Consider the following 60,251-nt stretch of genomic DNA (forward strand, 5'->3'; position numbering starts at 1 on the left):
TATTAATACCCATTTTACACATGAAAAATGAGGCACACAGAAGTCTAATTTCACAGACCACAATTTATGTCTAATTTTATGACCACTACATTACCTGGCCTATAGACGGTAATAAGAAAATGGAAGAAAGTATATGGTTTCAAGAGCTACTTCCGAAGAAAAATCAACAAGACCTGTTGATGTGTTGGATATAGGACACCAGAGAGTATCAAGAATGATACCCAGGCTGCCAGCTTAAGCCACTGGATAGGGACACTGGAGGAACACCAGGTTTGGAGAAGGTCATTAGCTTGACCTTGCAGATTCTGAGTTTAACCAGTGTTTAACTGACTGAGAAGGCAGCTGGCTCAAGAGATAGAAATATGGGGCCAGACACAGTGGCTCCCACCTGTAATCCCAGCACTTTGGGAGGCCGAGGCAGGTAGATCACCTGAGGTCAGGATTTCAAGACAAGCCTGGTCAACATGGTGAAACCCCGTCTCTACTAAAAATACAAAAATTAGCCAGGTGTGGTGACACATGCCTATAATCCCAGCTACTGGGGAGGCTGAGGCAGGAGAATCGGTTGAACCCAGGAGGTGGAGATTGCAGTGAGCCGAGATTGCTCCACTGCACTCCAGCCTGGGTGACAGAGCGATATCCATCTCAAAAAAAAAAAAAAGAGAGAGAGAGAGAGAGACAGAAATATGTGTCCCACTGGTGAAGAGATGGTAGTTGAAGTCACAGATAAAATTGCCTGAGGAGACAGCACAGAGTAAGAAAAAAAGGGCTAGAATTTAGCCCTGAGTAACTCTGACATTTATTTGCAAGATACACCTATAAGTGAGATGAAAGTATGACCAGACAGATAGGAATAAAATCAGTAAAATCAGGACAATTTAGTGTCATAAAAGCCAAGGAAAAGAATGTTTCAAGCAAGGGATGAGCAACCACAACAAACACTGCCGGAGGTCAAAGATGAGGGCTGGAGAATGTCCTTCAGATTTTATGTCAGCAAAGTCACGGAGATAACTACTTAGGGGAGCCAGGTACAGTGGCGCTCACCTGCAATCTCAGTGCTTTGGGAGGCCGAGATGGGAGGATCGCTTGAGGCCAGGAGTTCGAGACCAGCCTGGGCAACATGGCGAGACTCTATCTGTACAATAAGGTTAACAAATTAGCTGGGCATGGTGGTACACCTGTAGTTCCAGCTACTTGAGAGGCTGAGGTGGGAGAATCGCTTGAGCCTGGGAGATTGAGGCTGCGGTGAGCCATGATCACACCACCACACTCCAGCCTGGGCAACAGACCTTGTCTCTAAAAAACAACAACAACAACAACTTAGGGGGATCTGGTGTCAAGTGGAGAGAGAACAGTGGCTGGCAGCTTAGAGGATGAAAAGAAGCAGGCCTCCCCCGCCCCCATTCTTTCCAGATGGAATATGTTTATTGAATGTATTTAAATGTTTGAGGAAATGACCCAGTTGACAGGATGTGACTGAATATATTAGAATAAATCATGGATAGTGTCAGTTTGCTGAAAAGGTAGGAGGAGATTGGATCTGAAGGACAGAAAGGATTTGTTTCAGGCAGGCAGGAAGGTCTGTCCTCTAAGGCAGCAGGAGGAAAGCAGAGGCCGGGAATAGATACGGACAGGGGTAAGTGGAAAGCGGAGGCCGGGAATAGATATGGACAGGGGTAAGTGGAAAGCGGAGGCCGGGAATAGATATGGACAGGGGTAAGTGGATTCCAGTCGATTTGCTCTGTAAAACAAGATGCCCAGTCCCTGCCAGAGTGCGGTGCCGTCAAGGACAGAAGATTCGTATTTTGTATGCTCACATATTTCTATTCTCGCCAAATCACTTCTTTGTTTAGCCAAAATTGTTCCCAAACCTGTTTATTCCGGTGGTCTCTGATAGTATATTTACATACTTTAATTAAATATAACAATGAAATAATGTGAAAAGAGGGTTGCTGTTACTATAACATAGTTAACTGCTTCGGGAAAACCCGATAAAAATAAGATGCTAAAAATCCTGTCCATCTAGTTACAAGTGAGACAACTGTAAACTACACATATCCTTCACAGTTATCAATTATAAAATATACAGACTGTATACACTACAAAATGTAGTAAAATTATACTATATTAATAGTCATATAAAATGGAAATAAAATAGTACCATGGATAAATATAGTTAAATATTTGCAAGCTTCTGTTCTTGTTCACATTTTAAGAGAACAAGACTATAAATCACAGAATTATGTCTGACTTGCAAAGAAAATGAGATGCAACTCTAATGAATCTATATTCAGTGAAAGAAGACTTGGCCTTACCTAGAAATAGTGTAGCACGATTCAGTTGGATTTTTCGACGAAATGAGTAACTCCCAGACCAAGTTGTCATTAAGAAGGTTTCTAGGCCACGTACGGTGGCTCATGTCTGTAATCGCACCACTTTACGAGGCCGAGGCAGGCAGATCGCTTGATGTGAAAAGTTCAAGATCAGCCTGACCAACATGGTGAAACCCCATCTCTACTAAAAATACAAATATTAGCTGGGTGTGGTGGTACACGTCTGTAGTCCCAGCTATTTGGGAGGCTGAGGCAGGAGAATCGCTTGAACCCAGGAGGCGGAGGTTGCAGTCAGCTGAGATTACGCCACCACATTTCAGCCTGGGTGACAGAGCGAGACTGTCTCAAAAAAAAAAAAAAAAGAAGAACAAGAAGAAAGAAGAAAGAAGAGGAGGAGGAGGAGAAGGAGAAGAAGAAGGAGAAGAAGAAGGAGAAGGAGAAGGAGAAGGAGGTTTCTACACTTACAAAGATGAATAAGGAGGGGGGGGTACAGTGAAGTTACTGATTGCTTACTATATATTAATATGCTTGATGGGTATTTTAAAAATTAATCCTATGAGATAGATATTATCATTCCCATTTAGCAGACCAGGAAACAGGGAGGTTAAATAAATTTCCAACTTTAAGTTACAGCATTTGGATGGGATCTCAGTTCTTCTGACTGAGATCCTAAGATCCGGATTGGCCATTTCCACAGGACTTACGCGCACCTGGGCTTATGCCCAAACTGTCCCCTAAAATACATTCCACCCCAGTGTCCAGCAGTGATTCACCATTGACTCATCCTTGTCTCTCACTTCCTGTATCTAACCAATCATCAAAACCTGTCAAATTGACTCCCATCACTATCTCTTCAATTTGTCCCCACTACCACCAGCCTTGCAGATTCGTGTCATCTTTTGCATAAACTACTACAATGGACTCCTGTTGGCACAATTTCTTCAAAAGTCAGATCCAAGCAACATCATTCTATGATGTATGTCAGTTGAACACTTGCTCTTCACGTTTTTTCTTTATTTTGCTTCTAGCACCTTACTAACCTTCATGCATATTCCACTTCTCTTACTGGTCCTTCTCAGATTCCTTACTGAACTTCTTCTTTCACCAGTCTCTTTAAGAAATTTCTACCAACCTCTTTGAGAAATACCAATGTTCTTTAGAGGCCTGAATTTTTTTTGCATTGCTGTTTTGCATTGCTATAAAGGAATACCTGAGACTGGGTAATTTCTTTCTTTCCTTTTTTTTTTTTTTTTTTTTTTTGAGACGGAGTCTCGCTTTGTTGCCAGACTGGAGAGCAGTGGCACAGTTTCAGCTCACTGCAACCTCCGCCTCCCGGGTTCAAGCGATTCTCCTGCCTCAGCCCCCCGAGTAGCTGGGACTACAGGTGTGCACCACCACGCCCAGCTGATTTTTGTATTTTTAGTGGAGATGGGATTTCACCATGTTGGCCAGGATGGTCTCCATCTCTTGACCTCGTGATCTGTCTGCCTTGGCCTCCCAAAGTGCTGGGATTACAGGCATGAGCCACTGTCCCTGGCCTCGTTTTTTTTTAAAAAAAAAAAAAGAAAGAAAAGGTTTATTTGGCTTGTGACTCGACTGGCTGGAAGACTGGACATCTGGTGAGGCATTCAGGCTGCTTCCATTCATGGCAGAAGGTGAAGCGGAGTCTGCATGCGCAGGATTGCATGGCAAAGAGGAAGCAGGGGTTGGGGAGGAGTTGCCAGGCTTTATTTAACAACCAGCTCTCTTGGGAACTTACAGAGCAAGAACTCACTCACTACTGAGAGAATGTCACCAAGCCTTTCATGAGGGATCTTCCCCCTGTGATCCAAACACTTCCTGCTAGGCCCCACCACCAAGACTGGGAATCAAATTTCAACATCAGGTTTAGCGGGGACAAATATCTGCACTGTAACAGCCTTAGTTCTTTTTGTGCTGCTATAACAGAATACCTGAGACTGGGTAATTTATAAAGGACAGAAATTTATTTCTCACAGTTCTGGAGGCTGAGAAGTCCAAGATCAAGGTGCTGGCAGGTTTGTCTCTGGTTCCAAGATGGCATCTCCTTGCTATATCCCCCGGAAAGGAGGAACATTGTGTCCTCATATGGAAGAAAAGAGAGCCCACACCTGTGGATCACCTGAGGTCAAGAGTTCGAGACCAGCCTGGCCAACATGGTGAAACCCTGTCTCTACTAAAAATACAAAAATTAGCTGGGCATGGTGGAGGGCACCTGTAATCCCAGTTGCTCGGGAGGCTGAGGCAGGAGAAATCACTTGAACCTGGGAGGCAGAGGTTGCAGTGAGCCAAGATCGTGCCACTGCACTCCAGCCTGGGAGACAGAGTGAGACTCCACCTCAAAAAATAAAAAAAATTAAAAAATAAAAAACGGAGCCCATCCCTTTTTATGGTGACATTAACCCATTCACGAGGTCAGAGCCCTCATGACCTGAAAACCTCCCATTAGGCCCCACCTCCCAACCCTATTGCATTGTTTCCAACACATGAATTTTTGGAGGGAACAAAAACATTCACACCATAGCAGTGTCACCTTGGGTCTCTTCTTGTTCCACTCCCTGCCCTGGGGAATCCTATTTTTGCGTACAGCTTCAAATGCATACACATAGCGATAACACTGAGTCTGTGTTTTCAATCCATGTCCCTCATACTATTTGTACAACTGGTTATTTCTGTCTACTTAATATCCTATAAGCACCTCAAATTCAAATATGGTATGCCCAAAACTGGACTCCTATCTTCCATCTCCCTATACCCAATCCCAAACCTACTTCTCTTCCTGTATGTATCCCTTCATGTTATCAACTGCTAAATGTTGAAATCATCCTTCATTTCTGCTTCTCCTTCACAATCTAATCTCAAGTCCTATTGATTTTTCGTATCCTCAGATTTCCCATGGTCATTGCTCCTTTCGTCTGCCATTAGTTTTGTTTTCTTGCTTGGACCAGTTAAGACATCCTGTTTCCATTGTGCCTCTAACCAGTCCTCCTCCTCGCAGTGAGCACAAGCAACTAGTGCAGGTGCCTGAAGATTAGTTGACTACTCAACGTATGTTAATTAAGCAAAATCAGTGCTGTTTAAAACATTTTAGTACTCTCTGTACCATATGACATGAACTTCAAAGCCTTTGCCACTGCACACGAAGTCTTTTTGTAACCTAGACTGTATATCTCTATTGTCTAAACAGTGGACCCCCATCCCCACCCCCTGACACTTGCATTCTCTATTTCAGGAATGACCAACTCTCTATAGTTCTCCAAGCAAGGCACCTTCCCGTGACACTGCCTGTGCACGTTATTTTATCTAGAATCCTCATCCTCTCCTTGGAAAACTCCAACTCCTTTAAGATTCTTAGTGAAGCTTTTGCTGTTCTTCCCTCCTTCCTCCTCTAACCCCCACAAAGTTCTCTGTAAACAGCATCATTCTTACAATTCAGCTGAAGTACTTACACAAGATAAACTAATGCGCTTGTAGAGATGCCCAGGGAGTGGGGGCCAGGATGAGCAAAGAGCATTCTCAAAGCTCCCCCAGAACATTCCTCTTCCATTTTCAGGAAGCTCCTTCCTCCTTTTAAGAGCCACCAGACATAACAGACCTTAAGATCAGTCTTCCAAGTCCCTAACATGGCCCCCAAGTCATAGTTTAACTGTAGCCATCATGTGGAAAATATTAGTGGCCATTCTCAGGTTCACATCATACTCTAAAATGAGTCACTCTTCTCAGATTCCCCTTTTCTATGGCTGTATTTGGTGTCATTGCTCAGAACTACCTCAGCTAATCTCCATCCCAAACTTCCTATCATACACGTCACATTCATTTTATCTTCAATCCCTATCCCTTTCCTTTCACCCAGTTTACCAGTGCCTTACTCATCCGACTTCTCTCATGACGCAGCCCAAATTCCAGGGCCAATCTCCAGCAATCTCTAATGACCTTGCCCTTCAGACACACCTGCCTTGCAAAATCCAACCCTAGCACAATCCACTTCTTCCCATCCTACATTCTTGGCAGCTGAGCACTCCTGGAGAAGTCACAACTTGCCCCAGCCAATGAAATTCATGGCTTTCTATCTCAACTGCATTCTCAAAGAAACTCCTCCATCTTTTTACTTGGCTTTGATGAGCTTCCTCAATCTTCCCGGTGGTTAATACTAACAAAAATGTGAAACATGATCTATGGCAAACAGGTTAACAAAACAACCTTGAGGGTGTTGAATACAGCATGGGAAGAAAACAAAAAGTTAAATAAGGTAAATGTAATAATGTAGCTCTAACACTATATATATATGTGTGTGTGTGTGTGTGTCCTTTAATGCTATATATATGTCCTAAGTCATTTACTTTCATGGCACTAAGAATTATTGCTATCCTCTTATTCTTCTAGATTTGTAGTTTGAAAAATGGGGTGAAGTGTTGACCATTAGTAAGAATGGCTGCTTTCAAATCCTTTTATGTCCACGGCACCCTTCATACTTAGCATCCTTTATCAATCAGAGACACACAATTTTTGTTGTATTCATTTTAATTTATTCTATGCAGTTTAAAGTGAAAGTTAAAACATCATACAAACCACAGAAGCTTTATAGTACTGACCAGTTTTAAAACAAAAACAGTGAATGATCATTTACATACATTCCTCATCTTTAATTTTACATCTTGTTATATACACAAAGGTACTATTAAAACACATAATTCTAATTCTTTATAAACCTATTGTCAAGCAGCAAGATGGCAATGCATCATAGCAGAGCACAGAATATTTCCTTCAAGGAACCGCAGCAGCAGTATTTGGTGAATGGTTATGCATAGAACCAACTTGGAGGATCATGTTAAACATTCCCCGTAAAACAGGTAGCACATGTACACCAACAAATGAAAAATGTAACTTTAATTGCCATAACTTTAAGTTTAAAACTATAGGACACTTTAGAAGCAGACAATACAAGGTGCTTTAGTTCTAGACTTCACAACAGAACACTATTCCATTAGTCGCTTGAGAGTCCATAACCTCTGAGGACTGCTCAGTGGCTTTTTAAAGTCAACCTCAAATGTAAAAGCACTTAAAGTTTACCAGTCAAAATCTAGTTATATCAGTTACATTACAACATACTACTTGAGAAAACTGACTTTTAAAAAAGACTGCATCGTTGATTAATTTCAAAAATTGTTGCTCTTAAAAGTAAAAATGTACCACTTTCAAATCTTTCAACATGTTTTAAGATATATTTTGTGAATCCATTACTTTATATATTCCAAACCTTCAGCAAAATAAAATTAAAATGGGTGTTAACCCTAATATTGAAAGAAATGGGTCTGCATGTCTGTGAGATGGCTGTCCACCACAGAGCAATCTACTTGTTTCAACTATGAAAATATCACTACAAAATCCATCAAGTGATGGAAATATCAAAAACCTCACTTAACAGCACTACACAAATATTTAGTATTTTTGGCATTTAAATCAGAGCAACACAACCAATGCAATTGGTACAGGCAATTTTCACAAAAAGTTTCAAAGGCAAAACATTTGGAAATGAATGGCTGATTGGGAAGGAAATAAAACACCCTACCAGAGTCCTCAATTTTAGAATTAATCTTCAAAAGATGGCATGCTGACCACCATCATCCTTTGTGAGGGAGTAGATGAAATTCTAATACATGTATTTTTAATGCTCATACACTTCTAAGCTCTAAAATTAAACACAGGCTGGTCCGCCTCCCACTGAGGCTGAAAATGTACTTGTGATGCAGTTCTGACAAGTTTAGCTACAAAAGCACTAAAACAGGAAAAGAAACACTATAGCACATAAATAATTATGTGTTAACTATCTTGCCTTTCTCAGTGGCATTAAGAAATATGTACCATGGTAAGTGTGTTGTGAGGTGCACGAAGAGAACAGAGTTCTAAACAAAGGATTTTATAGATCTTCATATTGGCATCAGTGAGGTTTCTTTACCCTCCCTAAGTGACAGGCTAAGAGCTAACTAGTATGCTTTTAGGTGTATTTCACAAGTTAAATAGAGTATTTCTTAAAATTACATAGAATAAGACATGCTTAAAGCATAAATGTCAATAAATAATGCCAACATATATACCTCTACAAAGGTTAACCTGTATTAATTTGGGCATGACCCTTGTAGATTTCGGGGGGAGAGTTACATCAGCCATCAATTCTTTAATAGTGACTTAACAGGAAGCTCACCAGCTACTTTAAGCTTTCCAGCAACTATTATCTAAACCTTAGGTATCCACCATAAAACAGAATCCATAGTTCAAAACATTAGACTATGAAAAATCTATATTTAAATATCCTCCCAGTACCAAAATGTTTTGGGGGCATATTTTTTTCTAATAATCATTTTAAGACGATATTTAGCTAGTAGGAAGCATTAAAATTAATGCTTGAAACCGTCACTGTTTTGTTATGCCCTAGAGTCACATAAAAATAGAAAATTGTATCTAATAAAGAAATGAAGACAGAAAGACTGTGCCTCGCTCTCAGCAGCTAGGAAATCTTCCCCTAGCAAACACATAAAACTAAAGTAATGTTCTGTGAATTCCCTTTTAGTATCTCCAAGAGCTACAATATAGCAAAGAAGTGTTCATCACAAATATTGGGACAGAGCCAGTGAACTGTTAAAACTCTAAGCAAGAAGTATGAGGTATCAAACATAATAACACACCATAAAATAGAGGTTAAATATTTTGTGATGACTAGTCCTTAATAAAGGTTAAAAAAAAAACATAAAAAGAACTTGGATTAATCAAATAAGTTGGCTTTGCATTTCATTCTTGTACAAAGCAGGTAACACTAAACAGGAAGGTTGCTTAATTCACATCTCTCCTCCCTGGTAAACACTCAGTCCAGAGTTCAGTTAAGACAAACATGGAAACCTGGCAAGAGAGTCATTTTACAGCTAAGCGGGTATTTTCACCCACTACTCTTTTCCTCAATACGCATTACCTTTGAGGTCTTGTCAATGAATTGCTGTTTGTGAAGAAGTGTTTTTCTCCACAACACATTCCTTTAGCATAAAGTCCTCCTATACAAAGGGAGTAACTAATCCCACTCTTCCTAAAGTAGAAGATAGTTCTTAGATTCCTAAGTTACTACTCTAAAATATCGAATAGGTAAAGTTACCTGCCCCCGCCCCCCGCCCCAGAAATGTGTTTCACACAGGATAACAAGTTTAACATATGAGTCAGAATCAAATTCCTCAATAAATAACTGTTATCTTAAAAAGAAAAATAAATTTACAAGCTACCATTTTTAATTTAACCTAAGATACTACCAATTGTTAAGATGCACCATATGTATCACTAAGAAAAAACACTGCCCATTAAACTATGACACAATGCTTTCATATCACAGAAAACATTTATTTTATATTTATTGAAACAGCACTTTGAGTTAAACAGATTTTTATCACATCAATCTTGTGCATATGTAAAGAAAATGTGTGAAATAAATTGGTTAAGTTATAATTATAACTTCATATTCTGAATCCAACTCCTCTGAATCACTTTTCAAACCACAGTCATTGATGTCTGCGTTTTTCCACATAACATCTCTCCCGGTGTTGTCAAGAGTACTGGTTATGCAGCACTTCTTGAAAGAGTGCTCCAACACTGTCTTCTGTTTAATGGCAGTGGGGAGCTTGGGACAAAATGATGTTTGATGCCTTAACGACAGTCCTGCTCGGCGCATGAATCGGTCACACCAGCCTCTTGTGGCTTTGAATTTTGTTTCATCAATTCCCAGGGTTTTGGCAATTTCGCCTGCCTTCAATTGCATTGCTTGGCGTGTGATAGGCAATCCTTTTGCACGTGTCTCACTGACGAAATGTAGTACAGCTTCGTCTACTTGTGGGTATCTACCTTTCTTAGGTCCCGTAAAACATTTTGTTGTTGCTTTGCAGGAAAATATGGAATTGCGATCATTTCTCCAGCGACGAATATTTGCTTCACTAATATCAAATGTACGCCCCGCTGCTCTGTTTCCATGCTTTTCTGCATACACAATAACTTTTCGTTTCAATGCTGAATCATAGTGTAATCTTTTTGAAGACATTTTAAAATGTCAGTTAAACCTGACACATTTGATACCAACAAAACACATGTTGGTTAAAGGGATGACACGATGACAAGCTGTAAATTCGCACATGCACACAGTAGGAGAATTACATGACTATCACCTGGTTGACAGTAATGAGATGCATCCCAATTTCAGACAAGTTAAAGTGGGAAGAAAAATGTACATTTTAGGGCTAACAAAATATGGTTTTTCAAGCCTTTAATGTTTACCAGATCTGCAGCAGTGCAAGAAAATAAGCCCAAAAGCCAAGGAATAAGAGTATAAGTAGAAAGCTAGTGAAATAAAAGATTATCTTTAAGATGAAATAGTCCAATTTGGTTTTAATTCCCTTTATTTTTATATGGCTTACATGTAAATCTTTTTTAAAATTGGACATAAAATCCAATACAAATGTTCTTCAGTCATTAGTAACTTTCAAAGCCAAGTCACTAAAAGACAGAAGTTGGCAACTGCCTTTTCATCCTTCACGAGTACACGACTATGTCTGGGGTCTGTGGCCTTCATCAGCAGGTGCCCTCCTTTGGCGAGCAGATCTGATTCTGTGTGGAGAGGAGGAAGTGTCTTCTTCAGTTTCAGACCCTGAAGGCTCATGATCTCCCTCTTGGGATCCTGTGTCTCCCACCAGTTCCCGGAGAAACTTGAATTTTGATAAAAAAAGATGCCATACAAAATACCAACCTATAGAGAAAGACAAAAACATTAAGAAAAGTTATTACACACAATGTTATCAATTCAGAATGTTACAGTTAATGGGGAGGTATATTACAAAATAATATATAAGGCCGGGCGCGGTGGCTCAAGCCTGTAATCCCAGCACTTTGGGAGGCCGAGACGGGCGGATCACGAGGTCAGGAGATCGAGACCATCCTGGCTAACACCGTGAAACCCCGTCTCTACTAAAAAATACAAAAAACTAGCCAGGCGAGGTGGCGGGCGCCTGTAGTCCCAGCTACTCGGGAGGCTGAGGCAGGAGAATGGCCTAAACCTGGGAGGCGGAGCTTGCAGTGAGCTGAGATCCAGCCACTGCACTCCAGCCCGGGCTACAGAGCGAGACTCCGTCTCAAAAAATAAAAATAATAATAATAATAATAATAATAATAATAATATATAAAAATATACATAATTACAAATATATAATGATATAACAAACATTTTTTTGTATGAGGAATAAGGATAAACTCTGGGATTACAGTAATGGCAAAAACAGTCTCTACCCTCATAGAATCTAGAATTCGGGCTGAGTCCATCTACAGTAAAATCAAAATGAGTTTATGATATCTAAGTAAAAGTGTTACTTATATTAAAATCAAATTTTTGAGAGCATTTTTCTGGGAAAGAAAATTCACTTTGCCATTTACTTGGACTTTCATATCTCGGTGCTATTTATTTACTAAAAGCAAGTTTGTTTCAATCAGAATCTATATGGCCTTAAATAGCAGGACTTAACAGCACTATGATGAAAACTACTCAGGATCAAGCTATCCATAAGTTTCTGGAAATAATTTTCAAAGAAAATATGTTTTCTTAAATTATATGATGAAAGACTAAAGCCACAGCACCAATATCTTAGATTCAAGGTGTTTAAAACACAGATTTTAAAAATACAATATTTTCATGTCAATGTCATTAGAAAGTATGACTAATTCTCTCTCTTTTTTTTTTTTTTTTTTTTTTTTTTTGAGACGGAGTCTCGCTCTGCCGCGCAGGCTGGAGTGCAGTGGCTGGATCTCAGCTCACTGCAAGCTCCGCCTCCCGGGTTCATGCCATTCTCCTGCCTCAGCCTCCCGAGTACCTGGGACTACAGGCGCCCGCCACTGCGCCCGGCTAGTTTTTTGTATTTTTTAGTAGAGACGGGGTTTCACCGTGTTAGCCAGGATGGTCTCGATCTCCTGACCTCGTGATCCGCCCGTCTCGGCCTCCCAAAGTGCTGGGATTACAGGCTTGAGCCACCGCGCCCGGCCAACTAAAACAAGTCTTGTTTTTGCAAGGAGTAGTAAGGTTTTTAAATGTTCACTAATAAGGAACAAACAAACAATAAAGGAACACACAGGTGAAAACCTCTGAACCTATGCTTGGTTGCTCTAAAACGTTAAGAGCATAAAATAAACTAAATTAACCATCCTAACAAGGTTTTTCATGTTCATGTGTTTTCTTGATGCTGTCTACTTTAAAGACTCCGGCTGCATAGAATAGAAATGAAACATAGCATAGAGCATATTTTGTGAAAACAAAATAAAACCAGCTTTTCTTGCCCAGGGTTAATCCAGGCCAAGATAAATGGATACGTAAGGGGAGTTTCTAATTTTACTTGTTTTCTTACAATCTCTGGAAAAAAATTACTATCAACCCCTTGACACTAAAGACAAACTTCAGAGATTTAATCAATTTCTCAAGTTTTTGCTTTAAGCTTGGGTGCTGAGTGTTACCTGAACCAAACCATAAATATTTTCTGGTCAACTGTGTGTTTGAGTAAAGCACCCAAATTTGTAAAATATTATTTTAATGATATTCCAAATTAGCATCTTCTCTCTTTACCCAAAATTCTGTGTAAAACAGGCAGAGCAAATTAGTGGAAAGAACACTGAGGAAGGAGTCAGGAGTTCCAGTTCTGACAGAAGATTCACAAAGCTACAGTTAGGAATTGAATGAGAAGGTCTCAAAAGGGCTGAGGTACCTGGCATTAGGCATTTTCTAAAATGCTCAATTTGGTTGTCCTTAGGCAGTGGAATCTGAGGTAACTTTTGTTGGGTTTTTAAATTGAGATGCAATTCACATACCATAAAATTCATCCTTTTAAAGTATACAATTCAGTGTTTTTTAGTATATCCACAAGATTGTACAACCATCACCACTACTGAAGTCCAAAATGTTTTCATCAACCCCAACAGAAACCTCATACCCATTAACAGTCACTCCCCATCCCTGCTCCTACTAGCCCCTGGCAACCACTAATCTACTTTCTGTCTCTATGGATTTGCCTATTCTGAACATGTCATGTTAATGGAATCATACAATACGTGGCCTCTGTGTCTGGTTTTTCAAACTCAGCCCATGTTCCCAACGTGTGTCCACTGTGTTGTAAGCATCAGCACTTCATTTCTTTTTATGGTTGAATAATATTCCATTTTATGTACATATTACATTCTGTTTAAGGATTTATCAATTGATAGACATTTAGAAGTTTCTACTTTTGGCTATTATAGGAAACAAAGTTGCCACTTTTTGACTGCAATGAATATTTGTGTACAAGTTTCTCCATGGACCTATGTTCTCATTTATCTTGGGTGTATCTATCTAGAAGGAAATTGCTGGGTCATATGGTAACTCTGTGTTTAAACACTTGGAAACTGCAAAGCAGCTACAACACTTTACATTCCCACCTGCAATGTATGAGGTTCCAATTTCTCTACATCCTCACCAACACTTTTTATTGTCCATCTTTTTTATTACAGGACTCCTAGCAGGCATGACGGTATATCATGAAGCTTTGATTTGCATTTCCCTCATGACTAATGATGTTCGGTATCTTTTCATGTTCTTATTAGCCATCTATTATCTACTTTGGAGAAATATCTATTCATTTCTTTTGCCCAGTTTTTACATTTAGTTGCTTTTTATTATTGAGTTGTAAGAGTTCTTAGTATATTCTAGATATTAGATGCTTATCAGGTATATGATTTGCAAATATTTTCTCCCATTCTGTGGGCCGGCTTTTCACTATCTTGAAAAAGTCCTTTGAAGCACAAAAGTTTTTAAGGAAGCCTAATGCATCATTTTTTCCTTTGTTTGCTTGTACTTTGAATGGCGTATCTAGGAAACCACTGACCAATCCTACATCATGAAGATTTACATCTATGTAGTTCTTCTAAGAGTTTATAGTTTTGCTCTTAGATGTAAGTATTTAATCCACTTTTGTTAATTTTGGTGTAAGAAAGGGGTCCAAATTCATCCTTTTGCATGCGGAAATCAAGCTGTTCCAGGATCATTTGTTGAGAAGATTATTTTCCTCCACCATTACATTATATTGGCACCTTTGTCAAAAAACAATTGGTCATAAATGTTACAGTTTATTTCTGGATTCTCAATTCCATCCCATTAACCTGTATATGCCTATCATTATTCTAGTCCCATACCATGTTGGTTACAGTAGCTTTATATTAAGTTTAAAAATCAGGAAATTTGAGTCCATCAACGTTCCTTTTCAAGACTGTTTTGACTATTCTGAGTCATTTCCATGGGAATTTTAGAATCATTTTGTCGATATAAGTTTTTTTTTTTAAAAAAAAGGCACCAAGAATTTTGATAGGGACTGCATTTAATCTGTAGATCAATTTGGACACCTACCTTGTTTTTTTAAAAAAATATATTTCTCTGTACTTACCAAATTTTTCCACAATGAACACACATGGCTTTGGTAATTGGGATAAATAAGAAAGAAACCGGTAAGTACATCATGAATACTCTGTAGACTTATATTTTGTAAATACCTCAATGCCATTAATTAGCCTAAATTAACAAGGTCAGTTGACTTCAACAGATACTAAGGAAAACTTCTCTTAACTCTTAGGTTAGACTCGAAAATATAACCTAAAAGCTAAAAGAACTCACTTGATCAGGGTTTTGTGCTAAACAGATAATACAGTGGTAAATTTACTATCAGAAAATTATAATCTTGCTAAAAACTGATGCTCTTGATTTTATTAAAGCCAAAGATTCCAACAGTGGCTACAATGTATAAAATGACCATAAAGAAGAGAGAGGAAATCCTTTGCCTGGAAAGACTATGATAAAAGGCCTCACCATTGGGGTTCCCACCATAAAGTACTATAGTGCTCTTGGGATGGTTAAGAAAGAGTAAGTCTCTCAGCATGGAAATCTACAAGATAAGGAACTAAGGACCACTGTAGCTTTCAGAGGCTTGGGATAGAAGAGCATTCAGCTAGATCACAGACTCTTCCCAATTTTAGTAAGAGGAATCAAAAAATTTTTTTTGGTAATCACTGTCAGCAACCAATGTAAGGGATTCAATCTCAAGTCAAAATTCAGAACCAGAATGTGGTGTCAATGAGAAAAATTCCAGAGTTTGGAGAAGCAAGTTATGGCTACTATGTCCACTCACCACTCCCCTCCCCACCCTGGCCAGCTGAACCACTCCAACTCCATACTGCTGTAATTTTTATCCTCAAATCTGGAGAGAGGTAAGCTTGAACAGTATGCATTTTTCTCCCAATTCTGTCTGGGTATAGGCTGTGTGAGGGCTGGGGGGAAACATGCAGTAGTGACACTGTTTCTCACAAAACACTGTGAGGTATGGAATTCCCCTAATATAACTATGGAGTTCATCTATTGGGCAGCCAAAAAGAACAAACGCCCAGTTGTTTTGTTTTTCTTACAATGACTACTGTAATGATAGGTTGGGAGTACAAAGGAAAGAGATAAATTGTAGTTTAGATAAGAACTGCAGTAAATTCACTAAACTGAGGAAAGTTCAACAAGTTGTCCTCCAAGCAAAATGACTAAGTTCTTACAGAGGTGTAATTCTGGGGAGAGACAGGAGGAGGACAGGAAGGGGGGTGTTTCCATATCATAATACTTAGGACTAGTAAGATCTGATGCTTCTACCATAGGCTGTTTATCAAAGAGTGTTCATAGTCTGAACAAAGGATGAGACTAAAAATGCTGGGTAGTTTGAATGGGAAAACAACACATGACACATCTGTTTTGAGGAAAAAAACCATTATTAATGAATAATAATGAATATATAACAGGAAAAGTATGACTGAGCAAAGAATAAACTAAAAGAGGTATTACTGTGCCAGATACAACTGCCAATAAGCTATTCAACTGCTATGTTAGACATGACAATACTAATAACTAGGAGGAATCACACTACCTGACTTAAAAATATACCACAAACTATAGTAACCAACACATCATGGTACTAACATAAAAACAGACACATAGACAAATGGAACAGAATAGAGAATCCAGAAATAAATCCATGTATTAACAGCCAACTGATTTGACACACCCACCAAGAACATTCAAGTTCCTCAAAAAACTAAAAATAGATTTACCATATGATCCAACAATGCTCCTGTTGGTTTATATATCCAAAAGAAAGGAAATCGGTATATTCAAGAGATATTTGCATACATGCTCATGTTTATTGCAGAACTATTCACAACAGCAAAATACGAAATCAACCTAAGTGCCAGCAATGGATAAATGGATAAAGAAAATGTGGCACAGATACACAACAGAATACTATTCCGCCATAAAGAATGTGTCCTGTCATTTGCAGCAACATGGTTGGAGCTGGAGGTTATTATGTTAAGTGAAATAAGTCAGACACAGAAAGACAAATATCACATCATCTCACTCATACGTGGCAGCTAAAAACGATCTTACAGAGCTAGAGTGATGGTTATTGGAGTCCGGGAAGTGTTGAGGTGGGGAAGGGATGAAGAGAGGTTGATTAGTGGGTACAAAAATACAATTAGAGAGGAGGAAGGAAGAGCAAGATGGCCAAACAGAAGCCTCTAGTGACCAACGTCCCTGTAGCAATGCCAAACTGAACAACTATCCACACAAACAAGCACCTTCATAAAAATCAAAAATCAGGTGAATGATCACAGTACCTGGTTTTAACATCATATTAATAAAAGAGGTACTGAAGAGGAAAGATAGTCTCGAAATGCCTACGCTACCCTCCCTCCTCTGTCAGCAGCAGTCACATGGCATGGAAAGAGAATCTGTATGCCTGGGGGAGGGAGAGCACGGTGATTATGGGACTCTGTCCTGTCACAGGAGAAAGCAAGACAGGACAGAACTCAGTCTGCACCCACATAGGGAGCAGTTAGACCAGTCCTAACCATAGGGGAATTGCCCACCCCAGCAACTGGAACCTGAGTTCCAGCAAGCCCTACCACCCTGGGCTAAAGTGCTCTGGGGACCTCAATAAACTTGAAAAGGAGTCTAAGTCACAAGGACTAAAATTCCTGGACAAGTCCTGGTGCTGTGCTGGGAGCCAGTGGACTTAGGGAGCACACGACCTAGTGAGACACCACCTGGGGCAACCAAAGGAGTGCTTGCATTACCACCCCTCAACCACAAGCAGTACAGCTCGCAGGTCTGGGGGAGACTTCTTCCCTCTGTCTGAGGAGAGAGGAGAGGAGAGAGTAAAGAGGACTTGGTCTTACAACTTGGTTATCAGCTTAGCCATACTAGAACAGGGTACCAAGCAGAGTCGTGAGATTGCCATTCCGGGCCCTGGCTCCCAGCTGACATGTCCAGATACACCCTGGGCCAGATGGGAATCTGCTGCCTTGAATGGAAGGACCTGCTCCTAGCAGGATTCACTGCCTGCTTAGTACACAGCCCCTGGAACCTAAATAGTCAACAGTGGTAGCCAAACAGTACTTACTGAGGGCCTTGAGTGAGACTCAGAGCCATGTTGGCCTCAGATGTGACCCAGCACATTCTGAGCTGTGGTGGCTATGGGGAGAAACTCTTACTCAAGGAAAGGAGAGAAAAGAGTGAAGAGAACTTTGTCTTGCAGCTTGGGTACCAGCTCGGCTACAGTGGGACAGAACACTAAGCAGCCTCCTGGTGTCCTCAGTTCCAGGTCTTGGCTCCTAGATGGCATTTCTGGACCTGCCCTGGGCCAGAGGGAAGTCCACTGTCCTGAAGGAGAGACTAAGTCATGATAGCATTCACCACAAGCTAACTAAGTGATATGGTTTGGCTGTGTCTCCACCCAAATCTCACCACAAGCTAACTGAGTGACATAGTTTGGCTGTGTCCCCACACAAATCTCTTTTGGAATTGTACTCCCATAATTGCCACATGTTGTGGGAGGGACCCAGTGGGAGATAATTGAATCATAGGGGGCAGTTTCCTCCATACTGTTCTCCTGGTAGTGAATAAGTCTCACGAGATCTGACGGTTTTATCAGGGGTTTCCACTTTTGCGTCTTCCTCATTCTCTCCTTGGCTGCTGCCATCCATGTAAGATGGGATTTGCTCCTTCTTGCCTTCCGCCATAATTGTGAGGCTTCCCTAGCCACATGGAACTGTAAATCCAATTAAACCTCTTTATTTTGTAAATTGCCCAATCTCAGGTATGTCTTTATCAGCAGCATGAAAGGGGACTAATACACTGAGCCTCAAGTGAACACTGGTGGTTGGAAGACAGTAGTCCCTGTGGGCCTAGGGCAGTTGTGGCCACAAGGAAACAGTTCTCTGAGGAAAGGGAAGACTGGGAGGGGTTTTGTCTTGCAGCTTCAGTGCCAGCTTAGCTGCAGTAGAACAGAGAGCACCAGGTAAATCTGTAAGTTTCCCAACTCCTGGCCCTGGCTCCCAGACAGCTAGCGGGGAACTTACCCCACCCTAATGGGAAGGACACAAGCCTGACTGGATTCATCACCTGCTGACTGTAGAGCCCTTGGGTTTTGAGGAAACGTAAGTGGTAGCCAGGCAGTGGTCACCATGAACCTCAATCAAGACCCACTGTTATGCTGGCTTCGAGTCTGACTCAGCACAGTCCCAGCTGTGGTGGCCACAGGGGTGACTGTGTTACCCCTTCCCCAGCTCCAGGCAGCTCAGCACAGACAGAGATTCCATTTATTTTGGGAAAAGTAAGGGAAAAGAACAAGAGTTTCTGCTTGCTAACCCAGAGAATTCTTCTGGATCTTACCCAAGACAACCAAGGTGGTGCCTCTACAAGTCTGTAAGAGCCACAGCATAACTGGGCTTGGGATGCCTCCTAATGCAGACATGGCTACAGTGAACAAAGACTTAGATCACAATGCCCAAGTCCCTTCAAATACTTGGAAAGCATTCCCAAGAAGGATAGGTACAAAGAGGCCCAGATTGTGAAGACTACAATAAACACCTAACTCTGCAATGCCCAGACACCAATAAACATTCAGAAGCATCAAGACCATCCAGGAAAACACGACCTCACCAAATGAACTCATTAAGGAACCAGAGACCACTCCCAGAGATATGTGACCTTTCAGAGAGAGGATTCAAAATAGCTGTTTTGAGGAGGCTCAACAAAATTAAAGATAACAGAATGAATTTGAATCCTATCAGATAAATTTAACAAAAAGATTGAAATAATTTTTTAAAATCAAGAAGAAATTCTGGAGCTAAAAACTTCAACTGAAATACTGAAGAATGCATCAGAGCCTCTCAACAGCAGAACTGATCAAGCAGAAGAAAATCAGTGACCTTGAAGACAGGCTATTTTAAAATACGCAGCCAGGGCTGGGCGCCATGGCTCGCGCCTATAATCTCAGCACTTTGGGAGGCCGAGGCAGGCGGATCACGAGGCCAGAAGTTCGAGACCAGCCTGGCCAACATATGAAACCCCATCTCTACTAAAAATACAAAAATTAGCTGGGCATGGTGGCGTGCACCTGTAGTCTCAGCTACTCGGGAGGCTGAGGCAGGAGAATCGCTTGAACGCGGGAGGCGGAGGTTGTGGTGAGCCAAGATTGCGCCACTACGCCAGCCAGGGCAACAGGGCGAGACTCCATCTCAAAATAAATAAAATAAATGAAAATATGCAGTCAGAGGAGACAAAAGAAAAAAGAAGTACATCTACAAGATCTAGAGAACAGCCTCAGAAGGGCTAATCTAAGAATTATAGGCCTTAAAGAGGAGGTAGAGAGAGAGATTAGGGTACAAAGTTATTTAAAGAGATAACAGAGAACTTCTCAAACCTAGAGAAAGGTATCAATACTCAAGTACAAGAAAGTTACAGAACACCAAGCAGATTTAACCCAAAGAAGACTACCTCAAGGCATTTTTTTTTTTTTTTTTTTTGGAGACGGAGTCTCGCTCTGTCGCCCAGGCTGGAGTGCAGTGGCCGGATCTCAGCTCACTGCAAGCTCCGCCTCCCGGGTTCACGCCATTCTCCTGCCTCAGCCTCCCGAGTAGCTGGGACTACAGGCGCCCGCCACCTCGCCCGGCTAGTTTTTTTTTTGTATTTTTTAGTAGAGACGGGGTTTCACCATGTTAGCCAGGATGGTCTCGATCTCCTGACCTCGTGATCCGCCCGTCTCGGCCTCCCAAAGTGCTGGGATTACAGGCTTGAGTCACCGCGCCCGGCCACCTCAAGGCATTTAATAATCAAACTCCCAAAGGTAAAGGACAAAGAAATGATACTGAAGGCAGCAAGAGAAAAGAAACAAATAAGATACTCAGAAGCTTGAACATGTCTGGCAGTCAACCTCTCAGTGGAAACCCCAGGAGAAAGTGGCAAGGCATTTTTTTTTTTTTTTTTTTTTTAAACAGGGTCTCACTCTGTCACCCAGGCTGGAGTCTGGATTGCAATGGCATGATCTCAGCTCACTGCAACCTCTACTTCCCAGGTTCAAGCAATTCTCCTGCTTCAGCCTCCCAGGTGGCTGAGATTACAGGTGTGCACTATCACGCCCAGCTAATTTTTGTATTTTTAGTAGACACGGGGTTTCACCATGTTGGCCAGGCTGGTCTCAAACTCCTTACTTCAAGGGATCCACCCGCCTTGGCCTCCCAAAGTGCTGGAATTACAAGCATGAGCCACCACACCAGGCTTTTTTTTTTTTTTTTTTTTTTTTTTAAGATAGAGTCTCACTCTGTTGCCCAGACTGGAGTGCAGTAGCACTATCTCGGCTCACTGCAACCTCTGTCTCCCGGGTTCAGGTGATTCCCCTGCCTCAGCCTCCCAAGTAGCTGGCATTACAGGTGCACGCCACCATGCCCAGTTGATTTTTGTATTTTTAGTAGAGATGGGGTTTTGCCACATTGGCCAGGCCGGTTTCAAACTCCTGACCTCAGGTGATCCACCAGCCTCGGCCTCCCAAAATGCTGGGATTACAGGCATGAGCTACTATGCCTGGCCATGGCATGACATATTTAAAGTGCTGAAGGGAAAAAAAAATATCCTAGAACAGTATATTAAGCAAAAATATCCTTCAAACATGAAGGAGAAATTAAGACTTTCCCGCTAGGGGATTTCGTCAACACCAAACCTGTCCTACAAGAAGTGCTAAAGGGAGTTCTTCAACCTGAAAGAAAAGGACATTACTGATAAGAAATCACCTGAAGGTATAAAACTGGTTGGCCTCTTGAATGGTGCTGGGGAAACTGGATATCCATATGCAAAAGAATGAAACTAGACTCCTATCTCTCACCATATACAAAAATCAAATCAAAACGGCTTAAGACTTACATTTAAGACCTCAAATTATGAAGCTACTATAAGAAAACACTGAGGAAACTCTCTGGGACACTGGTCTAAGCAAAGATTTCTTCAGTGATACCTCAAAAGCACAACCAACCAAAGCAAAAATGGGCAAATGGGATCCCATCAAGTTTAAAAGCTTCTGTGCAGCAAAGGAAACAACCAATAAAATGAAGAGACAACCGACAGAATAGGAGAAAATATATGCAAACTATCCATCTGACAAGGGATTAATAACTACAACATATAAAGAGCTCAAACAACTCTATAGGAAAAAAATGTAATAATTCAATTAAAAATGGGCAAAAGATCTGAATAGACATTTCTCAGAAGAAGACATGCAAATGGCAAACAGGTATATAAAAAGGTGCTCAACATCCCTGATCATCAGAGAAATGCAAAACGAAACTACAATGAGATATCATCTCACCTAGTTAAAATGGCTTTTATCCAAAAGATAGACAATAATGAATGCTGGGTGAGAATGTGGAGGAAAAAGGAACCCTTGTACAATGCTGGTGGAAACACTGTGTACATAAGTTAGTAATACCACTATGGAGAACAATTTGGAGGTTCCTTTAAAAATCTAAAAATAAAACTACCATATGATCCAGCAATCCCACTGCTAGGTATTTCCCCACCTACCCCCCTAAAAAAAGGAAATCAATATACTGAAGAGATACCTACATTCCCATGTTTACTGCAGTGCTATTCACAATAGTCAAGATTTGGAAGCAACCTAGGTGTCCATCAACAGACAAATGGATTTTTAAAATGTGGTACATATACACAATGGAATACTATCCAGGCGTAGAAAAGAATGAGATCCTGTCACTTGCAATAACATGGATGAAACTGGAGGATGTTAAATGACAAAAGCCAAGCACGGAAAGACAAACTTTGTATGTTCTCACTTATTTGTAGAAGTTAAGAATTAAAACAACTGAACTTACAGAAAGTATAATGATAGTTCCCAGAGGCTGGGAAGGGTATTGAAGGGGCAGGGAGTGGGAACGGTTAATGGGTACAAAAACATATTGGGATAGAATGAGTAAGATCTAGTATTTGACAGCACATCGGGGTGATCACAGTCAACAATAACTTACTGTATATTTATAAAAATAACTAAAAGAAAAGAATTGTAGCACAAAGGATAAATGTATGAAGTAGTGAACACCCCATTTATCCTTATGTGATTATTATGCATTGCATGCTCATATCAAAATATCTCATGTACTCCCTATATATACCTACTATGTACCCACAAAAATAAAAAATACATACAATAATTTATTGTATATTTCAAAATAGCAAGATTTGAAATGTTCCCAACATAAAGAAATGGTAAATGTTTGAGTTGATGGATATGCTAAATACCTTGCTTTGATCATGGTACATTATATTTATGTATTGAAATATATTTACTCCATAAATATGTATGATTATTATGTAACAATAAAAATAATAATAGCTAACTTTTAAAACTCTGAGACAAGAACTGTAAGAAAATGCTTTGCACATATCATCTAATGGCCAAATTGTTATTCAGTTGAACTAAACCGTTGTGTCACACACTTCTGGTATGCCACACTCCTTGCTGCTAATAGGGCTCAAATCTATTCAGCTATGGTATTTGTAATCATCTTATGACAAATGTAACATGAAATAGAAAGTCACATACATAGTTCATCTCTTGTTATTTTAATAAAGCAGCTTTTAGTTCAAGTTAGAGAATCCCAAAGACAGCTTAAACAAAAAGGGAATTTACTAAAAGCTACAGAGGTGGGTGTCTCAGAGAGCATGGGAGGAAGCGCCCTTACGAGGGACGAGAACTAGGAGAAGGTTCTCACGAACTGAGGTCATTTGCTCAGCATGATCTGTTTCTCTCTGCATACTGGCTCCATTTTCCTCTATGCTTCTCTCTGTAGATTGCTCCTCCTCCCCCCAGCTTTCTAAAACACAAACTTAGAAAAAACACAACGTAGAATCTCTGAGTTCAAGCGTTAGCCCCAGGAGCAGGTACAGTGAACATGAATATAGGGCCCATCCCTGAGAGGACATGGGTGTTTTTAATTTTTATTTATTGTAGAGATAGGGTCTTGCTTTGTTGCCCAGGCTGGTCTCAAACTCCCGGTTCAAGTGATCCTCCCGCCTTGGCCTCTCAACGTGCTGGGATTACAGGTGTGAGCTGCCACGCCCAGCTGACATGGTGATTTTTGAGATTAAAGGGGAGTGGAGGGAATAGTCTGGGAAAAGATGCCCAGTAATATCTTGATATCTCCTCCACCTTTACTAGACAATAGGCTCTTGGAGGATGGCCTCTATCATGGGAGCCACCCCGTCTCAAAAAAAAAAAAAAAAAAACCAGGCAGGCAATAATATTTTGTTAGATAATGTCTAACCAAAACCTTCAATCTTCTTGGAATCTGCCCCAATTCCTTTAAAACACAGGCCTGACCTTTGATAAAGGTCCACATTGCAAAAAGTCCTCCACCTCTAGAGCAGAGGAACTACTTAGTCAGGGGAAGGTGGGCACGCAAGAGGATAGGCCTAAACTTTGGTCCACACTGCAAAAAGCCCTCCACCTCTAGGGCAGAGGAACTACTCAAGAGTCGGGGCAAGGTAGGGTCACAAGAGGACAGGAGTCATATTTTCCCTTTTAGGGAAAAGAACACCTATAAAAGTAAGGCAAATTCAAAATTATTATCCAGTGCAATGATTCGAGTTAAAGGTATGTGATTACCACACTGCACCCTTCACAAGAGGGATCATACAGACTTCGAAATCCGCTGAGGAGTTTTTAGAAAATGCAGATTGCCAAGAGCTCATCCCAGATATCCCAAAATCAGTCTCCAGGGATTGTGCTGATTCATGTTTTTAAGCTCCCTAGATGATTCTGACACACATGCAGCCTTGGAAAAGACAAAAAGAAGTGAAAAAGAAGCATGAGTGCTGCTGCCAATCAATTGTGGAGACTGGCCAAGGAAAAGAAGAAAAAGATTAGCAGTGGGGTGTACATGGGGGATAGACAGAACAACAGTTGACCAGAGAACCTGAGAAGACTATACTTGAGAAAACACAGCTTAATGCAAAATCAGTATTTACTAGTGAGACAGTGTAGGTATGTATGTAAGGGGAGCAACAAAGAAACTGGCCAGACATTGCTGATAAGTGGAGCAATGCTGCAGGAGGACCATGGATATGATGACCGACATAATGGATAGTCAGTAGTGGACATAAAGAATGACTGTATCTTGCTCCAAGTGGAACTGTATTATGTCTAGTTAATAGAATGGTTTAATACAGCACTTATGCATTCAGAACTCATTCTCTTGTAAACAATGAGTGGAAGAGAGGACAAGTGGAAAGTTATGTAATAGAAAATAAAGCATCACTCTTTACATGATATTGGTAAGAGAGCACCAAATACCAGGAGAGGGGTGTGTATGCAGGTGTGTGTGTTGGGAGGGGGAGAGGCACCTGTATAACCATAAATATAGACCAACCTAATCTGGACTCGGGGCCCTAGTGACTAACTTCTCCCAGGTGTGCATATGTATTTTGGGGGAGAGGGGAATGAAGGAAGCAAAACCACTAAAACCCAGGCAGCCTTTTTCTGAAAAAGACTTACCAATTGCACCCTGCATGCCTACAGCGGACTTCTTACAGAAGTATAGCTTATACAATTCCTCCCACCCAGACCCAAAAGGCACATATCAGAAACTTCTTAACACTTATTCTATGGGCATGGGTCTAGAACCATGTCCTGGGATTTAGTAAGACAGAAACAGTAGAGTGAGAAGAAAGGAGAGGTGAGGGGCAAAGGACAGTCCATAATACACTGACTGTTAAAATGAGCTTTGCAGTTTTTCAGCTTAAAAGGAAGTTTATGTCTTGCTTCAGTCTGGCATTGTATGCCAGAATAACTAGTAAGCAAAAGAGGGTGTGTATTCTGAGATAAGCAAAAGAGTACTCACTTCTGTGTGCCAATAACTAAGCATTTGTTCAAATGATGAATTTCATTAAACACACTGTAAATTGTTTTCTATGTAAGATAAACATGCTGGCAGCAGAAGGGTTGTGATAGATGAACTTGAGTGATGAACCATCACCATCAACACACCACAAACCTAGGGGAGAAGTGTAATTTCACCTTCAATTATACAGTTATCAGTTCACAAAGTGCTTTTACATTCAATCATTGTGCTTGTACACAATCCATCTGAATGAGACCAGCAATCATTATTCCCATTTTCTAAATAAGAAAATAAAGGCACACAGTGACTCATGACATTTGAAGACAGCCAGCTACATAAGACACAGCAATGAATCTTAACAGTGTATCAAACTTCTCAGATTTTCATGGTGACAGTATGACTAAAACACAAAGCACTATCTAGAGAATGAGAATACCATTTTGCTACTTGCTATAGTCTGAATGTTTGTGTGCCCCCAAAATTCATATATTGAAATTTAATCCCCAATGTGATAGCACTGGCAGGTGAAGCCTCTGGGAGGTGATTAGGCCATAGGGTGGAGACTCATGAGTGGGATTAATGCATTTATTAAAATAACACCCCAGAGAGCTCCCTCCCTCCTTCCCCTTCTGCCATGTTTGGACACAGTGAGAAGACACATCTATGAACCAGGAAGCAGGCCCTCACCAGACACTAAATCTGCCAGTACCTTGACCTTGGATTTTCCAGCCCTCTAGAACCATGAGAAATAAACTTTCGTTGTTTATAAGCTACCCAGTCTATGGTATTTTTGTTACAGCAGCCCAAACAGACTAAGACACACTACCCAAGGTATTTTCAGTCCAAAAGCCCAGGTGCGGTATAACCACAAATTCTTGTATTTGTAAATTGTGGAATCATTCCAATGGAGTTATATAATCTCACCTTCATGATACTATCTAAGTAGCTAGTTGACTGGCTCAATACAGATTTCACATTTATAAAAAGCTCTTTTCCACGTTCCATCTTATTACTTTATTTCCATTTTACTCTGAAGGCAGCAAAGGCTCATCTGTGAGATAGTATGTCCAAGTCCTAAATGCAGACTAAACCAAGTAAGCTAAGCTCTTCTAATTCTTAAAATTCTCCCTCTACTGCACACCCCTTTCTCAATGACACACTAGGCAATGCTAGAAGTTAAGCCCCTGGAGTTGCCACTACCAAATCAACACAAATTTGAGCCATAGTACCTAACAAATCCAAAGCCTTTCTATCCAATAATCATAAAACATTTCAAGTTGCCTTTTAAAATCTCTTCTCTCTTTCTGTTATCTTCTTCTGGTGATCACAACACTGCCATGGATCCAAATATCATCGTTATTACAGATGATGAGGACCAAATTTTCATCCACACTTTCCACTTTCCTGAACCTCAAGAGGGAATTTCTACCTGGCTAGTTTGAAGACATCTCAAAAACAGCGAGCGAGAGATTGAGAGAGGCTGAGAGAGAGAGAGCACACGCACATGTGTCTGCTGTCTGTCTCCATCCAACAGCTCTTTGGGGGAACTATATTCTCTCCCCATCTCTATGGCAGAAAAGAGTTCCTCTTCAGCATTTTGTTCCCACTTTATCTTATCCCAGTGCTGCAGATTTTATTTTAATGAACCCTCTCACATCTGTCTCCTTCTCTACATTCCTAGCGCCATTCTCTATCCTAGATCACATCCTTGTATCTATCAACTGGATTGTCACCATAATTTCTTATATCTCAGAGGCATGTTAGACCACAATGTTCTTCCATGAATCCTAAAACTCCATGACTTATTTCTGACTTTGGCAAGTTAACCTCTACGTGCCTCAGTTTCCTGTTCTATAAAATGTGAATAACAGCACCCATTCTCAAAGAGTATGCGGTAATTAAAAGTTAATACATGTAACAAGCTAAAATGAATGCCTAAAACATAATACTCATCAAATATTAGCACTGTTACCATCTCATAGGCTCCAACCTCCTCCCCTCTAAGGCAAACAATACAGACATGAGACTACTACCGCTGTAACTGAGAATTTTAAGCATTACTAATATATAATTTTTAGACCATTCTACAATACTATTACTTCAATATAACCTGTTTTGGGTAATTGCTTTAGCACCTCATGCTCACTTCCATCATCCATACTACTGATCACCTTCCCTATGAGACACAAGTTTCTTAAGGAAAGGAAATGTATGCTTTAATCAGTTTTCCAGTGTGCTCACTATGCCTTAAAACAGCACCTGGCACAAAGTAGATACTCAAAACAAATCAACTTTTATTCTCCCTGTCCCAATCCCACCCCCAAAACTACCAAGATTTAATTAATTTGACCAATTGATCCATTACAGAGTTCAATGTTTGCTCTGAAGAGTCCTACTATATAATATAGTAGCTACTGTATGGCAAAAGCTGCTGGTGCCCTTTCACAAAAGTACCAAGCAACCCTCAACCAAACTGATCTGAGATATATAGAACATTTCAATCAATAGCAGAAAAAACATTCTTTTCAATTATATATGCAATGTTCACAAAGACAAACCATATACTGGCCAGGGGTGGTGGTTCATGCCTGTAATCCCACCACTTTAGAGGGCTGAGGTGGGCAGATGACTTGAGTTCAGGAGTTCGAGACCAGCCTGGCTAACATGGTGAAACTCCATCTCTATTAAAAACACAAAAATTTGCCGGGCGTGCAATCCCAGCCACTTGCGAGGCTGAGGCACAAGAATTGCTTGAACCCGGGAGGCGGAGATTGCAGTGAGCAGAGATCTTGCGACTGCACTCCAGTTGGGTGACAGAGAGAGACCGTCTTAAAAAGAAAAAAAGAAAAAAAGAAAAAAAAAAAGATAAACCATATTCTATCATAAAATAAGTCCCATTAAATGTAAAAGTAAACCCTCCTAAATTTTATCATACAAAATACATTTGTGACCATAAAAAAGTCAAATTAGAAACTGAAAACAAAATATCTGGAAAAGAAAAAATAGTCAAAATTTAACAACATACTTCTAAATAAGCCATGGTGCCAGGGAGAAATCACAAGTGAAATTAGAAAATATCTTGAATTGAATAAAAATTTAAAAGTCAAAATCAATACTTAGAAACAATTATTAAATGTCAGCCTGGCATGGTGGCTCACGCCTGTAATCCCAACACCTTGGGAGGCCAAGGCAGGCGGATCATGAGGTCAAGAGATCGATACCATCCTGGCCACATGGTAAAACCCCATCTCTACTAAAAATACAAAAATTAGCTGGACGTGGTAGCAGGCACCTGCAGTCCCAGCTACTCAGGAGACTGAGGCAGGAAAATCGCTTGAACCCGGGAGGCGGAGGTTGCAGTGAGCCAAGATCGCGCTACTGCACTCCAGCCTCGCGACAGAGCAAGACTACATCTCAAAAAAAAAAAAAAAAAGAAAAGAAAAAGAAACAATTATCATTAAATATCTATTTTCTTAAAAATAAGAAAAGTCTAAAATCAATAACCCAAGCTTTCCCCATAAAAAACTTGAAAAAGAAGTACAAATTAAACTCAAAATAAGCAGAAGGAAAGATATCTAGATATATGCATAAACCAATGAAACAGAATATGGACAAGCAATAGGGAGAAAAATATCAAACCAAAGGTGGTTCTTGGAAAAAGATCAATAAAATTTATAAACCTCTAGTCAGGCCAATTACAAACAAGAAAGGACACAAATAACCAATATCAGATCCTACAGGTGTTAAAAGGCTAATTAAGAAACATTATAAACTTTATCCCTGTAAATTACACAATTCAGAGTAAACAGACACAGTGCCTGAAAAACACTATGAAAGTTCATTCAGGCTGGGCGCGGTGGCTCAAGCCTGTAATCCCAGCACTTTGGGAGGCCGAGACGGGTGGATCACGAGGTCAGGAGATCGAGACCATCCTGGCTAACACGGTGAAACCCCGTCTCTACTAAAAAATACAAAAAACTAGCTGGGCACGGTGGCGGGCACCTGTAGTCCCAGCTACTCGGGAGGCTGAGGCAGGAGAATGGCGTGAACCCGAGAGGCGGAGCTTGCAGTGAGCTGAGAGATACGGCCACTGCACTCCAGCCCGGGCGACAGAGCAAGACTCCATCTCAAAAAAAAAAAAAAAAAAAAAAAAGTTCATTCAAGAAGAAACAGGTAAGTGGAATAGCCAAATATCTAATAAAGAAACTCAATTCGTAGTTGAAAATCTTTCCAAAAAGAAAAGTCCCAGCCCAGATGAATTCTACCAAACATTTACAAAAGAAATTATGTCAAATGTGACAGACACACTCTAGTAATCCCAATGAGTCAATCCTTTGTGTAATCTTTATATGATTCCTCCTCTTGAGTGTGGGTAGAAACTGATCTGCTTCTAACCAACAGAACATGGCAAAGCTGGCCAGGAGCAGTGGCTCATGCCTATAAACCCAGCACTTTGAGAAGCTGACGCAGGCGGATCACGTGAGGCCCAGAGTTTGAGACCAGCCTGGCCAACATGACGAAACCCCATCTCTAGAAAAAAAAAAAAAAAAAAAAAATTAGCTGGGCGTGGTAGTGCATGCCTGTAGCAGCTACTTGGGAGGCTGAGGCACGAGAATCGCTTGAACCTGGGAGGCGGAGGTTGCAGTGGGCAGAGATCACACCACTATACCCCAGCCCCGGTGAAAGAGTGATACCCTGTCCAAAAAAGAAAAAAGGGAAGGAAGGAAGGGAGGGAGGGAGGGAGGGAGGGAAGGAGGGAGGAAGGCTGGCCATGGTGGCTCACGCCTGTAATCCCAGCACTTTAGGAGGCTGAGGCGGGCAGATCACCTGAGGTTGGGAGTTTGAGACCAGCCTGACCAACATGGAGAAACCCCATCTCTACTAAAAATACAAGAAAATGAGCCAGGTGTGGCAGTCTATGCTTGTAATCCCAGCTACTCGGGAGCCTGAGGCAGGAGAATCGCTTGAACCCAGGAGGCGGAGGTTGCGGTGAGCCAAGATCGAGCCATTGCACTCCAGCCTGGGCAACAAAAGTGAAATTCTGTCAAAAAAAAGAAAAGACAAGACAAGACAGAATATGGCAAAGGTAATGGGACAGTTACTCCCTTTATTAGGTTATATTATTTGGTAAAGACGAAGGGATTTTGAAACTACAATTAAGGTCTCAATCAGTTATTTTTTAGTTATTCAAAAGTGAAATTACCTCGGGTGGGCCTGACTCAATTAGGTAAAAACCTTAAAAGAGGGATTGGGACCCTCCCTGGTGTCAGAGATTCAACTGGCATGAAGAGGTGAGCCAACTTGAGTCCTCAGTCACAGGACTCAACAGAACCGAATCCTGCCAACAACCACATAAGCTTGAAGGAGGAACCCAAGCTCCAGAAACAAACGAAGTCAGGCCCCGACTGCAGCCTTAGGAGCAAAGGACCCAGCTAAGCCAAGTGGAGACTCCTGATCCATAGAAACTGATATCTAATAACTGTGTGTTGTCTTAAGCTGCTAAATCTGTGGCAATTTGTTATGTAGCAACAGAAAACCAATATGCCAATTGTATGTAAATGCTCCCAAAAATCCAAAAGAAAGGAACAGTGCCCAACTCATGTAATAAGGTCTGCATTAACACTATGACAAAACCAGACAAGGGTGCTTAAGAAAACCACAAGTATTTCTCATGAATATAAACAGAAACATCTTAAATGCTTACTAAATTAATTCCTACAGTATAGAAAACGGATAACATGTCATGACCAAAGCAGGTTTATCTGAGGAATGGGTTCTTTCACATTCGAAATGCAACATAATCCATCATGTTAACAGACTTAAAAGAGAAAAAATACAGCCGGGTGTGGTAGCTCATGCCTGTAATGCCAACACTTTGGGAGGCCGAGGTGGGTGGATCGCTTGAGGTCAGGAGTTCAAGACCAGCCTGACCAACACGGTGAAACCCTGTCTCCACTAAAAATACAAAAATTAGCTGGGTGTGATGGCACACGCCTATAATCCCAGCTACTTAGGAGGCTGAGGCACGAGAATCACTTGAGCCTGGGAGGAGGAGGTTGCAGTGAGCTGAGATCATACCACTGCATTCCAGCCTGGGCGACAGAGCAAGACTCCGTCACAAAAAAAAAGGAAAAGAGAAAAAGTACATGACCATCTCAATACAGAAAAATTAAAAAAAAAAAAAAAAAAAATCCAATATCCACTCCTGATTTTTTTAAAAAAGAAAAATCCCCACAAAGCAGAAACAAAGGGGAAGTTTTCTTCCTAAACTTGACAAAGAATATCTATTAAAATCCTACAGCTAATAACTCATTTAATGGTAAAAAGCTAAATGTTTTACTCCAAAAGATAGGGGGGAAGGTTTGCTCTCACTCCTTTCTTGCAACATTGTAAGGCCCTAGCCAGTGCAATGAGGCAAAAGCGAAAAGACAAATGTACACACTGGGAAGAAAAGGTAAAACTACCTTCAACTGCCTGTAATCCCAACACTTTGGGAGGCTAAGGTAGGTAGATCACTTGAGATAAGGAGTTGGAGATGAGCCTGGCCAACATGGTGAAATCCCATCTCTACTAAAAATACAAAAATTAGCCAGGCGTGGTGGCACGCACCTGTAATCCCAGCTACTTGGGAGGCTGAGGCAGGAGAATCACTTGAATCCAGGAGGCAGAGGATGCAGTGAGCCAAGAATGCGCCATTGCACTCCAGCCTGGGCGACACAGTGAGACTCTGTCTCAAAAAAAAAAAAAAAAAAAAAGAATAACTTTATATGTCATACCTTTAAAACTTGATAAGCAGCACTTACCAAACAATAACAACACAAAACAAATGACATTTAAAAATAAAAAAGTGCAGTGGCTCACACCTGTAATCCCAGCACTTTGGGAGGCCAAGGTGGGTGGACCACCTGAGATCAGAAGTTCAAGACCAGCCTGACCACCATGGTGAAACCCTGCCTCTACTAAAAATACAAAAATTAGCCAGGTACGGTGGCACATGCCTGTAATTCCCAGCTACTGGGGAGACTGAAACAGGGCAATCGTTTGAACCTGGGAGGCGGGGGCTGCAGTGAGCCAAGATTGTGCCACTGCACTCCAGCCTGGGCAACAAAGCAAGACTCCGTCTCGAAAAAATAAAAATAAAAAGATAAGCTACAGAATAGAAGAAAATACTTGCAAAACAGATAGAATAAAAACAAAAAAAACAAAACAAACTTGTATCCAGAATAAAGAATTGTTTACAACTTGATAAAAGATAAGTAACACAATTTTTTAAATGAGTAGAAAAAACTTGTACAGATGATTTACACAGAAGGTAGAAAGAATGGCAAATAACATATAAAAGATGCTCAAAATAATTAGTCATTAAGGAAACAAAAATCAAAAGTATAATACCCATCCTCTAGAATGGCTAAATTAAAAACAGACAATAGCATCAAAAGTTGGTGATGGATGCGCAGTAACGAATTCTCACACGACTGTTGGCAATGCAAATGTTTGGCAGTTTCTTATGAAGCTACTCAAGAGAAATGAAAACTATGTCTACACCAAGATTTGCAATTGAATGTTAATAATACTACTAACCACTACTAATATTACTACAGGCTCACGCCTGTAATCCCAGCACTTTGGGAGGCCTAGGCGGGTGGACTACTTGAGGTCAGGAGTTTGAGACCAGCCTGGCCAACATGGTGAAACCGCGTCTCTACTGAAAAAAAAACAAAAAACAAAAAACCAGGCATGGTGGCAGGCGCCTATAATATCGCTACTTGGGAGGCTGAGGCAGGAGAATGGCTTGAATCCGGGAGGCAAAGGTTGCAGTGAGCCAATATTATACCACTGCACTCCAGCTTGGGCGACAGAGCAAGACCCTGTCTCAAAAAAAAAAATAAAATAAAATAACAATAATAATAATAATAATAACAGCCAAAAGCTGGAAACCACTTTAATATCCATCAATGAGTAAACAGATAAACAAATTGTGGTATATCTACACAATAGAATACTCTTTCAACAATAAAAAAGAATGTATTACTGATATACACAACACAAATAGATTTCAAAAGCATTATGCTGGAAGAAAGAAGTCAAACACAAAAAGCATGTTGTATGTTTATGGAAAGCAGTTTGGGCCAGGTGCAGTGGCTCATGCCTATAATCCCAGCATTTTGGGAGGCCAAGGACAGCAGATTACTTGAGGTCAGGAGTTCAAGATCAGCCTGGCCACCATGGTGAAATCTTGTCTCTACTAAAAATACAATAATTAGCTGGGCATGGTGGTGCACACCTGTTATTCCAACTATTCAGGAGTCTGAGGCACAAGAATCACTTGAACCCGGGAGGTGGAGGTTGCAGTGAGTCAAGATTGCACCACTGCACTCCAGCCTGGGAGACAGAGCAAGAATGTTTCAAAAAAAAAAAAAAAAAAAAAAAGAAAGCAGTTCAATCAGGAGGCCATTAGGTTAAGCTGGTTCTGTTAGAGTAGGTAGTCAAGCAGACATGAGCAGGGCAGGAGAGGGCCCCCACCTCAGGAATGTCAGGTGATCATCAGGTGATGATCAGGCGGTTGTTACACTGTTTCTCTAAAATAATAATAATGGGTCGAGGCCAGTACAAGGGAAAGACAGTCTCCCAAAAGACAGGAAACACCGGAAGCTGGTGATCAGCAACTTCCTGATAAGATCTCCAAAGCTAGGCAAGTGGGCTCAAGCATGCGCACTAAGAAGCAAAAGGACAGAGTTTAACCAGTATATGACCTTCCTCTAGGAACACTTGACTGATATGGGAAAAATGTCTCAAGAAATCATGCGCACAACTTCAGTAAACACATGCACATGTGGCTCCTCCCAAGTGCTGACAGGCCACTGCACATGCAGACAGCCCATCCCAAGACAAAAATCCACGGAGCAGAAACGGAAACCCCGGAACCATGCCGATGTATAAAACCCCAAGTCAAGGGCTGAACAGGACAGTTGGATCTCTCAAGTGGTGCAGTGACTCGGATACCTTCCCTAATGGTAAGACATCTCTACGCCTTGCCTTCTTTGGCTAGAGGCGTTCAACCCTTATGTGTGGTTTCCTTCTTCTCTTGCACTCTCCTGCTTACTAACCAACCCCTAGAACGATTCCTCTCAGCCACAGTGGCTCTGCTCCCTCTGGCTGCTCTCTCTGCTCACCCTGAGGATGGCTTGCAGGGGTGGGAAGGACCTTGGAGTCTGCACTGAGTAGACCTGAGACACTAATGACCCCCCTGGACAGGAGGCTGATGAGCGTGGTAGGGCTAAAACCTACCACCATGTAGTATCTGGGGTTTCCTCTGCTTTTTCAACTAAAATCAGCTCTTTCCCAAAAACCCACCACCACCTATTCTCCTTTCTCTGTATGTATTCCAAAATGACCTTGCACACCCATTGGACCAACTGCCTTGGGGGTAAGTCTGCCTTTTCTCTGTTCTTACTTTGCATGCCCTGCAACTTTCTTCTCTGCCTTAAACCTACACTCCCTATTTCTTACTCATGCACCCACAGCTCTTGCTGTGTTAGCCTGGCAACCAAGAGATGGGCTCCCTTATGGATGTCCCTTGATATTTATACTTGTTACCCTACCAGTTCGGACGACCTCCAACCCTTTCCCTGTCTGTTGGCTCACTGCCGGGACAGACACTAATCAGAACCTCAGCTCTGCCAGCTCCTTATGACTTACCATGTGCTTTTCATCCCTGTGATGCTCCAGGGCCATGTTTTTCACTGGCTTTTGAAGTGGTTTGCTTGCTTGCATAGGACCTCACTCTGTGGCACTTAAGGACCCCACCCACTTGATTTTTTGTTGAGTTAGCACCCCTTTGGGAGGACGGAATATTCTTTCTCTGCCATTTGCAGGCCCTTATCCCAAACACCAAGTCCTCCAGAGGTTGCTCTGGAGGGCAAATAAACATTGCGCTCTCAAATCCAAGGGCTGCTGTTTCCGCGAGCATATGAAGGCTTTCCATGAGTATTCCTCTTGCTTCCTCCTGCTTCCTCCTGTAGCAGAAGGATTGTTCTATCTATTTAAGCATTTGTTCTGCATGTTACCCTGGGAGGATGAAGAATCCCAAATACAAATTTTCCTCCATTCCTCTAATCACCTCCATGCCCTTCTCAGTATGTATCAGGACCTTCAAAGTTATATTTGAAGGGAGGGAAGGCCAGCCCCCTTGCAGCAACTGGCAGAAAAACAGGCTTCTTGTCTAATTAAAGAACATGGGAAATGTGAATCTGAGAAAAGAGATAATCATTTTGTTGCTAGAATGCTCTGAACAAGAGTCACTATAAGGTCATGGAGATAAGGATACAGGACGCCCAAGGAGGCAGATGCAAGAGACCAAAGTACCCATAGAACAGAGATGAAGACTAGTTCCAGGCTACAAACACAAAACAGGCTACCACTGCAACACAGATGCAGGCTGGTCCAGAAAGGGGATGGGACCAGGGTAGGGGTACCCAGTTAACACTGGCTCATTCCAGAACCCCTTGGATGAACTGCGGGGGGCACCCTGCTCATTGTGGTCTGCCATAGGCAGAGGACTAAGAGAACAAGGGGAGACACCCTCTTCTCGCCTCTTTTCTTTGCAAACGGGTAATTGTGCCTCCATAAAACAAGATGGGACCAAGGTTGGGGTACCTGGTAAGCACCGGTTCATTCTGGAACCCTTAGGATGAATGGGGGACACTGCCAGACGCAAAGGAAAAATGGATGAATGGGTAACGCCCTACCCACTCTGGTATGCTGTAAGTTCAGGAAGAAGACAGTAGGGAAATTGGAGGGGTTGCCTTCTTTTTCCCTTCTCTCCTCTGTTCTCTCTTTGTGGATGGGTAATCAAGTCTCCATACCACAGGACACACTACTCAGATACATCTTCAAGAACTGGGAAAAGTTTGACTCCCAAACCCTAAAAAGGAAAAGGCTTTTTTCTGTAACACAGCCTGGCTTGAATAAAAGCTCTAGGACCAGGAATCTTGGCCAGAAAACGGAAGCACGAAATTAAATATGATCCATCAACTAGATTTGTTTTGCTACCACCAGGGAAAATGGACAGAAATCCCCTATGTACTGGTCTTCATGGCCCTAAGAAACAACCCTGAAAAGGTCAGGCTTGTAAAACAGATCCACAGCCATAGTCATGCAAACCCTTCCCATTGGTTCAGGAGTCCCCTCATCAGGTTTATCCAGAGCTCAAGCCCCACTGCCCCTTCTACCCAATTATATCAAAGTCTCCCAGAAGCCTTCTCCTCCCTACCCAGGGCCATCCTCTGGACACCATCCCCTTAAGTTATGTCCCATTCAGGAGGTTTAGTGGTCCCAGTGGACCCACTAGAGTCCAGACTCCACTCACTGTGCAACACCTGAGCCAAATTAAAATGGAACTAGGGGAGTTTATGGAGGACCCTGACAAATATATCAAAGTGTTTTCTAAACTGGGCTTAACATATGAACTTACCAGGAGGGACGTCTCAATCATACTAGGCCAAACTCTGCCTAAGGGAGAATGTGACTCCATTATAGTGGCGGTTTAACAATTTGCAAACACAATGCACATGACTGACCCTGGTGGCTACCCTGTGGGGGCCACCACAGTTCCCCAGGTCAACCCCAACTGGGATTACAATATCCAGGGGAGTATATGAGCAAGGAACCACAAGTCCCTCCGTCTGATAGAAGGAATGAAAGCTAGCAGAGCAAAGCCTGTGAACTGTAACAAATTGGCCTTAACAGATGAAGGGCCTTATGAAAACCTCACCATTTTCTTAGAGAGCCTAGAAAAGGCCCTAGTGAAACATACTAACCTAGACCCAGATCCACTAGAAGGACAATCGTTCATAAAGGATCATTTCCCTAACTCAAACAACCCCAGATAGTAGGAGGAAACACCAGAAACTAGCACTGGACCCCAGTACCCCTATGCGTGAGATCTGCAAAGTAGGTTCCTTGGTCTTTTACAACCAGAACCAGGAGGAGGAAGAAAGTGCTCAAGAAAAGGACAGGCAAAAGGAAAAGCGACAGTTCCAACTACTGACTGCCCTGCAAACCCACCAGCCACCTCTGGCCAGCCCCAGGCAGACCCCTTTGCCCAAATGCTACTTCTGTGGGGAGCCAGGCCACACAAGAAGGCAGTGCCCAAACCAGTGGGGACCCCCACCCCCAGCTCTCCATGCTCCAATTGCCACAAGCTTGGCCACTGGGAAACAGGACTACCCTGAAAGATGAAAGGCCTTCAGGACATCCCAACTACGCTCCAGCTGGCTCCTGGATCAAATATCACTACTGAAGGGACAGAGCCAAGGGCTGCCTTGGATGTGCCTAGCAGGACTGTAAGTTTTCTTTTGGACATGAGGGCTGCCTGCTCAGTGCTTACCTCTTTTCCCAGGCAATTACCCTCCTGGGAGAATATGAAGTGCTCATAACCTGGAGGTTTACTCCTCCTCTGTGCTGCCCATGGGGGAAAACCATCTTTTCTCATTCATTTCTGGTGATGCCAGAATACCCTACACACCTTTTGGGTAGGGATATTTTGTTCAGACTAGGGGCTCAGTTAACCTTTCCTCCAGGGCCAACACCCCCTTTTTCAAATGCAATCTTACGCCTCAAGGAAACCATACACAAGGATGAACTGCTCACAGACCTTTCCATTGATCCAGAGGTCTGGGCCTCAGGAATAACAGGAAAGGCCATAACGGCAATGCCTATAGTAATTCAGCTCAAGAATCCTTCTAGCTATCCTTGTAGAAAGCAGTTTCCTCTTCAGCTGGAGGCCAAAGAGGGATTTCAGCTTCTCACTGAAAAATTTCAAAAACATGGATTATTAATACCTTGTAACACCCCATCTTACCTGTTAAAAAGAGCAATGAAGAACATAGGCTGGTCCAGGACCTGCGAATCATAAATAGTCCCACTACACCCAATGCTCCCTAACTCTTACGTACTTCTTCCCCAACCTCCAGATGCTCAGCGGTTTCCAGTCTTAGACCTTAAAGACTCGTTCTTTTGTATCTCCCCCTCGACCCATCCTCCTAATTTCTATTTGCATTTGAGTGGGAGAATGAAAAGGAAGGAGTCAACAGCTCACCTGGACAGTGCTTCCCCAAGGTTTCAGAGACAGTCCCCACTGGTCTGGGCAAGCCCTACCTAGAGATTTGCAGGACCTAAGTCTTGAGAGGAGAGAGTGTGTCCTACAATAGATGAACGACCTGTTAATCTGCTCCCCAACAAGAGAACTGGGAATCCAACATCTAGTCCAAAACACTAAATTTCCTTGCAGACAGAGGATACACGGTGTCCGAAAACAGACTCCTAAAGTACCAAGTCTTGTTGTTAGAAAACCCATAGGTAAGAGTTGAGCAGTGTTCCACCCTTAACCCAGTTTCCTTACTGCCACTACCAGGAGACCATAATACCACATTTGTGTTGTGAGATACTTAACCAAATTTATGCCAGCCAGGAAGACTAAAAAGATCAGCTCCTAGATAATCCAGATGACATATGGTTTTCAAGTGGGAATAGCTTTGTCAGGGATAGAACTAGCTATGCAGAGTATGCTATAATGTCCCTTCACCAAGTTATAGAGGCTAAAGCTCTGTCCCCGGGGATCTCTGTGCATCTAGCCAAACTCACTGCGCTGACCAAAGCCTTAAACTAGGGGAAAGAAAAAGAGTACATACAGATTCCAAATACACATTTCTGGTGCTTCACACCCACACGGCTATCTGGAAGGAGAGGGTGTACCTAACAGCTCCAGATACTCAAATTAAGTATGGGCCTCAAATCTTAGAGCTATTGGAGGCTGTTCATTTGCCCCAGGAATTGGCAATAGTGCACAGTAAAGGACACCAAAGGGGCTCCGATGAAATTACATGGGGAAACAGGTTAGATGACTAAACAGCTAAAGAGACAGGCATCTCAAAAGATACCTTCATGGGGGCCTTGCTCCTCTCTCTCTCCAATGCAACTGCTCTCTCTCCAATACACTAAGGAAGAAACAGATTGGGCCACCCAACATGGGTATTGAAAAGAAACCAATGGATGCTATAGGTTGGGAGAACTTCTCCGTCTACCTAAAACCTTCCAATGGAAATCATCAAGAGTTTACAGGACTCCCGCCACTTTAGAAAAGACAGTCTAGGGCAAATTTGTAAATGGGTGTTCAGGAGTAAATAAAACTATTCAACAGGTTTGTCAAGCCTGCACTTTGTGCACTATAAATAATCCCCATACGGGGAAGCCTCTCCATCAGTAAAAGGAGAGGTACATACCCTGCAGAGGACCGGCAGATGGACTGAATTCACTCAGCTGCCTGCACACCGCAGGTGTAAGTACCTCTTGGTCTGTGTAGACACCTTCACAGGATGGGTAGAAGCCTGCCTCACAAGGACTGAAAAGGCACAGGAGGTAGCTAAATTCCTCCTAAAGGAACTCATTCCTCAGTTCAGGCAACCCAGGTCATTGCAGAGTGACAAAGGTCCATCCTTCATTTCCCAATTAACTCAACAGGTTAGTAGTGCCCTGGACATAAAGCTTCACTCTGCCAGGAGACTGTAATCTTCAGGAAAAGTGGAAAGAAATAACCAAACCCTCAAACATATCCCCAACAAACTCGGCGAGGAAACAGCACAGCCATGGGTGGACCTCTTAGCTTTAGCCCTCTTTCTGATTTGTTGCCCCTAAGGCTCCCTTGCAATTAAGCCCCTTCAAGGCTTTATATGGTAGGCCATTCCTATATTCTGACATTACTAGCTGAAGAAACTGCCAAAGTCACCCACTACGTTTCTTCTTTAGCAGGCTTCTCGCAGGCTTTCTGGGAATATGGTTTACAAACAAACCAAAATCTGAAGGGGAAAAATCCCCACCTCTATATCCTGTACGCTCACAGCTTCTCATTAATGTCTGGAAGGATGGAACCCCAAATTCCCAACAAACTCCTATCTGAAAGGGCCCCTTCACCATTCTATTATCTACCCCTACAGCCATTACAGTACTGGAGATTGCCAGCTAGATCCATCACACTCAAGTGAAGCCGTGGAAAAGCCCTTAAACACCAGAGCCAGAACCAGCAACCTCAGCTCCAGAATACACTTGCGAGGCACTGGAAGATCTAAAATTCCTCTTTAAACAAAAAGATAAGTAATGCCCCACCAACATCCCTTCGCCTCAAAGTAAGGTGATCCCAATACTAGAAATTGTATCGGCAACTGCTCTGATTGTTATCACTATTTTAACCCTAACTTGTACACCAGCAGGAGTTCCATTGGCAGCTCGTTTTGTGACCAGTTTCTCTTAGGTCACCATGGGCCTGCTCCTGCTGGTTCTCATTCTCACTCCTTTACTAGCAGCCTACCGCCATCCTGATTTCCCATTATTGGAAAAAGCTCAGCAACTGCTCCAAAGTACAGGATCCCCTTACTCCACCAATTGCTGGTTATGTACTAGCTCTTCCACTGAAACGCCAGGGACAGCTTATCCAGCCTCGCCCAGAGAATGGACAAGCATAGAGGCGGAATTACATATTTCCTATCAATGGGACCCTAATCTGAAAGGATTGATGACGCCTGCAAACAGCCTTCTTTCAACAGTAAAGCAAGATTTCCCTGATATCCGCCAGAAACCTCCCATTTTCGGACCCATCTTTACGAATATCAACTTAATGGGAAAAGCCCCTATTTGTGTTACAGCCAAAAGGAAAAATGGAACAAATGTAGGCACTCTTCCAAGTACAGTCTGTAATGTTACTTTCACTGTAGATCCTAACCAACAGACTTATCAAACATACACCCACAACCAATTCCGCCATCAACCAAGATTCCCCAAACCTCCAAATATTACTTTTCCTCAGGGAACTTTGCTAGATAAATCCACCCAGTTTTGCCAGGGACGCCCAAGCTCATGTAGAACTCGAAATTTCTGGTTTCGGCCTGCTGATTACAATCAATGTCTGCAAATTCCCAACCTCAGCTCTCCAGCAGAATGGGTTCTATTGGACCAAACTCGAAATTCTCTTTTTTGGGAAAATAAAACCAAGGGAGCTAACCAGAGCCAAACACCCTGCATCCAAGTCTTAGCAGGCATGACTATAGCCACCAGCTACCTGGGCATATCAGCAGTCTCAGAATTTTTTGGAACCTCCCTCACCCCCTTATTTCATTTCCATATCTCTACATGCCTTAAAACTCAAGGAGCCTTTTATATTTGTGGCCAGTCGATTCATCAATGCCTCCCCACTAACTGGACTGGAACTTGTACCATAGGCTATGTAACCCCTGACATCTTCATAGCCCCTGGCAATCTCTCTCTTCCAATACCAATCTATGGGAATTCCCAGCTGCCCAGGGTGAGGAGGGCAATCCATTTCATTCCCCTTCTCGCGGGACTCGGCATTCTAGCCGGTACGGGAACCGGAATTGCTGGAATCACAAAAGCTTCCTTCACCTACAGCCAGCTCTCAAAGGAAATAGCCAAGAACATTGACACCATGGCTAAAACCTTAACGACCGTGCAAGAACAAATCGACTCTTTAGCAGCCGTAGTCCTCCAAAATCGTCGAGGACTAGACATGTTAACGGCAGCACAGGGAGGAATTTGTTTGGCCTTAGATGAAAAATGTTGCTTTTGGGTGAATCAATCAGGAAAAGTACAAGACAACATCAGACAACTCCTAAATCAAGCCTCCAGTTTACGGGAACGAGCCACTCAGGGTTGGTTAAATTGGGAAGGAACTTGGAAATGGTTCTCTTGGGTTCTTCCCTTTATAGGCCCACTTGTTAGTCTCCTACTTTTGCTCCTTTTTGGCCCATGTCTCCTAAATCTAATAACTCAATTTGTCTCCTCTCGCCTTCAGGCCATAAAGCTTCAGACAAACGGTGCGGGATGCCGTCCTCGCAATATTCAAGAGTCACCCTTCTAAAGAGGGCCCCTAGACTGCTCACTAGTGGGACACAACAGAGGCGAAATCCTGCCCCGTCTCCTGTGGATCTGGCTGGATACGGCTTTTGTCAATCCACAGAGCCATCCTGCCCTGACAGCTAGCAAGAGGCCAAGACCCACAGAACAACCACTACAGCCCCTCTGTCAGCAGGAAGCAGTTAAAGAAGACTGACCTTCGTCCATTTTCCCAAATAATTGGGTCTTGGACTCTTGATGGGGAGGAAATGTTGGAGCAGGTCGCTAGTCAGACATGAGCAGGGCAGGGCCCCCCCACCAGGAATGTCAAGCAACCATCAGGTGATGGTCAAGCAGTTGTTAAGCTGTGTCACTAACATAATAATGGATGGCAGCTGGCGCCAGGGAAAGATGGGCTCCCAATAGATAGGAAACACCTGAAGCTGGTCATCAGCAGCTTCCTGATAAAATCTCAGGAGTTGGGCGCGCAGGCTCAAGCATGCCCCCTAAGAGGCAAAATAGTGGCATTTAAGTCGCATATGACCTTCCTTTAGGAAGGCTTGACTGGCAAGGGAAAAACTCCTCCAGTGAACACGTGCACAACTTCAGTAAAAACACTGCACATGTGTCCCCTCCCAAGTGCTGGCAGGCCACTGTGCATGCAGACAGCCTGCCCCCAAAAAAAATCAGAGGAGGAGAAATGGAAATTCTGGAACCACGCTAATGCATAAAACCCCAAATCAAGGGCCTAGCAGGGCAATTGGATCTCTCAAGTCGCCCGCTTGGCTCTCTTAAAGCGCACTTTGCTTCCTTTTGTTCTTACTCTACAACTTTCACTCCTGCTCTAAAACTTGAGCCTGGGACTGTCAGGCTACCTTATGCCTCCCTGCCAAATTCCCTCCTCTCCTCCAGCGGGGCAAGGATGGAGTTTGCTGCAGACCCATCGGATTTGCTGCTGGTAACAGTTCCACCATTTAGGTTCCAGCACCAAGCAAACTAACACTCAACTCAGTGTAAACAGCCAAACAAAACTTAAGCTTAACCAATTAGAAACCACCAACTAACCTCTAACTAGGTCCTTTCTACTTTAACCAAGTATTTTCTTTGTCTTGCTTCTGTGAGCACCTTATAAAAGTTTCCCCCTTATACCTCTGCAGTAAAGACCCAGTTGCTCGCAGTTTGGCACTGACTGTTCATGAATCACCCTTACTCAAATAAACTCTCTAAACTGCTAATGTGCCTAAGTTGATTTCTTAACACATCTTTGCAAATTGTATGAAAACCAATGAACTAGACAACCTACAAAATTTGTTCACACTTTTCTGTAATCAGCACGTTTTACCTCAGTCTACTATCTTTGAAATATGTACATCACCCTAAGTAAAACTGTATTAATCTAAGGATAGTTTAAATTTCTAAAACCAAATTTAATCTTTAAAAATTGATTTTTTCAAAAGTCAATTAATTCATATATATTCACCTGTACCAAAGTCATCCTCACAGGGTTAACGAGAATTCTGGACAGCAATATAGTTTAATCAAGCTGCACTTTGACCCATTTTCGTGTAACCAAAAGTCACAATACGCTAGATACTGTCCATTTGCATCTCCATGGTTCTTAAAAATAAGATTTTTGAGTTAGAATCATGAGGCTTTTAAGAATTGCTTAAGATGAGGACAGGTGTGGTGGCTCACGCCTGTAATCCCAGTACTTTGGGAGGCTGAGGTGGGTGGATCACGAGATCAGGAGTTCAAGACCAGCCTGGTCAACATAGTGAAACCCGGTCTCTACTAAAAATACAAAAAATTAGCCAGGTGTGGTAGTGCATGCCTGTAATCCAGCTACTTGGGAGGTTGAGGCATGAGAATCACTTGAACCCAGGAGGCGGAGGTTGCAGTGAGCGGCGATTGTGCCACTCCACTCCAGCCTGGGCCACAGAAGAGACTCTGTCTCAAAATAAAAAAGAATTGCTTAAGACATTTTTCAGGTTCTGGAATTACAGTAAAACAGCTGTCACCAGTTTATGACCAGTTTAAAGACACCCTACAGAGGAATCAAATCAGCACGAGAATAGTGTCTTCATCTCCTGTCCCATAGCTTCACCCCTGGCTTCTTTGACCAATCAATCCGCCCACTCCAAAACCCTTAAACCCTAGCCCCAAACCACTCCAAGATGGATTTGGAGTTTCCTTCCATCTCCTTCTTCAGAAGCCCTACCATAAAACCTCTTCACTGCAACCTGGTATTGCGAGAAACAGCTCTATTACAGTTACAGTACCTCAATGTAAGATAAATAAGCAGAAACACGGTTGAACCTCAGGATTCCTGAATTATTTGTGAATTTACCTACCAGCTGAAATAAGAGAGGTTAAGTGGATTGCTCAAGCCACACAGCTAGTAAGCGGCAACGCCAGCTGTGTGACTTGATCACACAGTCACAGATCAGCCCAGGTCCAACGCTGATCATATAACAACAAAGTTCGGAAATTAAAAACTGGACAGCTACAACTAAAAATTCATTTTAAGAGACAGCAGATAAAGCCCCAAAGATCCTCCAGAAGAAAGGGGGAGGAGGGAATTAGGAGATAAAAAGATCAATCCAAGAGGTCCAGCATACAACTACCAGAAGTTTCAGAGAGAAAAGAAAAAAAAAAAGAAAATGGAGAGGAGAAAATGATCACAAATCTAGTAGAAAATTTCTCCAGAAATGAGGAAAAAATCTGAACTGAAGGGACCTAGAAAAATGAAAGAGACACATACAAAGGCACATCATTATGACTTTCCAGTATACAATGACAAAAAGGCTATCCAAAAAGCATCTTGAAAGAGAAACCAAGTCATGTATAACGACAAGGAAACAGAAGGCATTAAATTTTTCAATACCAGACCTGGAAGCAAGAAATCAATGGGGTAACCATTCTCAAATTTTGGGTGAAAATCATTTGCAACCCCAAAACCTATTCAAATTATCAATCAAGTATAAAGGTAGAATATAAACAAATAGAGACATTTTCAGGTATGCATTAGCTCAAAAAATTATTTTTCATGCATTCTTTCCTAAAAAGCTACTAGAAAATGTGCTCCAACAAAAAAAGAATGGAAACTGAAAAAGATAATGACATGAGACCCAGAAAACAGGGTACAGAACAGGACAGAGAAAGTACAACTTCCTGCAGAATGACAGCTGTTGAGAAAGAAGGAAGGTTCTGGAGCTGGGTAGGGGAAGGAGGGGAAAAGCATTCCATTTGAACATATGGGAAATACTACTGATGAGTGTAAGAGATTGTGGAACATCTGGTAGGGGGCACATAACAATGTACCAAAGTAGGCCAGGCATGGTGGCTCACGCCTGTAATCCCAGTACTTTGGAAGGCTGAGGCAGGTGGATCACGAGGTCAGGAGATCAAGACCATCCTGGCTAACATGGTGAAACCTCGTCTCCATTAAAAATACAAAAAATTAGCTGGGCATGGTGGCAGGCACCTGTAGTCCCAGCTACTCAGGAGGCTGAGGCAGGAGAATCGCTCGAACCCAGGAGGTGAAGGTTGCAGTGAGCTGAGATCGCGCCACTGGACTCCAGCCTGGGCAACAGAGTGAGACTCCCTCTCAGAAAACAAAACAAAACAAAACAACAATGTACCAAAGCAACAGTAGGTAAGCTAAAAAGGCAATTATGTATTAACTTCAAAAAAAATGAAGAACCATGTAAGAATGAAAGTGTGGTCATATTACACTATTTAACCAGCAGAAAATAATGTTTATAGAGTCAAAATATAAATCCACACTATTAAGTCAGCTAAATGTATTATCAATGGCAACGAGAGAAAGAAATGGATGGAGCATCTACCATGGTTAATAATGTCTAAAAATGCAAAATCAAGAGATAGTAATGAATGTTATTTAGAAATATGAAAGAAAATAACCAGGAAAATAGTGAAACAGAGTTGAAAGGAACCAGCTCTTCATAAGTACTACTGACTTTTGAAACTAGACTGGTGATAAAATATTCTTCATAAAACAGTGTGGCTAGTATGTGAAAAGTAACTTAAGATGGGTTGGAAAAAAGACTAGTTAGGAGACTAATGCAGGCTGAAGATGAAGGTGGTGGTGGGCACAGAGAAGACAATGTATTTCTGATTTTTTTTTTTTGATTTTTTTTTTTCAAGACGGAGTTTTACTCTTGTCACCCAGGCTGGAGTGCTATGGTGCGATGTCGGCTCACTGCATCCTCCGCCTACTGGGTTCAAGCAGTTCTCTTGCCTCAGCCTCCTGAGCAGCTGGGATTACAGACACGTGCCATCATGCCCGGCAAATTTTTGGCATTTTTTTTTTTTTTTTAGTAGAGACGAGGATTTGCCAGGTTGGCCAGACTGGTCTCGAACTCCTGATCTCAGGTGATCTGCCTGCCTCGGCCTTCCAAAGGGCTGGGATTACAAGCGTGAGCCGCCATGCCCGGCCTGGAGATAAGGTTTTTAAAGAGGTAATTAAGGTTAAATAAAGTCATAGGGTGAGGACGCATAATCCAGTGATTTATAAAGAGATTAGAACACAACAAAGAAGAGACTATGTGAAGACACAAGGAGAAGACCACTATCTACAAGCTAAGGGGAGTAGCCTCAGGAGAAAATCAATCCTGCTGATCTTTGACTTCTAGCTTCCAGAGATGTAAGAAAACAAATGTGTTCAGGCAGGGCGCGGTGGCTCATGCCTGTAATCCCAGCACTTTGGGAGGCCGAGGTGGGTGGATCGCCTGAGGTCAGGAGTTCAAGACCACCCTGACTAACACGGTGAAAGCCCATCTCTACTAAAAATACAAGAATTAGCCAAGTGTAGTGGTGGGGGCCTATAATCCCAGATACTTGGGAGGCTGAGGCAGGAGAATCGCTTGAACCCGGGAGACGGAGGTTGCAGTGAGCCGAGACTGTGCCATTGCACTCCAGCCTGGGCAACAGAGCGAGACTCCAGATCAAAAAAAAAAAAAAGAAAATAAATGTGTTCGGCCAGGCGTGGGTGGATTACGCCTGTCATCCCAGCACTTTGGGAGGTCGAGGTGGGCAGATCACCTGAGCTCAAGACCCGCCTGACTGACCAACATGGAGAAACCCCATCTCTACTAAAAATACAAAATTAGCCGGGCATTGGGCCAGGCGCAGTGGCTCACGCCTGTAATCCCAGCACTTTGGGAGGCCGAGGCAGGTGGATCACCTGAGGTTGGGAGATCAAGACCAGCCCGGCCAACACGGAGAAACCCCATCTCTATTAAAAATAGAAAATTAGCCGGGCATGGTGGCGCATGCCTGTGATCCCAGCTACTCAGGAGGCTGAGGCAGGAGAATCGCTTGAACCCAGGTGGCAGAGGTTGCAGTGGGCCGAGATCGCGTCATTGCACTCCAGCCTGGGCAACGAGAGCAAAACGCCGTCTCAAAAAAAAAAAAAAAAGATAAGAAAGAAAAGAAATGTGTTGTTTAAGCCACCCACCAGTCTCCAGTATTTTGTCATGGCAGCCCTGGCAAACTAATATCGCACTCTAGTTTCTCTCTCAAGTCTGGTCTGATCCTTGCCTCCTCTCCCCAAGTTCCCGCCCCATCCTAGTCAAAAGATGAGGCTACTCCATCATCAGTTCTCCCAACAACAACAACAAAAAGTGTTGATAACTTCATCATGGAGCTTTTAGTTCTTGATCATTCCAAACAACTAAGGTGTCCTAGCACAGGGGTCCCCATCCCTAGCACACAGGTCCCTGGCCCATGCAGGCGGCGAGTGGTACCATCTGAGCTCCGCCTCCTGTTTGATCAGCAGCACATTAGATTCTCATAGGAGCACCTATTGTGAACCTACGGTGAACTGCGCATAGGAGGGATCTAGGTTGCTCGCTGCTTATGAGAATCTAACTAATGCCTGATGATCTGAGGTGGAATGATTTTATCCCAAAACCATCCCTGCTCCGTCTGTGGAAAAATTATTCTCCATGAAACGAGTCCCTGGTGCCAAAAAGGTTGGGGACTGTTGTCCTAACACACCTCATCTCTCTTATTCTTTAATGTTTCTGAAACTAAAAGCACTTTTAGAAAAATTTGTATAATTAAACCATCAAATAGCTGTTTAGAGACGAGAGAGCAATTTGGAATTTGAAGTCACAAAGGTAAATTTGGCAAATATCCTAGCCAAGGTATGGTAGGGTCTACATGTCACATTCCCATGTCCAGGTAGCTTGCATTTTCAAACTAGAAAGGGTAATAAATGCTTTCCCTCCTTCCCCACATCCAAACATATCACAAGGAGTTTGTTGTCCTTACTTCAAGAACCTTAAACATCTACAATTAGTTCAATATTCTAATATTCTTCTGCTTGTTGACATCACAAGCAGAAAATTAAGAAGTTATTCAATTGCTTTATCTCATCAGAAAAGAAAGGCTGTAAATTAGAAGCTTTAATCTGGTGTTATAGGAAAGCACAATAAATTTTAAACATACATACAAGGCCAGGCGCGGTGGCTCATGCCTGTAATCCCAGCACTTTGGGAGGCCAAGGCGGGTGGATCTCATGAGGTCAGGAGTTCAAGACCAGCGTGGCCAACACAGTTAAACCCCATCTCTACTAAAAATACAAAAATTAGCTGGTCATGGTGGTGGGTGCCTGTAATCCCAGCTACAGCTACTCCAGAGGCTGAGGCAGGAAAATCACTTAAACCCAGGAGGCGGAGGTTACAGTGGGCCAAGATCAGGCCATTGCACTCCTGCCTGGGCGACAAGAATGAGACTCCATCTCAAAAAACAAAATAAAATAAACCTACAAGTTTATAAATACATATACACGCATATGCACAAGTGCACACGTCTTCCACAGCATCACTAAGTAACAATTTGTACATTTATCATGTAATGAACAAGCCGTATAGTATCTGTATGAATTCTGACCCATTATTACATCAACCTGAACCCATACTTCAGTCTCATAAATATGTGTAAACTCACTGACATGTGTTCTATATACTTTTTAGATTTTCACAATTGCTCAGCCACTTTGCTAAGAGACCTGTGGTTATCAGCTACTATATATGTACAAAGAAATAAAAAAGATCTAAAATTGGGCTAACATTATCCTAAGAAGAAAGTTGAACGTCCTCTCATTCCAAGAAGGAAAATACGCACAGCATTCAAAATAGCACCATTATTATAGAACTGAGAGTTAGGTTACCTGACCCTGGAAGTTTAATATAGCCGGCGTTTTTAAGCTCTGCCTGGTCTCGACATCTCTGCTTGGAATTGAGTTTAAGGCTGAACTCTGAGTAAACAATTGAACGGGTGCTGAAAACCCAACTCTAGCCCACCCGCTGATGAAACGAAGGTGACACCTCTCATCGTTAAGGTAAGAATCTGTGCAAATGAAAAAGGACTAACCAATCACTTCACCTTCGAATGCAGGCCAAGGTTACAATCTGGGCAGCCTGTGGTGAGAATGAAATCAAGAGCAGACGCTGCCGGTGAAGCAAGACAGAGTTTCACTCAGAGTCAGGAAGCCCTGCAGCCTATCCTTTCCCTCCCCCAGGATGCCCGAGGGCCGGCCATGGGTAAAGGGCCCACCTCTGCGCTCAGCCCTAGAGGCTAAGGGACAACAGTTGATTTTAAGACACTTGTCCGTCCACGCCCCTTTTTAAACAAACAAACAAAAAAACCAAAAAACCAAAACCAAAAAAAAAAAACAGCACATCAGCGACCCGGCGTGTGGAATTGCCCCGCGGCTGCCGCCCCCACTCACCGCACACCATCAGCAGCAGGACGATCAGCAGAGTAGCCACGAACACAAGCAGGGTCAGCCCGACGCTGTGCCACATCTTGGGGGCAGAAGGGCGGCCGGCTCGGGGCGGCGGGCGCGGACGGCAGTGAGCGAGGGCGGCCGCGCGTCCTGCGCTTCAGCTGCGGGCGCCAGGCGCGGCTGGGCGCCGGGGCTGCATGGGCGGCTGGCGCCCCCTCAGCAGCGCCCTCAGGGGGTGGGGCGGCGCAAAGGCGGGCACTGTGGGACCTCCCGCCCGCCCGATCCCTTTCCCGCCCGGGTGGCCAGAGCGCTGGAGTCAGGCGGGCCGCAGGGCGCCTCTAGTCCGTCATCGCCCCGGGAAGCCGAGGCCGCGGCACCCAGAGACCCCGGCGATCGGATGTGCTTCCATGGCGGACACCGCGCGCCTGTGGGGAGGACAGAGGGTTAGCGCGGGGACACACGGCGGCCACAAGGCCTTCGTCGCTGTCCACCCAAGTGTCTCTGAGACCCCCAGGGATGCCAGATGTCAGCGCCTCCCGGCCGCTGCTGCAGCGGCTTCTCCGCCCCAGGCCCCCTACCGCTGCGGCAGCTCATCACCGAGCTCGCCTCCTCCGCGGCGCGGGGGCGGCTGGGAGATGGAGTGCAGAGCCTGGTGGAGACGGGAGGGCGTTGTCTCGCACGGACTACAACTCCCAGAAAGCACCGCCCACTCGGGCTTCGCTGCTTCCATCGTGAGGGTCGCTCTGCCTTTGGTCTTGCTCAAGTCGCCTCAGTCGGAAGAAGGTGGGCTGGCCTTCTCCGCAGCCGCGGATTTGGCTGCCCGCAGTGCTGAGGCGCCAGTGAGATTTCAACCATTATTCCGAATACGAAGTCGTTTTGTTTCCAGCCGTGATGAAGTACGCCGAGGGAGGGAAGAGGAGGCGGCTGCCTGAAAAACTGGTTGCTCGTGCACCTAGCCCTGTTGCCCGGGGCGAAGGTTGGATATTTGGGACTTGGAGGAAGTACTCAGGTCCCTCATTTTTCCCTTGCAACAGATGTTATGTTCTGTCTTTTCGTAGGTAAAGCATTTCAGAAATGGCCCGCGGGTGACTTAAGGACAGCAGCACTGCCCTCAGATCGCCGGCCTGAGTTGTAAATTAGACTCAGCTGCTTCCTTGAGACCAAGCGACAGCTGACCCACAGCTTGGAGATGTTGCCGCACTGGCTTACTCCTCTACGAAACAAGACACTTGCATAATCTCAACTATTCTGTCTCCACCTAAAATTAAAACTCCCCACTTCCGCCAGATTACATTCACTTGTTAAAGAGGTGCCCCGAGAAGAATAGAGGGTAAATGTGTCCCTCTTTCAGAAGGAATCAGAGCCTTCGCGTTTTCCTGTGACTCCTTTGCTTCCTGAGATACTTTCTACTCTTCTAGAAATTACAGTTCCCTGTCTTCTGTCTCCAAAAACAAACACAAAAGTTCGAAGCAGCAATCCCTTGATTTAATAAATGTATCCTGCCATACCCAGCTGCCATGCTATGTGTACTGTATTCCCTAAGAAGCAACATTAGGAACCGATATCATATGTAAAAATACATTAAAGGATAATTACTTGTTTTGCAACAGATTTAATATAGATTCCTGTGAAGAGAATGAACCCAGTGAAATTAAGATATATTTACAAAAAAATCAGTTTGTGCTTATTTCATGGATGGTTCAATTACTTTGCATAAGTAAAGCACATTTTATTAAAAACCAGTTGAAAATAGCCGTCAGGGCTAGGCGAGGTGGCTCACGCCTGTAATCCCAGCACTTTGGGAGGCCGAGGTGGGCAGATCACCTGAGATCAGGAGATCGAGACCAGCCTGGCCAACCTGGTGAAACCCTGTCTCTACTAAAAATACAAAAATTAGCCGGGGGTAGTGGTGGGCGCCTGTAATTTCATGTACTCGGGGGGCTGACGCAGGAGAATCACTTGAACCCTGGAGGCCGAGGTTGCAGTGTGCCGAGATCGCGCCACTGCACTCCAGCTTGGGCGACAGAGAGACTCCGTATCAAAAAAAAAAAAAAAAAAAAAAACGCCATCAGAAGAACTAAAACAATTTATTTTTATCATTGATTCACATATATTGGAATACCTATAGAGGCCAGGCACTGTTCTAAGTGCTGGGGATACAGCAGTGAATAAGACAAAGTGCCTTTACTCAAGATGCTTATATGCTGGTTGGAGAAAAACAGACAATAAGCATAAATAGAGAAATCTCAGGGACTGCTATTAATTCAGTCATGAAAATAAGCAAGACAGTGTGATAAATGTAGGTGTGTTATTTTAGCTTGTTGTGGGGGATCAGGGAAGGTCTTCCTGAGGAAGTAACATTTAATCTGAGTCCTGAATGACAAGAAGGGTTCATGGAAAGACCTAGAGAAGAACACACCAGGTAAAGGGAACAGCTAGTGCAAAAGCCACAGGAAGCAAATCAACTTGGCCATTGCTCTAAGCCTTGTCAATGTTTCTCAACTCTGGATGCACATTTCAAATCACCTAGGGAGATTTATAAATTACAAATAGCTAGACCTCATCCCCATACCAAATGAACAGAATCTCTGGGAGTAGGGCCTAATCATGATTGTTTTTTATTTTTGTTTTTGAGACAGCTGGTTGGGTGCGGTGGCACCGCAACCAGCTTTGGGGGGCCGAGGTGGGCAGATCACTTGAGGTCAGGAGTTCGAGACCAGCCTGACCAACATGGCGAAACCCCATCTCTACTAAAAATACAAAAAATAGCTGGGTGTGGTGGCAGATGCCTGTAATCCCAGCTACTCAGGAGGCTGAGGCAGGAGAATCGCTTGAGCCCAGAGGCAGAGGTTGCAGTGAGCCAAGATCACACCACTGCACCCCAGCCTGGGTGACAGAGCGAGACTCAGTTTTAATAAAAATGAAATTAAAAAAATAAGCCCAGCTATTTCCAGTCCTTTTACTATTCTCATCCCTATAAAAAACGCTCTGCTCCCTCCTTTCTGACAGCCTCACTCCTACTTCTGCAATGTCTGTCCACATTCCTCCTCAATAAGATCTTCCTGACTCCTGTTCACTTGTCTAACTCCTCTAAGCCAATGGCTTACTGCAGCCTTGACCTCCTGGGCTCAAGTGATCCTCCCACCTCAGCCTCCTGAGTAGCTGGGACCACAGGCATGCGTCACTATGCCCTGCTAATTTTATTTTTTGCAGAGATAGGTTTTTGCCATATTACCTAGGCTGGTCTCGAACTCCTATGCTCAAGTAATCTGCCCACGTTGGCCTCCCAAAGTGATGGAATTACAGGCATGAGCCACCACACCTGGTTATCAGTCTTGTTTATACGTCGGAATTACCCAGGGAGCTTTAAAAACATTCCTAGGTTTTGGGCTGGGCGCGGTGGCTCACACCTGTAATCCCAGCACTTTGGGAGGCCGAGGCAGGAGGATCACTTGAGGTCAGGAGTTTGAGACCAGCCTGGACCACAAGGTGAAAGCTCATCTCTACTGAAAATGCAAAAAAATTCAGCCAGGCATGGTGGCACATGCCTGTAATCCCAGCTACTTGGGAGGCTGAGGAGTGAGAATTTGTGGAACCTAAGAGACGGACGTTGCAGTGAGCCAAGATCATGCCACGGCACTCCAGCCTGGGAGACAGAGCAAGACCCTGTCTCAAAAAAAAAAAAAAAAAAAAATTCCTAAGTTTCTTTTTTTTTTTGAGACAGAGTCTCGCTCTGTCACCCAGGCTGGAGTGCAGTGGCCGGATCTCAGCTCACTGCAAACTCTGCCTCCCGGGTTTACGCCATTCTCCTGCCTCTGCCTCCCTAGTAGCTGGGACTACAGGCGCCCGCCACCTCACCCAGATAGTTTTTTGTATTTTTTAGTAGAGATGGGGTTTCACCGTGTTAGCCAGGATGGTCTCGATCTCCTGACCTCGTGATCCGCCCGTCTCGGCCTCCCAAAGTGCTGGGATTACAGGCTTGAGCCACCGTGCCCAGCCAAAAAAATTTCCTAGGTTTCATACCAGGAATACTGAAGGCAGGGAAGGAGGTATAGAGGAGCTGTAAGTTTTTTAATATTCTCCATGTTTTGATGAACAGACTTGAGAAACACCAGTGTAAATTACATTTAGCAATTGTGTGCCCACCTTGTGATAGCCCTTGGATTGTTTCATATTTAGCAATTCAAATATATATATATGTTCATATATGTCTTACTTCAGGCTGCTATAACAAAATACCTTAGATTGGGTAGTTTATATACAACAGAAATTTATTGTGTACAGTTTTGGAGGCTAAGAAGTCCAAGATCAAAGTGCCAGCAGATTCAATGTCTGGTGAGAGCTCGCTGCTTCATAGATGGCACCTCTTGCTGTGTCCCTACAAGGTGGAAGAGGCAAGGGAGTTCACTCAAGCTTTTCAGGTTTGCTTTTTTGTTTTTTCGTTTTTTTCTGAGACAAGGTATCACTCTGCCGCCCAGGCTAGAGTGCAGTGGCACGATCATGACTCACTGCAGCCTTGACATCCCTGGGCTCAGCCGATCCTCCCACCTCTGCCTTTAGAGTAGCTGGGTCTATAGGCATCTGCCACCACTCTCCTGGCTAATTTTTTGTATTTTTTGTAGAGATGGGGTTCCACCATGTTGCCTAGGCTGGTCTCAAACTCCCAGGCTCAAGTGATCCGCCGGCCTCAGCCTCCCCGAAGCGTAGGATTATAGGTGTGAGCCACCACACCCGGTCCTTGAGCTTCTTTTACAAGGGCACTAATCTCATTCAAGAGGGTGGAGCCCAGGCCGGGCGCGGTGGCTCAAGCCTGTAATCCCAGCACTTTGGGAGGCCGAGACGGGTGGATCACGAGGTCAGGAGATCGAGACCATCCTGGCTCACACGGTGAAACCCCGTCTCTACTAAAAAATACAAAAAAACTAGCCAGGCGAGGTGGCGGGCGCCTGTAGTCCCAGCTACTCCGGAGGCTGAGGCCGGAGAATGCCGTGAACCCGGGAGGCGGAGCTTGCAGTGAGCTGAGATCCGGCCACTGCACTCCAGCCTGGGCGACAGAGCGAGACTCCGTTTCAAAAAAAAAAAAAAAAAAAAAAAAAGAGGGTGGAGCCCTCATGACCTAATCATTTCCCACTTCTTAATAGTATCATATTGGGCATTGGGGTCCAACATAAGAATTTTGGGGAGACACCAACATTCAAACCATAGCAGTAGAAATACACACATGTAAATACAAATATGTACATATGTCTTCTTTCCCATATCTGATTCTTCGTGGGGGAACACTTACCTCTCCTCCTCTGCTATTTCCTTCCATGAGGGAGGCAGCTCAGGTGGTGTAATTACAATATGTCTGGTCTCTCTGTGCTCTTTTATCCCCTCTGTCCCTGGTCAGGGGAGGAGTGATTTACTTAACTGGTGCCTTTAGGAAAAACTGGGTTTGCAGAGCTCGACTTTTCCCACATTCCTCTTGAATCTGAGCTGCTTATGCGTTATATTCACATAGGCCAGCAGCAAAGGGAGGTCCACACTAGTTGCTTCAACTTAGGTCCAGTCAACAGGCCTGACTGGCTCGCACGTTATTTTTTGTTCTCTGACGTAACCTTATTATTAAAGCTAATATTTTCACCTCCAAATGTCTTACTTCTTGTTTTAATTTCTCAGTTGAGCAGCAGTATTGTTTTCTCTCAGCAATCCCATACTTCTTTTAAGATAATTAAGAGAAAGAGTCATGTCTCATTAGATTGGTATTAAAACAAAGAGAGAGAGAGGAGCTATGAACTCAGCATTTATGTGTTATCACATAGTAGGTGCTTGTCAGATTTTGATCCAAATGTTTGATCTCTAAAGCCTCGCAAATTTTAGCCATTTGATCACTAAATATTGTGGGAAGAATATGCTAAATGTGGGGTGGATACAAGGTAAGACAAGATTCCTGCCCTCATGGAAAATCCAGTCCCACACCAAGTATTTACCAAACACCTACACCTACTTTGTGCCACGCACTGTGTTTGCTAGTAGCAGTACAAAAATAAATATGCTCCCTGATATAAAATAGCCCAGCCTGGCTCAGTATTTTTCAATGTTGACCCATCTGTGTATCGTGAAATTAATTCAGTGAGCATCACAACCAGTACTTTAAGGACTAGAATAGAAGCCATAAATGTATATCACAACTAGTAAGGGCAAATACTATTCACGGAACTTTTATTTCAGTTATTTATGTATGTGGGTGTGTGTATTAGTGGAGTGTGTGTGTGAACTGAGTTGCAATGCAAAATATATTCTTACTATGGGTTATAGTTTATAAAAAGATGAAAAATCCAGTCTAGTAAAAGGGAACCAGACATGTATATATGTGACTTTTTTTTTTTCTTTTTTTTTTTTTTAGATGGAGTCTTACTCTGTCACCCAGGCTGGAGTACAGTGGCTCACTGCAACCTCTGCCTCCCAGGTTCAAGCGATTCTGCTGCCTCAGCCTCCCAAGTAGCTGGGATTATAGGCATGTGCCACCACGCCCAGCTAATTTTTGTATTTTTAGTAGAGATGGGGTTTCGCCATGTTAGCCAGGCTGGTCTTGAACTCCTGACCTCAGGTGATCCACCTGCCTGGGCCTCCCAAAGAGCTGAGATTACAGGTGTGAGCCACCATGCCTGGCCGACTATTTTAAATATTACTTTACATGTATAATATAGGATTTTTCAGATGTGATTGAGGCTTAGTGACTCTAAAAAAATTTGTAGTAGGTAATGAATTGAACTGACATCCAAACCCAGGTCAGTATGACTTAAAATAAAATTTTGTTTCCATTGTACCACAGACAGAAAAAGATCTGGGGGAAAGGAAAGATTAAAGGAAAAACCTTGAGCAGATTCTTGAGGTCATGAGTACATTTGTGAGCGGGATGGTTAGGATGCCTAAGATTCCATGGAAAAGATAACAGTTCCTTTCAGTTCTGAAAAATTTGGAGTAGAGGGAGACTATGGTGGTTAAGCTCCTGCTCTGCAATTCAGCTCTGGCTTTGAATTCTAACTAACTTAGTTGAATCACTTCATCTCTCTAAGCCTCTTACTAATGTTTAATACAGTAACAATAAATTTATTATTACCAATAATAATACAGTTGACCTTCAAACAACATAGGTTTGAACTGCACAGTTTCACTTACATAAGGGTTTTCTTCTACCTCTATCATTGCTAAGACAGCAGAACCAACCCCTCCTCTTCCTCCTCCTCAGCCTGTTCAATGTATGGACTGCAAGGATGAAGACCTTTATGATGATCCACTTCCAGTTAATGAATAGTAAATATATTTTCTAGTCCGTATGATTTTCTTTTATTATTTTTATTTTTATTTTTTTTGAGACAGAGTCTCACTCTGTCACCCAGGCTGGAGTGCAGTGGTACGATCTCGGCTCACTGCAACCTCCGACTCCCAGGTTCAAGTGATTCTCCTGCCTCAGCCTCCCAAGTAGCTGGGATTACAGGCACGCGCCACCACGCCTAACTAATTTTTGTATTTTCAGTAGAGACGCGGTTTCACCATGTTGGCCAGGATGGTCTCGGTCTCCTGACCTCGTGATCTATCTGCCTCAGCCTCCCAAAGTGCTGGGATTACAGGCGTGAGCCACCGCGCCCAGCATGGTTTTCTTAATAACATTTTCTTTTCTCTAGCTTACTTTTTTGTATAAATAACATAATAGCATATAATACAAATAACATACAAAATACATGTTAATTGACTGTATATGTTATTTGTAAGGCTTCTAGTCATTCGTAGACAATATTAGTAGTTAAGTTTTTGGGAAGTCAAAAGTTATATACACGTTTTTGACTGCCTGGGGGGGGTTAGCATCCCTACCCCCACCCCGCGTTGTTCAAGGGGGAACTGTAGTGCCTTCTCCATGGAATCACTTTGAGAATGTAATGAGATACTACATAGAGAGAGCTTACCTAGCACAGTGTCACCCTGCACTTAGGATGTCTTCAATAAATGCCATTAATATCTTCATAACCTAATTTATATATTTTAACTATTTTTTTGAGACAGAGTCTCGCTCTGTCACCTAGGCTGGAGTATAGTGGTGCGATCTTGGCTCACTGCAACCTCTGCCTCCCAGGTTCAAGATTCTCCTGCCTCAGACTCCCAAGTAACTGGGACTACAGGTGCATACCACCACACCCAGCTAATTTTTGTATGTTTTCATAGAGATGTGGTTTCACCATGCTAGTTAGACTGGTCTCGAACTTCTGACCTCAAGTGACCCGCCCGCCTCAGCTTCCCAAAGTGCTGGGATTACAGGTGTGAGTCACCACAACTGGCCCTAATTTATTTTAATATAAGAAAAGGAACTGGGTAGCAAGACTGGTTTCATTAAATTCATTTTTACTTGATTTGGAAAAGAGTCTGTCAGAATTTGATCAGAGAGCCAGAACCACCGAAAGGGGCATGGAATACAGGATTTACTGTAGGAGTTAAGTCTCAGGCAATTGTGGGAGCTGACAGGACAGCCCAAACAGGCTGTTGTTTCCATGTCTACTGTTGAGCCTACAGTTGCTGAAAGAGCAGTTGGGAAGGAAAGTTGGATGTGAACAAGGGCAAGGGCGAACTGGAAACTGCAAGGGCAAACTAGGACCAACGAAGACAATCAGACCCTGCAAAGACTAACTGGAACCAACACCCTCCTCTCCCCACTTCCAACCTTGATGCCGTAGATAATGTGTAGAAGAAGCTTGTGCCCTTCACTATGGAACTGAGCACGCACTCAGTCCAGGAGTTGAAGAAACTGATGGGAGAGGTCTGGCGGGAGCTGGAGTGTATTCATTTCCTAGGGCTGCCATAGCAAAGTACCAGAGAAATGTGGTGGCTTCAGCCACAGAAAGTTAGTCTCTCACAGTTCAGAAGGCCGGGACTCCAAAAGCAAGGTATTGGCCGGGCCATGCTCCCTTTGAGGGCTCTAAGGGAGAGTCCTTTCCAGCTTCTGGTGGCTATGGCAGTCCTTGGCCTTCCTTGGCCAAGCTGCATCACTCCAATCTCTGCCTCCACCATCACATAGCATTCTTCCCTGCATGTCTGTGTTGCTGTGTCTTCACATGGCCTTCTTATAAGGACACTAGTCATGGGATTTAGGGCCTACCATAATCCAATAGGACCTAATCTTAACATAACTAATTACAGTTGCAAAGACCCTATTACCAAATAAGGTCACATTCTGACATTACTGGTCAATGTGAATTTTGACAGGACCACACTGCTCAACACAGTACATAGGGGAACTGTGGTTTGGGGTGCTTTCTCATGCCTACGAAGTGAGCTAGCTGCAGAGCAGTGACAATATGCCTGCCCTTCACCAGTCACTAAAGCATTAAAAAAAAATGGCAGCTGCTTCATTTCAACCTCTCAAATATCATCCAACATGTCTTTATTGGCCAACGCTGATCCAGAAAGATAAAGGAAAGTAAATACTGGGAAATTCCATTTTCACCAAATTGTTGTAATACATGGTCACTACACAGTGAGAGTCACTGATGACTCTCAAGTCAAAAAGACTTGATGGGAATGTTGTTTTAAAAATATTGATCTGGCAGCAAAGTGGAGGAGAGATCGGGGGTAAGAAAAGATTGCAGATTCATTAAGAGATTGCTGACATAGTCTAAGACAGTGGTCTCTAAGTGTTTTTGATTATGCTTTTGGTAATCATAGACTAAATAAATTGGGCCAATCCTCTAGCTAAATCCAACTAAAAAGTTGGAATTAAAACAAAAATCTTTTTACAAACATCGGCTGGGCGTGGTGGCTCACGCCTGTAATGCCAGCATTTTGGGAGGCTGACGCAGGTGGATCACATGAGGCCGGGAGTTTCAGACCAGCCTAGCAAACATGGAGAAACCCCATCTCTACTAAAAATACAAAAAATTAGTCAGGCGTGGTGGCAGGTG

General features: G+C 43.0%; 3 protein-coding genes and 1 long non-coding RNA gene across 7 annotated transcripts; 2 read left to right on the forward strand and 2 right to left on the reverse strand.

Annotated features, from left to right (window-relative positions):
• Window positions 1-6,854: 6,854 nt before the first annotated feature.
• On the reverse strand, window positions 6,855-50,892 carry SMIM13 (small integral membrane protein 13). 2 transcript variants are annotated; one of them, XM_074038869.1, is made up of 3 exons: window positions 50,320-50,892; window positions 49,974-50,038; window positions 9,711-11,124 (listed from the first exon to the last, which is right to left on the reverse strand). In XM_074038869.1, exons 1-3 carry the CDS (start codon window positions 50,393-50,395, stop codon window positions 10,861-10,863), a joined length of 405 nt encoding a protein of 134 aa, XP_073894970.1. In that variant the 5' UTR covers window positions 50,396-50,892; the 3' UTR covers window positions 9,711-10,860. The 2 variants fall into 2 exon arrangements, with proteins under 2 accessions (XP_005554097.1, XP_073894970.1); XM_005554040.4 differs by lacking the exon at window positions 49,974-50,038 and having other exon boundaries at window positions 6,855-11,124.
• ERVFRD-1 (endogenous retrovirus group FRD member 1, envelope) lies at window positions 34,511-43,795 on the forward strand. Of its 3 annotated transcripts, XM_074036662.1 has the most exons (3): window positions 34,539-34,672; window positions 40,652-42,376; window positions 42,520-43,795. In XM_074036662.1, exons 2-3 carry the CDS (start codon window positions 40,972-40,974, stop codon window positions 42,705-42,707), a joined length of 1,593 nt encoding a protein of 530 aa, XP_073892763.1. In that variant the 5' UTR covers window positions 34,539-34,672; window positions 40,652-40,971; the 3' UTR covers window positions 42,708-43,795.
• Window positions 50,514-51,920, forward strand: LOC102122024 (uncharacterized). The gene is made up of 2 exons (XM_005554038.5): window positions 50,514-51,292; window positions 51,375-51,920. Exon 1 carries the CDS (start codon window positions 50,514-50,516, stop codon window positions 51,246-51,248), a length of 735 nt encoding a protein of 244 aa, XP_005554095.3. The 3' UTR covers window positions 51,249-51,292; window positions 51,375-51,920.
• A 2,649-nt stretch (window positions 51,921-54,569) lies between these two features.
• LOC135970453 (uncharacterized) lies at window positions 54,570-59,382 on the reverse strand. Its single transcript, XR_010586126.1, has 2 exons — window positions 59,015-59,382; window positions 54,570-54,694 (listed from the first exon to the last, which is right to left on the reverse strand). It is a non-coding gene; the product is annotated as an uncharacterized lncRNA (long non-coding RNA).
• Window positions 59,383-60,251: the final 869 nt, after the last annotated feature.

This window comes from Macaca fascicularis, chromosome 4 (assembly GCF_037993035.2).
Source record: "Macaca fascicularis isolate 582-1 chromosome 4, T2T-MFA8v1.1".
NCBI lineage: Eukaryota > Metazoa > Chordata > Mammalia > Primates > Cercopithecidae > Macaca > Macaca fascicularis.

Coding starts and splice junctions, on each gene's coding strand:
- ERVFRD-1 (XM_074036662.1), top strand. CDS start 40,972: ATGGGCCTGCTCCTGCTGGTTCTCATTCTCACTCCTTTACTAGCAGCC. Junction 42,377..42,519: donor ACGGGAACGAGCCACTCAGG/GTTGGTTAAATT, acceptor TCTCGCCTTCAG/GCCATAAAGCTTCAGACAAA.
- SMIM13 (XM_074038869.1), bottom strand. CDS start 50,395: ATGTGGCACAGCGTCGGGCTGACCCTGCTTGTGTTCGTGGCTACTCTG. Junction 50,039..50,319: donor CCTGCTGCTGATGGTGTGCG/GTGAGTGGGGGC, acceptor CTTCACCGGCAG/CGTCTGCTCTTGATTTCATT. Junction 11,125..49,973: donor ACCTTGGCCTGCATTCGAAG/GTGAAGTGATTG, acceptor CTTTCTCTATAG/GTTGGTATTTTGTATGGCAT.
- LOC102122024 (XM_005554038.5), top strand. CDS start 50,514: ATGGGCGGCTGGCGCCCCCTCAGCAGCGCCCTCAGGGGGTGGGGCGGC.